Raw genomic sequence first — 64,692 nt, 5'->3', positions numbered from 1 at the left:
GAGGGAAGAGAGGGAAGAGGGGGAAGAGAAGGGGGGGAGAGAGAGAGAAAGGGAGGATGGGGAGAGAGCAGGGTTAGGGGGAAAGAGAGAAGGGGGTGAGAGGGGAAAGAGAGAAGGGGATGAGAGGGGAGGGAGGGGTGAGGGGGAGAGAGAGAATGGGTTGAGAGGGGAGAGAGGGGATAAGAGGGGAGAGAAATGGGATGATGAGAGGGGAGAGAGAGAAGGGGATAAGAGGGGACAGAGAGAAGGGGATGAGAGGGGACAGAGAGAAGGGTATAAGAGGGGACAGAGAGAAGGGGATGAGAGGGGACAGAGAGAAGGGGATGAGAGGGACAGAGAGAAGGGGATGAGAGGGGACAGAGAGAAGGGGATGCGAGGGGAGAGAGAGAAGGGGATGAGAGGGGACAGAGAGAAGGGGATGAGAGGGGACAGAGAGAAGGGGATAAGAGGGGACAGAGAGAAGGGGATGAGAGGGGACAGAGAGAAGGGGATGAGAGGGGACAGAGAGAAGGGGATAAGAGGGGACAGAGAGAAGGGGATAAGAGGGGACAGAGAGAAGGGGATGAGAGGGGACAGAGAGAAGGGGATGAGAGGGGACAGAGAGAAGGGGATGAGAGGAGACAGAGAGAAGGGGATGAGAGGAGACAGAGAGAAGGGATGAGAGGGGACAGAGAGAAGGGGATGAGAGGGGACAGAGAGAAGGGGATAAGAGGGGAAGGAGGGGTGAGAGGGGAGGGAGGGGTGAGGGGGAGAGAGAGAATGGGATGAGAGGGGAGAGAGGGTTGAGGGGGAGAGAGAGAATGGGATGAGAGGGGAGAGAGAAAAGGGGATGCGAGGGAACAGAGAGAAGGGGATGAGAGGGGTGAGGGGGAGAGAGAGAATGGGATGAGAGGGGAGAGAGGGGTGAGGGGGAGAGAGAGAATGGGATGAGAGGGGAGGGAGGGGTTAGGGGGAGAGAGAGAATGGGATGAGAGGGTAGGGAGAAAGAGAAGGGGGGGAGAAAGGGAGGTTGGGGAGAGAGCAGGGTGAGGGGGAAAGAGAGAAGGGGGTGAGAGGGGAAAGAGAGAAGGGGATGAGAGGGGAGGGATGGGTGAGGGGGAGAGAGAGAATTGGATGAGAGGGGAGAGAGAAAAGGGGATGAGAGGGGAGGGAGGGGTGAGAGGGAGAGAGAGAATGGGATGAGAGGGGAGAGAGGGGTGAGGGGGAGAGAGAGAATGGGATGAGAGGGGGAGAGAGAAAAGGGGATGCGAGGGGACAGAGAGAAGGGGAGGGGAAGGGAGGGGGAGGGAGGGGGATGAGGGGGAGAGAGAGAATGGGATGAGAGGGGAGAGAGGGGTGAGGGGGAGAGAGAGAATGGGATGAGAGGGGGAGGGAGGGGGAGAGAGAGAATGGGATGAGAGGGGAGGGAGGGGATGAGGGGGGAGAGAGAATGGGATGAGAGGGGGAGGGGTGAGGGGGAGAGAGCGAATGGGATGAGAGGGGGGAGAGGGAGAGAGGGGATAAGAGGGGACAGAGAGAAGGGGATAAGAGGGGACAGAGAGAAGGGGATGTGAGGGGACAGAGAGAAGGGGATGAGAGGGGACAGAGAGAAGGGGATGTGAGGGGACAGAGAGAAGGGGATGAGAGGGGACAGAGAGAAGGGGATGAGAGGGGACAGAGAGAAGGGGATGCGAGGGGACAGAGAGAAGGGGATAAGAGGGGACAGAGAGAAGGGGATGAGAGGGGACAGAGAGAAGGGGATGCGAGGGGACAGAGAGAAGGGGATGAGAGGGGACAGAGAGAAGGGGATGAGAGGGGACAGAGAGAAGGGGATGAGAGGGGAGGGAGGGAAGGGGATGCGAGGGGACAGAGAGAAGGGGATGAGAGGGGACAGAGAGAAGGGGATGAGAGGGGACAGAGAGAAGGGGATGTGAGGGGACAGAGAGAAGGGGATAAGAGGGGACAGAGAGAAGGGGATGCGAGGGGACAGAGAGAAGGGGACGAGAGGGGACAGAGAGAAGGGGACAAGAGGGGACAGAGAGAAGGGGACGAGAGGGGACAGAGAGAAGGGGACAAGAGGGGACAGAGAGAAGGGGATGAGAGGGGACAGAGAGAGGGGATAAGAGGGGACAGAGAGAAGGGGATGCGAGGGGACAGAGAGAAGGGGATAAGAGGAGACAGAGAGAAGGGGATGAGAGGGGACAGAGAGAAGGGGATGAGAGGGGACAGAGATAAGGGGATGCGAGGGGACAGAGAGAAGGGGATGAGAGGGGAGAGAGGGGTGAGGGGGAGAGAGAGAATGGGATGAGAGGGGAGAGAGAAAAAGGGGATGCGAGGGGACAGAGAGAAGGGGATGAGAGGGGAGGGAGGGGAGAGGGGGAGAGAGAGAAGGGGATGAGAGGGGAGAGAGGGGTGAGGGGGAGAGAGAGAATGGGATGAGAGGGGAGGGAGGGGATGAACAGAGAGAGAGAAGGGGATGAGAGGGGAGGGGAGGGGGACAGGGGGAGAGAGAGAATGGGATGAGAGGGGGAGAGGGGTGAGGGGGAGAGAGAGAATGGGATGAGAGGGGGAGAGAGAGAAGGGGATAAGAGGGGACAGAGAGAAGGGATGAGAGGGGACAGAGAGAAGGGGATGTGAGGGGACAGAGAGAAGGGGATGAGAGGGGACAGAGAGAAGGGGATGTGAGGGGACAGAGAGAATGAGGGGACAGAGAGGGGACAGAGAGAAGGGGATGAGAGGGGACAGAGAGAAGGGGATGCGAGGGGACAGAGAGAAGGGGATAAGAGGGGACAGAGAGAAGGGGATGAGAGGGGACAGAGAGAAGGGGATGCGAGGGGACAGAGAGAAGGGGATGAGAGGGGACAGAGAGAAGGGGATGAGAGGGGACAGAGAGAAGGGGATGAGAGGGGAGGGAGGGAAGGGGATGCGAGGGGACAGAGAGAAGGGGATGAGAGGGGACAGAGAGAAGGGGATGAGAGGGGACAGAGAGAAGGGGATGAGAGGGGACAGAGAGAAGGGGATAAGAGGGGACAGAGAGAAGGGGATGCGAGGGGACAGAGAGAAGGGGACGAGAGGGGACAGAGAGAAGGGGACAAGAGGGGACAGAGAGAAGGGGACGAGAGGGGACAGAGAGAAGGGGACAAGAGGGGACAGAGAGAAGGGGATGAGAGGGGACAGAGAGAAGGGGATAAGAGGGGACAGAGAGAAGGGGATGCGAGGGGACAGAGAGAAGGGGATAAGAGGAGACAGAGAGAAGGGGATGAGAGGGGACAGAGAGAAGGGGATGAGAGGGGACAGAGATAAGGGGATGCGAGGGGACAGAGAGAAGGGGATGAGAGGGGAGAGAGGGGTGAGGGGGAGAGAGAGAATGGGATGAGAGGGGAGGGAGGGGGGAGAGAGAGAATGGGATGAGAGGGGGGAGGGGTGAGGGGGAGAGAGCGAATGGGATGAGAGGGGAGAGAGAGAAGGGGATAAGAGGGGACAGAGAGAAGGGGATAAGAGGGGACAGAGAGAAGGGGATGAGAGGGGACAGAGAGAAGGGGATGAGAGGGGACAGAGAGAAGGGGATGAGAGGGGACAGAGAGAAGGGGATAAGAGGGGACAGAGAGAAGGGGATGCGAGGGGACAGAGAGAAGGGGATGAGAGGGGACAGAGAGAGGGGACAGAGGGGATGCGAGGAGACAGAGAGAAGGGGATAAGAGGGGACAGAGAGAAGGGGATGAGAGGGGACAGAGAGAAGGGGATGCGAGGAGACAGAGAGAAGGGGATAAGAGGGGACAGAGAGAAGGGGATAAGAGGGGACAGAGAGAAGGGGATGAGAGGGGACAGAGAGAAGGGGATGAGAGGGGAGAGAGGGGTGAGGGGGAGAGAGAGAATGGGATGAGAGGGGAGGGAGGGGGGAGAGAGAGAATGGGATGAGAGGGGAGGGAGGGGTGAGGGGGAGAGAGCGAATGGGATGAGAGGGGAGAGAGAGAAGGGGATGAGAGGGGACAGAGAGAAGGGGATGAGAGGGGACAGAGAGAAGGGGATGAGAGGGGACAGAGAGAAGGGGATGAGAGGGGACAGAGAGAAGGGGATAAGAGGGGACAGAGAGAAGGGGATGAGAGGGGACAGAGAGAAGGGGATGAGAGGGGACAGAGAGAAGGGGATAAGAGGGGACAGAGAGAAGGGGATGAGAGGGGACAGAGAGAAGGGGATGAGAGGGGACAGAGAGAAGGGGATGTGAGGGGACAGAGAGAAGGGGATGAGAGGGGACAGGGAGGGGATGAGGGGAGAGAGAGAGAACGGGATGAGAGGGGAGAGAGGGGTGAGGGGGAGAGAGAGAATGGGATGAGAGGGGAGAGAGAGAAGGGGGGATAAGAGGGGACAGAGAGAAGGGGATGAGAGGGGACAGAGAGAAGGGGATGAGAGGGGACAGAGAGAAGGGGATAAGAGGGGACAGAGAGAAGGGGATGAGAGGGGACAGAGAGAAGGGGATGAGAGGGGACAGAGAGAAGGGGGATGAGAGGGGAGGGAGGGGTGGAGGGAGGGGGGAGAGAGAGAACGGGATGAGAGGGGAGAGAGGGGTGAGGGGGAGAGAGAGAATGGGATGAGAGGGGAGAGAGAGAAGGGGATAAGAGGGGACAGAGAGAAGGGGATGAGAGGGGACAGAGAGAAGGGGATGAGAGGGGACAGAGAGAAGGGGATGCGAGGGGACAGAGAGAAGGGGATGAGAGTGGACAGAGAGAAGGGGATGAGAGGGGACAGAGAGAAGGGGATGCGAGGGGACAGAGAGAAGGGGATGCGAGGGGACAGAGAGAAGGGGATGAGAGGGGACAGAGAGAAGGGGATGCGAGGGGACAGAGAGAAGGGGATGAGAGGGGACAGAGAGAAGGGGATGAGAGGGGACAGAGAGAAGGGGATGAGAGGGGACAGAGAGAAGGGGACAAGATGGGACAGAGAGAAGGGGATGAGAGGGGACAGAGATAAGGGGATAAGAGGGGACAGAGAGAAGGGGATGAGAGGGGACAGAGAGAAGGGGATAAGAGGGGACAGAGATAAGGGGATAAGAGGGCACAGAGAGAAGGGGATGAGAGGGGACAGAGAGAAGGGGATGAGAGGGGACAGAGGGAAGGGGATAAGAGGGGACAGAGGGGTTGAGAAGGGGAGGATAGGGGAGAGAGATGGGTAAAGAGGGGGGTTAAGAGGAGGAGAGAGAGGAAGGGTGAGGGGGAGTGAGATGAGATGAGATAAGGAGAGTGGAGAGAGGAGGTCAGTAGACAGAGATAAAAAGATTAGTAAAAAATGCAGCACTAGATACTGATTGACTAGACTGAGGATGCTTGTGTGTGTGTGTGTGTGTGTGTGTGTGTGTGTGTGTGTGTGTGTGTGTGTGTGTGTGTGTGTGTGTGTGTGTTCTTACTCGTCTACTCCAGTGGCGTCTCCGTGTAGTGCGCTGTGCCAGTTGACAGGTAGGAACTCCACTCTGCCCACCCTGCCCTCCTCCTGGCCTCTCCTGTAATGGCTCCCCAGGAGGGATAGGGACGCACTCCTGAAGTCATTCACTAGACAAAGAGAGAGAGACCGTTAATACACACATACACACACAGAAAGACAGTTCACACACACACACACACACACACACACACACACACACACACACACACAGAGACCATTAACACACAGAGATAGTTGACACACACACACAGAGACCGTTAACACACGCATACACACACAGCCCCAAACACAGTCAAACAGATGCATTGACACACACACACACACACACACACACACACACACAGTCAAACAGGCACACACACACACACACACACAGTCAAACAGGCACACACACACACTCACCACACTGTATGATAGATCTGAAGCGGATGTCACAGGCGGGGCCGATGCCGTGAACCATGAATACCAGGTGATCTATTGTCTCTGGTTCACCTGGATAACACACACAGACAGGCCTTCAGTAGAGCAGGACGCATGTCTCTCACACACACGGAGATTAGAAACTCGCACACACACACACCTAAAAAGATGTTTAGTAATGTAGGACAGATATACTGAAAGTAATCCATTATCCTAAATGGTTTTGAGACTGACCAGAGGTCAAACAGTAAATATATCTCTCACACACATATACACACACACACACACACCGTCAGGTATCTCTGTTGTGATGTTGTCGACACCCCTCTTGACAGTACGTGGGCGAGTCTGCTCCGAGGGAGAGGAGACCCACTCGTCCTGCAACGTGATTGGCTGGTACTGCATGATCAGCTGACCATGGAAGGGGGGTTAGAGGTGGAGAGAAAAAGAGAGAGTAAATACAGGTTGAGGAGATACTAAAAACATGACACCCCATAACTAATGCATCCAAACTTAGCATAGCATGTGTCAGTCCCATGGTGTAGTACAGACATGAGGAGCGGTCAGCATTCTTACTTTAGGGTTGTGCAGGATGACTGTCTCTCCTGAAGGAAAATCCAGCTTCCTCTTCCACTCATCTAGAGTCACTGCTATCATATAGGCCTCCTGACAGACAGACAGACAGACAGACAGACAGACAGACAGACAGACAGACAGACAGACAGACAGACAGACAGACAGACATACAGACAGACAGACAGACAGACAGACGGACGGACGGACATACGGACGGACGGACGGACAGACGGACGGACGGACGGACGGACGGACAGACAGACAGACAGACAGACGGGGGGATTACACAACTTAGTAGTGTTGTAATAATATTGTAGTTATGTACTATTGTTGTTGTAATGGTGTATTAGTGTTGTAATGTTGATTATGTTGTAGAAATGTTGTACCAATGGTGTAATAATGGGGGTACAGATGTTGACATGATGCTGTAATAACATTGTACTGATGTTACAGCACTGCCAGGGTAACGTTAGAGTGTCGTACCTCCAGGTTGGTGCTGAACTCCTCTGGGTAGGGCATGTATCTGGTATCTTTATCTCCTTTATAGAACCAGGTACAGCGTCGCACCTCTGACGGGCCCTGCTCCCAGTACACCGCATACCTCTGCCGCTCCCGAACACGCACGTCATACCTCTCCCCTTCTACTGCCACCACCACCTCCTCCTCTCCTGCTAAACACACACAATATACACAACACATACAACATACACAACATACACACACAAATATTCTCAATGAACACAGATGAAAGTGATACAGAGACCGTGTGAGTGTGTGAGTGTGTGTAGCCTATTCCTCTCCTTTCTGCCAGCCGCAGGGACTGACCCAGTGGGCAGCAGACCAGAGAGGACTGTTATGGTGATATCTGACAGTTGTTCAACACACACTCGCTCTACGTCTCTCTCGCTACGTCTACCTCTTTCTGCTGCTCTCCTTCTCTCCCACTCACCGGTAGACAAGGCATGTTCCAGTCTCTCCGAGTCCTCTCTGCTGAAAGGGAGCCACACATCCTTGGAGTCGACACGGCGACAGTAGAACCAATGGGGTTGCACGGGCTGGTACAGGGGCGGGGCTGGCTCCATGTCAACCAACTCGAAGGAGGAAGTGGAGGAAGGGGAGGTCTCCTCCACCACTCCAGACACCTGCAGGGGTGAAATCATCAACATGACATCATCATACTAATACCTGGGGTGTAATGGTGCTTTCAAGACAACTCAGAAACTCGGAACCTCCAAGTGAAAATGTGCATACCTTTCCGAGTTGCCTTGAATGCAGCATGAACGCGACTAGAATTCTGTATTTACACATGCACATACAGTAAGAATCAACACTGGATAAACAAATAGTATAAATAACCGTCTGTGAGTATAAATATAAATAACACTAATCTCTGTGAAACACAGCAGCTACAGTAGCACCCACCTGATCATTTACTGGGAAAGTCTACTTTAAGACCCCTATAACCAGGAGGTCTCTGTAGAGATCCATAGTTTCTATTCTAGGGAGGTAGTATCGTCACAACCCCTGACGTAGTTCGACCTACCTTCCCCTCCACACAGCACAGTCTCTCCACAATCACACCATTCTACAGTTACATCCAGGAGCTTCAATAATTAAACAGCAGCCAAGCAGGGCTTCGGTTGTTCCTTTTTCCTGTAGCTCCCACTGATCACTGATTCTCAGGAGACGAGCAGAGACGAGACCAGGACAGAGCACAGCGTAACGGACCTCTCTCGGGCTAAACAAACCCTGCTTTATTCTCTCTACTGCAGCAAGCATCTCCTCTCTCCTTTGCCTTTCCTCTGTTCCGCTCTTCTTTCCTCTCCACTTTTCCCCTCTATTTTCCAATTTTCTCCTCTACTCACAGCTAACATGGGCCCGAGCTCGGCCCCAGTGTGTGAAAGAACAGCACAAAGGCTGGATCTCTCTGTACCTCTGGAAGGGAGATTGACATCCTCACATCACGTGCTGTGCTAGAATTCTGTACGCAAAAGGAGATTCTGCGACAGTATTTTCCACAGCCAAACCTTTAAACTCTGGGTTGCGAAATAAAATCTCTAATTTGTGCTGTTAAATCTTCCGTTGCATGGGCAATAATTTTATTATTGTGACACCAATGCAGATTTTACACAACTTCACCATGACATTGTTCTTCTAAAACAGATTCCGTAATGTGGCTTCAGGAATGAACCAGGAATGTTTATGGCAGGTTCTTCCTGTTAGCTGCCCAAACAGGAAGTCTCCTTCGCCTCGCAACTGAGTTTTTAACCAAACTAATAAATGACCTGTACCCGCTCACACAAATTGGCTTTTGCCAATCATGACAATGCTTCTGAATAGACCAACACTATAAAAGTGTCAACTGTATAACTACCTCTCCCTTCCTAATCCCTGTTGTGTGTTGGCAGTTGGCACAGGCCCTAAGGTGACTGCAGGACATATCATTCTTATTGTAACATTAGCTCTGTGGGGCAGGAGAATGTAACAGTTGACTTTGAGCAAGGGGACCAGAGCACACACACACACACTAGAGCAGGGGGACTAGCGGAGGGGGCATAGTTGTAAGAGGCTGGGGAGGGGCCTAGCAGTGACTGACATTAGTCAAGTGTTCACTGACAAGACAAGCTGCCTTATAGGGCCTCTGCTATAGAAGTGTTATGGGAGGAGTAAATACCACCAGTACACGCTGTATTCCCATTGCCTATAGTGTGATAACATTACTGTTCACTTTAGACATTTGGGGATTTTTTGGGCCTTTCAGAATCTGTTTTACATCAGCCAGGTCTGGAAAGCTCCTGGCAAAGTCTCAAGACTGTATTTGTGGTTATAGACTATCAGGGTATTTCTACTGGGTTATTGGAGAGTGACAGGGAAGCCTGTCCTGAAAATCAACTGCTTCAACAAATGTTTAATATGCAGTATATAACGACATGTTTGATGTTTTATTTACAATATGTATATGTGTATAGACTACATCTAACATAGAATAGAAGAGGCATTTGAAATTCATTGAATTTAACTGAATTCAATTTGATTTCCTTAAATTCAAATTGCAATTCTATATTCTGTTTACCACATGAATTAAAATGTAATTAAAATTCAATAATTAAATTGGAATTCATGAAGCATTCTCAATTCAAACCTGACTTGAGCCCAACACTGACACACACTTGACTGATCATGCCGTCACAGAACTGTACACAGTTGCACAGTACACAGTTACACAGTACACAAACTCACCTGCTCCACAGGCGTGTTCCCATCCAGAAGTGTGTGCGCAGGTGGGATCCTGTCCAGAGGTGTATGTGCAGGTTTGTCTGACAGGTCCTGAACAGTGATGGTGGGGGCAGGCTGTGAGTGCACCCCCTCTGGCCCCAGGCCCTCTGACATCACCCTTACCCCACAGCCCTACAGAGAGAGAGAGTTGGGCACTGAGGCACACTGAGGTACTACTGTAGCTAACTGAGGACCTGAAAGAGAAATAATAACAACAAAACCATCATGTTAGCTCATCTGTGGGCACTTTGTTTTATTTGACCTTTATTTATTTAGCACTAGCTAGAGATACACAAGAAAGTAACGGAACCCATGCATGGTATCTGTTTCGGATTAGATCCGCAATAGTCCAAATGGTGACGGAATAGTGCTGGTTCTTTATTATTTGATGGTTCTTTATTATTATGGCAGCGCGTTAACGTTATAGGTTTCTCTTGTAGGACGGAAAGAGAAGAGCTGTCAAGAGTACAGGTCAAATTATTGGCTTGTACTAGAGGCTCATGACGGTGATGGCGAGATAGCTAACTAGCTAACGTTAATGAACAAAGACCATCTGACATACGCCAGTCAGCCACCAATCTGGGGTAGCTTGCTTAGCCTGGCTGCATGTTTAGCTAATATCGCTTGAGTAGATGTTTTTGATTATTAGCTAACTATTACCTACAAGAACACTACACTCCTAGTTAGCCAGCTATAACGGATTCTCCTCAGTCAATGTAGCGCCAGTAGTAGCTAGCTAGCCAGGACGGAGAAGGCAGTCAGAAAACAACATTAACTGACCTGCTGCTGCTGGACTAGGTGGTCGGGCAGCCGGTCCGGGGACTCACATAGCTCTTCTACTGTTATTACATTACAGACGTAACAACCTATCACTCCACCAAGCACGGTTGCCAAATCAATAAAACTATATAGAAACAGTTGAAACAATCAAAAGCTAGCTAGCTAGCTAGATAGCTATCAAACTACCTAATGTGTGCGGTCATCTCTCGGTTGTGTAGTTGTAGAGAGCCTGTCCTGTCACTACTGGCGATGTTTAAAAAAAAAAATGTTTTTATTGACAACAACTCAATACAGAAAGAACATGTGGGAACGCAAGTATATACAAATAATATACAATGGACAATTGGACTAAGGGGCACAATATCACATTACACAAGGGCCTTAAGGGACATACATACACTTATTATTCAGCTTTTTTGTTAGTATAGTATTTAATTGTCTTAAAATATAGTTACATTTATTTTTGTACGTTAAGAAAATGTGGTGTTTTGTTTGTAAATTTACATTTGTGAATATGAAATTTGTCCAAAAGAATAATTAAATTAATTACATAAAATGTTTCAGCTTATTTCTATCGTGGGTAAAGAATCCAAGCAGTACATCTCTCCATAATAGTGTAAAATCGTCATAAATGTGTTCAATTATAAATCTACTGATGCCTTGCCACAGTTTTCTTACATGAATACAATGCCAAAAAAAGATGCAACGCTGTTTCTGGGTGGTCATTACAAAAGGAACAATTTGAGTTGATGTTTTCCTTACACTTCTTCATATAATGGTTGGCAGGATAATATTAATGAATAATTTTAAAGGAAACGTCTTTTTTTCTACCTTTATTTTACTAGACAAGTCAGTTAAGAACAAATTCTTATTTTCAATGACGGCCTAGGAACAGTGGGTTAACTGCCTGTTCAGGGGCAGAATCTAGGTGAGGTGCCATGTTTCATTTTGACAGAGCTGTTTGTATATAGAGTCTTAATAGCCTTACAGAAAAAATCCCCAAAGCCAAATCTCTCAAAGGAGTGGAAGAGGAGCTGATGCTCTACTGTGTCAAATGCTTTATAAAAATCTAAAAATAATATGAAGCTATCCTCGGTTATTAGGTCTGAGTAGTCAAGTATGTCTAATACTAGTCTGATATTGTTGAGAATTAGTCTGTTTCTCATAAAGCCAGACTGTGTTTCATCAATGATTGCATCCAGGACTTAATTATTTTTGCAAGTAGTAAGGCTTATCTTATAATATTTATTAAGAAGAGAAATCGGACGCCAGTTATCGATGAGCAGCACTTATTTTTTAGGCTTATGTATCAGTGTTATTAACCCCTGACTCACTGTAGGAGGGAGAACATTGTTTTTAATACTCTCTAAAAAGACTTCAAATAGGAAGGGAGCTACTTGTTCAGAAAATAATTTGTAAAATTCTGATGTAATTCCATCAACACCTGGTGATTTATTGTTCTTTAGATGTTTGATAGACACTATAATCTCTTCAACTTTGATGGGTTCATCACACTGTTTATATTCTGTATCACTGATAGAGAGAACATTATTCCGTGAGTAATAAAACATATCTGTGGATTCCTGACAGTACATAGAGCTACAGTATACAATTTTCTGTAAAAATTGCTACAGTATTTAGCGATTCATTTTTGGTCATCTGTACTAACACCATCAATGTTTAACTTATGGATAGTGTTATTTGTAGAGTGAATTTTCTCAAGAAATAGGATAAATTCTGTTCTCCCTCCTCAATCCATTTTTTCCTAGATCTAATAAAGGCTCCTTCTGCTTTTAATCTATATATATTATCCAGTTTATTTTGTAACTCAATCAGTTCCATCCTCTTCTCCAACCAAGAGGCTGACTGGGGACCTCTGAGAAAGGGAAGTTATCTTAAAGATCACCTTTTCCTCCTCAGCTGTTCTAGTCTTAGCAAGATTACTACCATATTTTCTAAGGTATTTGGACACCTCAAATTTAAAGAGCTCCCAGTTCTTGCAATAAGATTTTTCTTCACAAGCCCTTTCCCAAAAGTGTGAAAGTAGATCTTTAACCTCAAACTTAACTTTATCACAATTTAATAACGAGCTATTTAGCTTCCAGTAGGATGCTCTACCAAGGTTAGTATCAGGGGTAAATATTTTGACATCAATTTAAATGGCCCTATGGTCTGTGAGGGGAGTAGTACAAATATTTGTAGTAACACACTCACTACCAATACATTTGGATATAAGCCAAAACTCTATTCTGGATTGTCTGGAGCCTGTTTTGTTACTCCAAGTGAATGATCTGTCAGCCGGAAATCTCTCTCTCCAGATCAAACTTTTCCATAAAAAGTATTAAACCCAATTTCTGATTGGTTGGCCTACCTGGGGACCATCTATCAGTTGAATTATCTATAGTAAGGTTAAAGTCCCCTCCTATCAATATTAACGAATTCGGAAATGTAGATAATCAATGAAGTATATGTTTCTCTATAGATTCAAGCAACTCATCATTCTCATGTTTAGTGGTGTACCCTTAGAAGTTTACAGTAATGAGCGTAATGAGAAGTGACTGCTGGCGATGTCCCCGCCCCCAAACAGCAACCTCGCGTCATCAGTCAAGAGGTGAGAGGTCACTTGTGTGAGAGCATGGAATTAAAATAGTTTAATGGAATTTACTCAGTCAGCATAAAACATTGCTTCATAGAGAGGGAGATATTATTACATACAAATGTAATTGATCAGACACATTATGCAACATATATACAATTTAAAATGTCACGTTTTAACAGTTATTAATGCTATCACAAACATGAGGAATCAGTCTTATCCTACGATGACATTGCAAGTGCAGATATTGCCCTTCCCTTAATGCCAAAGTAACTTATGACCTGTGGTCACCATCCAACCCTGCCTACAATAAGTAGCCTTATACCTGTAACTATGTTATATATACATTATACAGGTGAATTCGGAAGTTTACATACACTTAGGTTGGAGTCATTAAAACTCCTTTTTCAACCACTCCACAAATATCTTGTAAACAAACTATAGTTTTGGCAAGTCGGTTAGGACATCTACTTTGTGCATGACACAATTGTTTACAGACAGATTATTTCACTTATTATTCACTGTATCACAATTCCAGTGGGTCAGAAGTTTACATACACTAAGTTGAATGTGCCTTTAAACAGCTTGGATAATTCCATAAAATTATGTCATGTTTTAGAAGATTCTGATAATCTGATTTACATAATTTGAGTCAATTGGAGGTGTCCCCGTGGATGTATTTCACGGCCTACCTTCAAACTCAGTGTCTTGATCATGAGAAAATTAAATGAAATCAGCCAAGACCTCAGAAAAAAAATTGTAGACATCCACAAGTCTGGTTCATCCTTGGGAGCAATTTCCACACACCTGAATGTACCACTTTCATCTGTACAAACAATAGTACGCAGGTATAAACACCATGGGACCACGTAGCTATCATACCGCTCAGGAAGGAGAAGCGTTCTGTCTCCTAGAGATGAACATATTTTGGAGCGAAAAGTGAATCAATCCCAGGACAACAGCAAAGGACCTTGTGAAGATGCTGGAGGACACAGGTACAAAAGTATCTATATCCACAGTAAAACAAGTCCTATATCGACATAACCTGAAAGGCCCCTCAGCAAGGAAGAAGCCACTGCTCCAAAACCGCCATAAAAAAGCCAGACTACGGTTTGCAACTGCACATGGGGACAAATATTGTACTATTTGGAGAAATGTCCTCTGGTCTGATGAAATCAAAATAGAACTGTTTGGCCATAATGACCATCGTTATGTTAGGAGGAAAAGGGTAGGCTTGCCTGCCGAAAAAGACCATCCCAGCCGTGAAGCACGGGGGTGGCAGCATCATGTTGTGGGGGTGCTTTGCTGCAGGAGGGACTGGTGCACTTCACCAAATAGATGGCATCATGAGGAAAGAAAATTATGTCGATATATTGAAGCAACATCTCAAAACATCAGTCAGGAAGTTTATGGTAAAATGGCTTAAGGACAACAAAGTCAAGTTATTGGAGTGGCCTTCACCGAGCCCTGACCTCAACCCTATAGAAAATTTGTGGGCAGAACTGAAAAAGCATGTGTGAGCAAGGAGGCCTACAAGCCTGACTCAGTTACACAAGCTCTGGAGGAATGGGACAAAATTCACCCAACTTATTGTGGGAAGCTTGTGGAAGGCTACCCGAAACGTTTGACCCAAGTTAAACAATTTAAAGGTAATGCTACCAAATACTAATTGAGTGTATGTAAACTTCTGACCCACTGGGAATGTGATGAAAGAAATAAAAGCTGAAATAAATCATTCTCTCTACTATTATTCTGACATTTCACATTCTTTAAATAAGGTGGTGATCCTAACTGACCTAAGACAGGGAATTTTTACTAGAATTAAATGTCAGGAATTGTGAAAAACTGAGTTTAAATGTATTTTGTTAAGGTGTATGTAATCCGACTTCAACTGTATATATATATATAGTCAGCCACCAATTGTGCAAGTTCTCCCACTTAAAAAGATGAGAGAGGCCTGTCATTTTCATCATTGGTACACTTCAACTATGACAGACAAAATTAGAAAAAACAATTTTTAATGAATTATTTGCAAATTATGGTGGAAAATAAGTATTTGGTCACCTACAAACAAGCAAGATTTCTGGCTCTCACAGACCTGTAACTTCTTCTTTAAGAGGCTCCTCTGTCCTCCACTCGTTACCTGTATTAATGGCACCTGTTTGAACTTGTTATCAGTATAAAAGACACCTGTCCACAACCTCAAACAGTCACACTCCAAACTCCACTATAGCCAAGACCAAAGAGCTGTCAAAGGACACCAGAAACAAAATTGTAGACCTGCACCAGGCTGGGAAGACTGAATCTGCAATAGGTAAGCAGCTTGGTTTGAAGAAATCAACTGTGGGAGCAATTATTAGGAAATGGAAGACATACAAGACCACTGATAATCTCCCTCGATCTGGGGCACCTCGCAAGATCTCACCCCGTGGGGTCAAAATGATCACAAGAACGGTGAGCAAAAATCCCAGAACCACACGGGGGGACCTAGTGAATGACCTGCAGAGAGCTGGGACCAAAGTAACATATCCTACCATCAGTAACACACTACGCCGCCAGGGACTCAAATCCTGCAGTGCCAGACGTGTCCTCCTGCTTAAGCCAGTACATGTCCAGGCCCGTCTGAAGTTTGCTGGAGAGCATTTGGATGATCCAGAAGAAGATTGGAAGAATGTCATATGGTCAGATGAAACCAAAATAGAACTTTTTGGTAAAAACTCAACTCGTCATGTTTGGAGGACAAAGAATGCTGAGTTGCATCCAAAGAACACCATACCTACTGTGAAGCATGCGGGTGGAAACATGCTTTGGGGCTTTTTTTTTTGCAAAGGGACCAGGACGACTGATCCGTGTAAAGGAAAGAATGAATGGGGCCATGTATCGTGAGATTTTTCAGCATGACAATGATCCCAAACACACCGCCCGGGCAACGAAGGAGTGGCTTCGTAAGAAGAATTTCAAGGTTCTGGAGTGGCTTAGCCAGTCTCCAGATCTCAACCCCATAGAAAATCTTTGGAGGGAGTTGAAAGTCTGTGTTGCCCAGCAACAGCCCCAAAACATCACTGCTCTAGAGGAGATCTGCATGGAGGAATGGGCCATAATACCAGCAACAGTGTGTGAAAACCTTGTGAAGACTTACAGAAAACGTTTGACCTCTGTCATTGCCAACAAAAGGTATATAACAAAGTATTGAGAAACTTTTGTTATAGACCAAATACTTATTTTCCACCATAATTTACAAATAAATTCATTAAAAATCCTACAATGTGATTTTCTGGATTTTTTGTTCATTTTGTCTGTCATAGTTGAAGTGTACCTATGATGAAAATTACAGGCATCTCATCTTTTTCACTGCTGGACAAACACTACTTCCCCAAGTGGCTACAGTATGTACAATACAGGTCAAAAGTTTTAGAACACCAACTCATTCAAGGGTTTTTCTTTATTTTTACTATTTTCTACATTGTAGAATAATAGTGAAGACATCAAAACTATGAAATAACACATATGGAATCATGTAGTAACCAAAAAAGTGTTAAACAAATCAAAATATATTTCAAATAGCCACCTTTTGCCTTGACAGCTTTGTACACTCTTGGAATTCTCTCAACCAGCTTCATGAGGTAGTCACCTGGAATGCATTTCAATTAACAGGTGTGCCTTAATTTGTGGAATTTCTTTCCTTCTTGATGCATTTGAGCCATTCAGTTGTGTTGTGATAAGATGGGGGGAGTATACAGAAGAGAGTCCTATTTGGTAAAAGACCAAGTCCATATTATGGCAAGAACAGCTCAAATAAGCAAAGAGAAATGACAGTCCATCATTACTTTAAGACATGAAGTTCAGTCAATACGGAACATTTTAAGAACTTTGAAAGTTTCTTCAAGTGCAGTCGCAAAAACCATCAAGTGCTATGATGAAACTGACTGTCATGAGGACCACTACAGGAAAGGAAGACCCAGATTTACCTCTGCTGCAGAGGATAAGTTCATTAGAGTTACCAACCTCAGAAATTGCAGCCCAAATAAATGCTTCAGAGTTTCAAGTAAAAGACACATCAACTGTTCAGAGGAGACAGTGTGAATCAGGCCTTCATGGTCGAATTGCTGCAAAGAAACTACTCAACGACACCAATAAGAAGAGACTTGCTTTGACAAAGAAACACGAGCAATGGACATTAGACCAGTGTAAATGTGTCCTTTGGTCTGGAGTGAGATGCGGTGTGGGTGAACGGATGATCTCTGCATGTGTATTTCCCACCGTAAAGCATGGAGAAGGTGGGGGTGCTTTGATGGTGACACTGTGATTTATTTGGAATTCAAGGCAGACTTAACCAGCAGGGCTACCACATCATTCTGCAGTGATACGCCATCCCATCTGGTTTGGGCTTAGTGGGACTTTCATTTGTTTTTCAACAGGACAATGACCCACCTCCAGGCTGTGTAAGGGCAATTTACCAAGAAGCAGAGTGATGGAGTGCTGCATTAAATGACCTGGCCTCCACAATCACCCAACCTCAACCAAATTGAGATGCTTTGGGATGAGTCGGGCCGCAGAGTGAAGGAAAAGCAGCCAACAAGTGCTCAGCATATGTGGGAACTCCTTCAAGACTGTTTGAAAAGCATTACAGGTGAAGCTGATTGAGAGAATGCCAAGAGTGTACAAAGCTGTCATCAAGGAAAAGGGTGGCTATATGAAGAATCTCAAATATAAAATGTTGATTTGTTTAACACTGCTTTGGTTACATGATTCCATATGTTATTTCATAGTATTTTACAATGTAGAAAATAGTACGAATAAAGAAAAACACTTTAATGAGTAGGTCTTTTAAAACTTTTGACCAGTAGTGTATGTGTGTGAGAAAGCATATTGACTTACTCATTTATGATTACCTTTGCTGTTGCTTAGACCTAAAATAGTAGGATAATTGCAGATAACTGTTTTTTGTAGGTGCTGTGTTCGTGGCTCAGTAACAGTCCTACCTATGAGGAGATTACTAGGTGGTACCTGGGCTGGAAGTCCATGTTCAGTGATGCTGTTCTGGCTCATCCACTCAAAGGACAAGTTTGTTCAACCAATGAATTAATTAAATTAATTGATAAAGCCCTTCTTACATCAGCTGATTCACAAAGTGCTGTACAGAAACCCAGCCTAAAACAGCAAGCAATACAGGTGTAGAAGCACAGTGGCAAGGAAACACACCCTAGAAAGGCCAGAACCTAGGAAGAAACCTAGAGAGGAACCAGGCTATGAGGGGTGGCCAGTCCTCTTCTGGCTGTGCTGGGTGGAGATTATAACAGAACATGGCCAAGATGTTCAAATGTTCATAGATGACCAGCAGGGTCAAATAATAATAATCACAGTGGTTGTCGAGGGTGCAACCTCAGGAGTAAATGTCAGTTGACTTTTCATAGCCGATCATTCAGAGTATCTCTACCTCTCCTGCTGTCTCTAGAGAGTTGAAAACAGCAGGTCTGGGACAGGTAGCATGTTCGGTGAACAGGTCAGGGTTCTATGGCCGCAGGCAGAACAGTTGAAACTGGAGCATCAGCACGGCCAGGTGGACTGGGGGCAGCAAGGAGTCATCAGGCCAGGTAGTCCTGAGGCATGGTCCTAAGGCTCAGGTCCTCCAAGAGGGAGAAAGAGAGAATTAGAGAGAGCATACTTAAATTCACACAGGACACCGGATAAGACAGGAGAAATACTCCAGATATAACAGACTGACCCTAGCCCCCCGACACAAACTACTGCAGCATAAATACTGGAGGCTGGAGGGGTCAGGAGACACTGTGGCCCCGTCCGACAATACCCCCGGACAGGGCCAAACAGGCAGGATATAACCCCACCTACTTTGCCAAAGCACAGCCCCCACACCACGAGAGGGATATCTTCAACCACCATACCATCCTGAGACAATGAAGCTCTGGACATCATGAACCGCACTGTCTCCTCTAGCCTAGGTTAGTATTACAAACACAAATCAAATCAAATTTTATTTGTCACATACACATGGTTAGCAGATGTTAATGCAAGTGTAGCGAAATGCTTGTGCTTCTAGTTCCGACAATGCAGTAATAACCAACAAGTAATCTAACTAACAATTCCAAAACTAATTTCTTATACACAGTGTAAGGGGATAAAGAATATGTACATAAAGATATGAATGAGTGATGGTGCAGAGCCGCATAGGCAAGATACAGTAGATGGTATCGAGTACAGTATATACATATGAGATGAGTATGTAAACAAAGTGGCATAGTTAAAGTGGCTAGTGATACATGTATTACATAAGGATGCAGTAGATGATATAGAGTACAGTATACACATGAGATGAATAATGTAGGGTATGTCAACATTATATTAGGTAGCATTGTTTAAAGTGGCTAGTGATATATTCTACATCATTTCCCATCAATTCCCATTATTAAAGTGGCTGGAGTTGAGTGAGTGTGTTGGCAGCAGCCACTCAATGTTAGTGGTGGCTGTTTAACAGTCTGATGGCCTTGAGATAGAAGCTGTTCAGTCTCTCGGTCCCAGCTTTGATGCACCTGTACTGACCTCGCCTTCTGGATGATAGCGGGGTGAACAGGCAGTGGCTTGGGTGGGTGTTGTCCTTGGTGATCTTTATGGCCTTCCTGTAACATCGGGCGGTGTAGGTGTCCTGGAGGGCAGGTAGTTTGCCCCCGGTGATGCGTTGTGCAGACCTCACTACCCTCTGGAGAGCCTTACGGTTGAGGGCGGAGCAGTTGCCGTACCAGGCGGTGATACAGCCCGCCAGGATGCTCTCGATTGTGCATCTGTAGAAGTTTGTGAGTGCTTTTGGTGACAAGCCGAATTTCTTCAGCCTCCTGAGGTTGAAGAGGCGCTGCTGCGCCTTCTTCACGATGCTGTTTGTGTGAGTGGACCAATTCAGTTTGTCTGTGATGTGTATGCTGAGGAACTTAAAACTTACTACCCTCTCCACTACTGTTCCATCGATGTGGATAGGGGGGTGTTCCCTCTGCTGTTTCCTGAAGTCCACAATCATCTCCTTAGTTTTGTTGACGTTGAGTGTGAGGTTATTGTCCTGACACCACACTCCGAGGGCCCTCACCTCCTCCCTGTAGGCCGTCTCGTCGTTGTTGGTAATCAAGCCTACCGCTGTTGTGTCGTCCTCAAACTTGATGATTGAGTTGGAGGCGTGCGTGGCCGCGCAGTCGTGGGTGAACAGGGAGTACAGGAGAGGGCTCAGAACGCACCCTTGTGGGGCCCCAGTGTTGAGGATCAGCGGGGTGGAGATGTAGTTGCCTACCCTCACCACCTGGGGGCGGTGAGGGTAGGCAACACACACACAGCACCAGACAACATGAACTGAGAACTGACCTTTGTATAGGTTAATATTTGGTATTTATTAGGATCCCATTAGCTGCTGCAAAAGCATCTACTACTCTTCCTGGGGTCTACAGTATGATACTCACCCTTCTCATTCTCCTGCTGTAGGTGGGGAGTACATGCAGCCCGGTACCCGTGAGAACATAGCGTATCTCACACACACAGAGCATCGTAAGGACTTCCAGTACGAGGCTTTGCAAGAGCGTCAGGGATGCTGCGAGCGTGGCACAGTGTGGCATCGGTGCCAGCCTATCCACCAATGACCTTATCCAGACCAAGGCTGAGGAGAACAACATTGTCTTCATGCCGCTGGTTGCCAAACAGCTGTACACCTTCGGACACATCATCATCTACATCGGGAGAGAAGACCTGGGTCCCTACGTCCCTACAGAGTCTCATCAATATGTCCCAAGTGATGGAGGGTGCCATTGGGGAGGAGAGGTCACTGGAATATGTCATTGGGAACCATGAATAAATTATTTTTGGACTTTCTATTTGAGACTCCTTTTTTAAAATTGTAGATTCACCGCTGCAAGCCAAGAGTGGGAGTTTAAATAGTTAACTGATAATTCCAGATAAGCATTTTTGCTGACTGAAACCCTTGTGTATACCTACCACTGTGGTGCAAATTATATTTTTACTAAACAAAAATATAAACACAACATGTAAAGTGTTTGTCCCATGTTTCATGAGCTGAAATAAAATATGTCTGAAATTTTCCATATGCACAAAAAGCTTATTTTGTGAAAAGCTTACATCCCTGTTAGTCAGCATTTCTAATTTTACAAGATAATCCATCCACCTGACAGGTGCGGTGGCCTCACAACTGCAGACCAAGTGTAACCACGCCAGCCCAGGACCTCCACGTCTGGCTTCTTCAATTGCAGGATCTGAGACTCAACAGCTGATGAAACTGAGTATTTATGTCTGTAATAAAGCCATTTTGTGGGTAAAAACTCATTCTGATTGGCTGGGCCTGGCTCCCCAGTGAGTGGGCCCATGCCCTCCCAGGCCCACCCATGGCTGTGCCCCTGTCCAGTCATGTGAAACCATAGATTAGGGCATAATGAGTTCATTTCAATTGACTGATTTTCGTCTATGAACTGTAACTCAGTAAAATCGTTGAAATTGCATTTATATTTTTGTTCAGTATAGACGAGAACAACCCGAGACAGCCGAGATACTGTACTCTCTGAGGTTCGGGCCTCCAGTACCCTAAGAAGCGGTATGCATCTCTCCTCGCTAAACTACCTGCTGTTGTCGCCACCAACGAAGAAGGTCGTTACCCATAGTGCTTTGCTTTGGAACTGGAAACAAAGTGTCTTTAGAACAACTTGTGCACGAGATTTATGGTTAAATGAATTCTGATTTAGTTTTTCGTATTTTATTTCGTTTTGGTGAGTATGTGTGTTGCCTGTAATATTTGTTATTGCTATTTTGATAGCTACCTAGTTTGTGCATTTGCTAACTTTAGCTGGCTCGCTTGACACAAAGCTCCAACCTGGCTTGCCTAATAAATCGGACTTTTATACCAATACTTGATATACAGTCAAACATAGCATTGCAAAATCGTCGAAGTGTTCCTTAAAAGCAAGAATGTAGAGTAAAATTACATTTGAACTCAATTGTGCGGTAGCCCAACCGGCCGCAAGATGGAGCTATTATGTATTTTATTCTATGTTGTTTGTCAATGTGCTCAGCCAGCAATACACTGGTGTCCCCATCGACCGGCTCGTACATAAAACATCCTCCATTTAGGCTGGAAATGCGCCGTTTTTCTCCTTAACTTGATTTAATGACTTCTCGTTGGAAAAAATGGAAATACGCGTACTTCCTTATAAAACAATTTTTCACAATTGTCAGATATTCTTGATGTTGTTTACTGCTGGCTAAATTCACACCGCAACATCAGGAAGTAAGTTTTTCAGCGCGACAACGTCAATGCTGGACTTTAACTAGGCAATTCAGTAAGGAAAACATATTCTTATTTACTATGACGACGGCCTACCAAAAGGCCTCCTGCGGGAGCTGGGATAAAAAATATAGGACAAAACACACGAGAGATAGCAACAACATAGCATGGCAGCAACACGACATAACAACATACAAACGTTATTTGGCACGGACAACAGCAGCACAAAGGCAAGAAGGTAGAGATGACCAGTTTACAGAGGAGTATAGAGTGCAGTTATGTGTCCTCTAAGCAGCATTGCTGGCAAAGCTGCTGGCCGAATGGTAAAGAACGTCTAGCCGCTTGAGAGCACCCTTACCTTCCAATAGTATATTACCCTGTGGGTTGCCTGGGAACCCAACATTGCATTGAATTCTACACTTGGCAGAAATGTGCAATTGAATCAGGGAAGTTTACTCTCAGGACCTCTACAAGCCAGAGTGTTGAATAAAATTATATTTAAACTTACTTTACCGGTTGTCCATGCGGCTGGTCCTTTTGCAGGTAGGAATGAGACAATATATCAACAGGGAAATATAATCAAATCAACTATTCCTAGTGCTGGTAGTACATTCAGATTGCTGTCACCTGAAGCATGTACACACGATGACAATACATGCGTGCATATGTAACAGTATAGCTTCCGTCCCTCTCCTCGCCCCAACCTGGGACCCTCTGCACACATCAACTACAGTCACTCACGAAGCATCGTTACCCATCGCGCCACAAAAGCCATGGCCCTTGCAGAGCTGTTTTGAAGACTGGTTAAGAACACTATCCTGTGAAAATTTTGTCTCAAATTTAGACCAACTGAAGGACCCAACACCACAGCCAATTAGCAGAGTTCAAATAAAGTTTATTCAACATTCTGACTTGTAGAGGGACAGTTTGGAATTGTTGAACATAAATGTGCATGGCGTTTCCTCCATAATTTGAAAGCATCACCAAGTTTCGTACCTACATCGTGGCTAGTAGTGCTGGGAGATTAACCACCATTTTGGCGGGACGGGGGGGTATTAAACAACTAATTGACCAATATCGGTTCAATTACTTGAATTCCATTCAGTTTTAGTTTTTTTTTTGTGAGCCCAGTGCTGTTTTCTAGAACGAAATCAAATCATCCACGAGAGAAATCAAGGCAAGAACTGTGTGGGACGCTGGACTGAAGGGAATTGTAATTTTCATTAAGGAACTATTAAACCTTGTCAGATCTTTTTATAATGATGAGATGCTCATGTCTCCGCCCTAACAATCGTTGTTGGGAAGGGGTCATTCCAAATTTGGGAAGGCAGGCGACAAGTTTAGCTCCAAAATAAACCCATAGAAATGCATTGGGATTATTTTGGACTGGTTTTGGCAAGTGAAACCTCTCGCTTTGCCTCTTTTCCTTTCTGACCAAGTTCAGAGAAGAAACATAGTTATTAACTACAATGACATTAATCCATTGCACCTGTTCTTTCCGGCTCGCACAGACTAATACCCCAACTACACCACTCGCTTGCGCGAGCGTTGCAAGTCGTCGTAATACTATGAAAGTTTAGATGTCAATCACCATATAAGTCCAAAGATGAAAAAGAGGAGAGAGGAGAGATGACTAGAAATTATTCGGTTGACCATTTTATGTGTGGATTAATTGTTGGAGTAGAGGACCTTGTGCATTTCCAGATAAAATAACTCAATGTTTATATCCCAGGACAAATTAACTAGCAACAGCAAGTTGGCAACTTTGTTTAATGCTTTTTGACCTGTCCCCAAATTAATGTAATTGGTTCAGAGTTTGTTTTGATATTTTAACCTGCATGTTGTGATCGCGTTTGTTGTGGGGGGACAAAATACATTTATGCACGCACGCTGCCGGTTTGGGTTCCGTGTAATAGGCTGACCACACTGTTCGCGCGCGTCAACGAGTGTCTGCGTTGCCAAGGGCTAAAATAGAAATCAGTTCTATTTCTGACGCAGATCACGCTGCAAGTCCTGCCTTTCCCATCTCCTCATTGGTTTGTAGAAGCAGGTACCCACGTACCATCTCATTGGTTATACCCACGTGGGTGACTGAAGACGAATGAGGTCAGTGGCGGTAATGCACCTAATTTATGAAAGTTGCCAATCGCAATATAAAGTCAAGAGAAGGAAAAAGCCTGGAAGGAGGAGAGATGACTAGAAACGATTCGGTTTACTGTTTTATGTGTGGATTAATTGTTGGAGTAGAGGACCATTGGGCATGTCAGAGTAAATAATAATTCAATGTTTATATCCCAGGACAAATTAGCTAGCAACAGCAAGCTAGCTAAATAGGACAAATTTGCTAGCAAGTGCAAGCTTGCTAGCTAAATTGCCATAAATGTTTAATGCTTTACGACCTGTCCCCAAATTAAAGTAATTGGTTCAGTTTGTTTTGATATTTTATCCTGTGTGGGGGGAACAAAATAAATTAATGCATGTTGGTGCACGTGTGCAGCCGGTTTGGGTTCCTTGTAATACACGTTTACGCCTGCTACATTAGGTTTGATACACACTGACCGCATGAGAGAGGAATGTACACAACACAACGATGAGAAGGATAGACACAGTTCGTGAAAGTATCCCTTATCTACTTTGAAAAACGAGTACAATTATTTAGTCAGACAGCTCTGCAGCATACTTAGGCAGTCAAGCCTAGCTAAATTGGATGACTAAAGACAGTACAGAAATAACGTTAGATGGTTGTCTGGCTGCAACTGCCTGAGCTGAGATGAAGACTTTAAGGAATTAAAAATAATAAAGTCATAAGTAATATACACAACTGAAATATTATATTATTTCATAGTAATTTCCTTTTTTTTTGTATTGATGTTTACCTATTGTGGACCTGACAGAGACAATGGAATATTTTCAATGTTTTAGCAATTGAATGTTTGCTATTTTTGGCTCAAATCTAACGGAAAACGAACCAATCTCAAATAGCAGTAATTGCTCAGCACATCTACCTAGCTAGATCCTCTCAGTTACTGACGTTGACTTCTTTTTTAGAACAATCATATGGTCACTTATGATTAACATTGGTTGAACTTTGGTAAATAGCTTTTTATGTGAAATGCATTAGTAACAAATAAAATAATGTTATTTGTCACATACATATGGTTAACAGATGTTAATGCAAGTGTAGTGAAATGCTTGTGCTTCTAGTTCCGACAGTGCAGTAATATCTAACAAGTAATCTAACAATTCCCCACAACAACCTAATACTTACAAATCTAAAGGGGTGAATGAGAATACGTACATAAGTATATGGGTAAGCGATGGCCAAGCTGCATAGGGAAGGTGCAATAGATGGTATAAAATACAGTTTATACATGTGATATGAGTAATGTAAGATATGCAAATATTATTTAGTGGCATTGTATTTTTTACTGGTCTGTTTCCATACCACAAACCTCCTATAGTGTCCTAGACTAGTCTGACGTTGACCAGCCATGTCTGACGCCCTGAAGAAGCGCAAGTCGAAGGTTCTCCGCAGCGAGATGGGCACACCGGAGGTGAAACGTGGCCGTGGAGAGGGGGACCAGGTGAGCACTGGAGAGGAGAGGGGTGGACAGCAGGTACAGTGGAGGAAGGGAGGGGGGTGGGGGTCAAGGTGGGAACTGCGGAGAGGAGGGAACATTACTGAAATTGACTACTTTGGTGTGTGTGTGTGTGTGTGTGTATTCAGGATGTACGTGTGTATAGTGAGGAGGTGGAGCTGGATGGCAGGGACCCAGAGGAGGACTACCAGCAATATAAACTAACCTGTGAAGCTCTGGCCCAACTGATGAACGATATCCAGGAGCTGAAAGCCAACGGCGGCAAGGATGGGGTAAGAAACATACACACACCAGGGTTTTTGTTAGCTGGTAATTGCCGGCTTTTGGCCGATAAAATGTAATAAAAGCAAAAAATAAATAAAATAAAATGTAGCCTGCCATATTGTCTGGAGCTGCATATCATACCCACGGATCTTGCGCTTAAGCACCATTCTCTCACTCCTTGGCATTGCCAACTGCCTTACGTGCGTGCACCTGCTGCTGTGGTAAGAGAGAGAGGAGCCTTGGCCTACGCTACTGTTGATTGCGAAGAGGGAGGCCTTTTTCATTGATGTAAAGCAAAAGTTAGAGAGTATGCCTATGTTGAATAGCGTAGAAGGGGCATGTCCTCTTTAGCGGGGCCAAATGCAGGCTACTGTGCATCTGTATTCAGGTAGGAACTTTTATTAATAAAAACATTTGTATTTATAATAATTTGTTTTAGCATTATTATTGTATGTCGTTGTTGTCGTAGGCCTATTGATTAATATAAACCAGTTCTTTAAATATGCAAAATGTGTTTAGTTTAAGATGGGTGTTAAGTAGGCTTGTTGTAAAATAGATACAATGGCTTGTGAAAGTATTCACCCCCCCCCTGGCATTTTTCCTATTTTTTACATTTTTTTAGGGGGGTTTGTATCATTTTATTTACACAATGTGCCTAACACTTTGAAGATGCAAAATATTTTTTATTGTGAAACAAACAAGAAATAAGACAAAAAAAACTGTACTTGAGTGTGCATAACTATTCACCCTCGCAAGTCAATACTTAGTAGAGCTATCTTTTGCAGCAATTACAGCTGCAAGTCTCTTAGGGTATGTCTCTGTAAGCTTGGCACATCTATCCACTGGGATTTTTGCCCATTCTTCAAGGCAAAACTGCTCCAGCTGCTTCAAGTTGGATGGGTTCCGCTGGTGTACAGCAATATTTGTCATGTCACAGATTCTCAATTGGATTGAGGTCTGGGCTTTGACTGGGCTATTCCAAGACCTTTAAATGTTTCCCATTAAACAACTCAAGTGTTGCTTTAACAGTATGCTTAGGGTCATTGTCCTGCTGGAAGTTGAACCTCCGTCCCAGTCTCAAATCTCTGGAATCTCTCTCCAGCATGACAATTCCAACTGCCATACTGCTCGTTCTGTGTGTGATTTCCTGCAAGACAGGAATGTCAGTGTTCTGCCATGGCCAGTGAAGAGCCCGGATCGCAATCCTTTTGAGCACATCTGGGACTTGTTCGATCGGAGGGTGAGGACAAGAGCCATTCCCCCAGAAATGTCCAGGAACTTGCAGGTGCCTTGGTGGGAGAGCGGGGTAACATCTCACAGCAAGAACTTGCAAATCTGGTGCAGTCCATGAGGAGGAGATACACTGCAGTACTTAATGAGGCTGGTGGCCACACCAGATACTGACTTAAACTTTTGATTTTGACCCCCCCCCACCCCCCACCCTTTGTTCAGGGACATATTTTTCCATTTCTGTTAGTCACATGTCTTGAAACTTGTTCAGTTTATGTCTGTTGTTGAATACATATGCACACACCACTTTCCCATTTTTGTTTATTTTTTTGAATTTTTTTAAACAAGTATTGTTTTTATTTCACTTCACCAATTTGGACTATTTTGTGTATGTCCATTACATGAAATCCAAATAAAAATCTATTTAAATTACAGGTTGGAATGCAACAAAATAGGAAAACGCCTAGGGGGATGATTACTTTTGCAAGGCACTGTATCATTAGCTTGTTGCTGTCATTTGTTGGATACTGTAGGCACTAGTCTTTCTTGATAATTGCTGCAATATAGCCTGTTCAAAACATTTGAAGGTTTAAACTAGTTCGCAAGTGTTTTCTTTTCCTTCTGTTGATCCATTTTCTTTGGCCAAATTATTGTGTTTACCACAATATAATATCCTGCTTGTATTTTCCCTATAAACAATGACTTCATTTTGATATTACCCTAATAATGTTTAGAAACTTTTTTGAGGGTTTGGTGTGGCTATTAGCCTATTATACTGTAGGCCGATGATATGAAAGCAGTGTGCATTGGCGCTCCGACTGACTCCAACATAGAGCTGGGACGATAAACCTAAAATTATCGAGACCGTTCACTTTTATCGCAGACATTTTGCAGATCTTGTTCATTACAATAAGTAGCCTATACTAGAGAGATGTGAAGATGGAAATTGAGTTTGCTAATATGGGTGTTTGTTAATGTGAAATGAATGGCTACAACCATCAAACTAGTAGTACTAGTTTAAAGCAGATTTTCCCAAACTCTGGCCTGGTGCCATATGGATTTTTGTCCATATTGCCCAGCTCTACTCCGACAGTTAAACTTGAGGTGAGGAAGAATGTTTTAGGCCTACCAGAGTAACTCTTGTAATTTACAATATAATGCTTTAAGAATGAACCTCCTTCTGTATGGCTATTTCTGTTAAGCAGATCGAATCACCGCCTCAAAGTGCTATATGGTGAATGCTGCAGAAGAAACAAACTCCTTCATATGTGACTCTTTCGTCCACGCGCACAGACAAGGCTGGCTGTTTAAACCTGTATGAAAACAGCCTATATTATAGCTTTGCCGATTAAAAAATCTGAGCTGCATGCAATTGAACGAGTCACAGGAATCATGCGCTCCTTTTGTTGCCTTGTAGAAAGAATAAAACAGGGTTGGGTGGATTATTTGAAACATTTACTAGCCTAATACGTAATCCTGGTAATAATTAATTTTCTTCAATTGGCCATATAATCTAATTATCAATAGTAAAACTAGGCCTATGATATTTCATTAATGTAGACTCAGACAGAATATGTTGGGTAGGAATTGCCTTTAGCAAGGCATTGCGACTGGTTCTGGCCGATCCTCTCGAACTTGTCAGCAGCACTCCAAATTTCTCCATCAATTGGAGGAGTTTAAGGCTACTAGTGATTGGCACCAATATGTGAAGTCTGACTAGCCTATTACCAGTTGCATTTTGTCAATATGAAAATACTGAATGTGACTGACCTGCACATGTAGGAAAGTGTCCAGACGACTGTGTGCTTATTGACCAGTGGGATAGGTGTGAATGTTCTGAAAGATGAATTCCCTAAATTGATGTTGGTCATCTGCTAAGAGAGAAAGCAAGGATGTTTGGAAAGGGATTATTTTTTTTCTTTCATTCAATTGAGTAGTTTTTATTCTGGTTGTGAGGACTAAACTGAAATATCACACTTGTCTGCCAAATGTGTAGGTGTCCACATAATATTTAAATTGAGTAAGTGTGATCATAATAGTTATTTTAGCGATCCACAGTAGACGTCCTTGCTAATGAAAAGCCACCCCCCAATCCCACTGACATGAGCTGCTGAACAGCGCACTTGCACTAATTTATGGATGAGAAAGTGAACTTGCCTTCTCCAAAACATTTTAAATGTAGGCCATTCATATGAAATATGTGCGCTGTACTTTGTTTTAAGCATAAATGTATTCTAATCAGTTCTTGTTTTTTGGCGCTAACTGCGAACAGCTCCTGTCAAACTCTGTAATGACTCTGAAAACACAGGGATGTTGGATTTTTGCAAACAATACGTTATTCTGGCAGGAATGATCTCCCGCCATGTAAAAATTGACATGGCAGGGCCTCCATAGTGGTTGCAGCGGTCTAAGGCACTGCATCGCAGTGCTAGAGGCGTCCCCACAGACCCGGGTTCGATCCCAGACTGTCGCAGTCAGCCGCGACCGGGTGACCCATGAAACAGCGCACATTTGGCCCAGCATCGTCCGGGTTCGAGGAGGGTTTGGCCAGTCAAACTTATTTCATTATTTATTCCAACATTTATACTGGATATGTGTGCCAATAAAGTTCAACATTCACATTTTGCTACTATTTCTGTCAAGTCTATGCATACAATTTGATGCATACATTAGATAAATACAACTTATTTAATGCAACACAATGCTGCAAGGCAAACGCAGCGTTCCATTGGAAATTAATGTACTTCTGGTGTACCAAAGCACAATGATGCTGTCTGTCACATTGAGGCATTACTTGACAAAAAGTAGCGCTGCGTGGTTGGACGGTCTAATGGGTTACACACCCAATGCACATGGATGACAGGTACATTTCTCAAATGTCCGATAAATGTAAATCTTCCCAGTTGCTTGTTTGGCGGCAAATTTTCCTGAGGGGAAACCTTGACACAGATGCTCCTCGGTGTTAAAAGATAGTTGTTGCTCTAACCCCCATGTTGTCTGCCCTTCCCTTCAGTGTGCTGAGGTAGAACAGAAGAGGATGCAGAGCTGTATCCACTTTATGAGTCTGAAGAAACTCAACCGCCTGGCTCACATGAGACTGAAGAGGGGGAGAGACCAGACGCATGAGGTACACACATATATATATATATATATATATATATAATATATATCTTTCACACTCAGTTCCTTCTACACACACACACGGCAAAAGCAGTTATTGACTCTCCTCACCGCTCTCCCTCCTCCAGGGCAAGCAGAGAGTAGATGTGTTGCACCTGCAGCTCCAGAACCTGCTCTATGAGGTCATGCACCTGCAGAAGGAGATTAGCAAGTGTCTGGAGTTCAAGTCAGTAAAAGGGGGAGATGGGGTTCTAATTCGCATTTGTCCAGGAACGAGAAGCTTAAGAGTTTTGAGGCACAATGTCTAAATTTAATAGTATATTTTCAAAGTTGATGTTGTCCTCTGCGCGTGTGTGTGTGTGTGTGTCCAGGTCAAAGCATGAGGAGATAGATCTTGTGAGTGTAGATGAGTTCTACCAGAAGGCCCCCCCTGAGGTATCCCGCACCCCCCTCACCAAGGACGACACCCACCAACTCACGCTGGCCAGGCTGGACTGGGAACTGGAGCAAAGGAAGAGGTGCCGCACACACTGAGAAACCTTTCTTTCTCTGTAGATTAGCTGAGCAGTACATGAGCTCCCACTGTTGTGTGTGTGTGTGTAGGCTGGCTGAGCAGTACATGAGCTCCCACTGTTGTGTGTGTGTAGGCTGGCTGAGCAGTACATGAGCTCCCACTGTTGTGTGTGTAGGCTGGCTGAGCAGTACAAGGAGTCTCTCTCCAGTAAGGAGAAGATCCAGAAAGGCATTGAGGTGAAGAAGGAACACCTGAGTTCTCTACAGCCTGGACTCAACGCTATCATGCAGGTAACATACACTCTTTGTAACTCACACTCCTGTGACCTTCCAGGCCTGAAGCCTAAACCTGTCCCCTTCCCCAGGCATCCCTCCCAGTCCAGGAGTATCTCTCCATGCCGTTTGAACAGACCCAGAGACAGACGGAGATCGCCCGCCACCTTCCCACCTCTCTCTATGTCCTACTGGTACAGGCCAGTGCTTACGGACAGGCCTGCGGTGAGTGTTTATGTGTGTTCACTTAAATTTGTGAACGCGACTGTGTGCCAGACATTTTTTTTTAATTGTCACATTATCCATTTTGATGAGGACATGTGTTTTTTATGTGTTTTGTGTTTGTTTTTCAGATAAGAGCCTGAGTGTGTCCATCAGTGGAGACGTGGACGAGGCCAAAGCTCTGTCTAAACCTCCAGAGGACTCCCAGGGTAAGACTGCAGCACACCTGCCTGGCTGCATGTTAATGACTGTATATTATGTGTGAGTGTTCGACGGGGCAGTGATTTAAATAGAGAAACGTCTATGTGTATTTTGACTATGTGTATCTAAGTGTGTGTCATTTGATTGTCTCTCCTCTCTAGATGATGATTCTGGGGATTCTGATGCAGAGGAGGAACAGGAGAAAACGGTGAGTGTGAGAGTATCCCACACCATGCTGCCACTAGAGGCCCCTGTAATACCACACACACGTGTCAGGGTCAACGAGTTCACCTCTCCTATACCCAACCCTCCTACATACACACATTTTAAATTGCCTGTTGTTATTATTTATTGATTGATTCATATTTCTGCTGAAAGCAACTGTCTGTGGTTGCCTGGACACATTAATGCTGCTCTGCCAAACCTCAGCTGAAACTCCTTTTCGCCCCTCTTCCCTCCCTCCCTTCCCGCCAGCTAGTCCTTCTCTTTCTCTGTGAAATATGTATGATCTTGATTGTCTCTATTGAATACTCCTCCTATCATCTTAATAACAGATGATCACTTATAGATTGCTTCCCAAGTGGCACCCTATTCCCTATATCAAGGGTTCCCAATCTTTTTCACTCAGGCCCCCCTTCCAGCATTGATGAACATCCTGCGACGTCTATTACTATGGAAACAAGCACTGTTCATGACACAAACTGTTAAAAAAAAACTTTTTTTAAATAATAATAATCTTGCAATTCTTAACATTTTGCCATATCTAATGTGTATTCTTGTGACATTTGAGTGACTCCAACATTACCACAAAAAACCTAGCTAAAACGTACGTATGTATATATGTGTGCCTTCGGAAAGTATTCAGACCCCTTCACTTTTTCCACTTTTTGTTACGTTTATTCTAAAATAGATTAAATAAAAAATCCTCAGTAATCTACACACACTACCCAATAATGAAAGCGAAAAGTTTTTTTTTTTTAAATTGGGGCAAATTTATTAAACTTTTTTTATATATATACTTATTTTCATAACTATTCAGACCCATGTGACTCGAATTTGAGCTCCGGTCCATCCTGTTTCTATTGATCATCCTTGAGATGTTTCTACAACTTGATTGGAGTCCACCTGTGGTAAATTCAATTGATTGGACATGGTTTGGAAAGGCACACACCTGTCTATAAAAAGTCCCACAGTAGACAGTGCATGTCAGAGCAAAAACACAGCCATGAGGTTGATGGAATTACCAGGAGAGCGCCGAGACAAGATTGTGTCGAGGCACATATCTGGAGATGGGTACCAGAAAATGTTGCAGCATTGAATGGCCTCTTTCGTTCTTAAATGAAGAATGATGGAGACACCAAGACTCTTCCAAGAGCTGGCCGCCCGGCTACACTGAGCAATCGGGGGAGAAGGGCCTTGGTCAGGGAGGTGACCAAGAATCCGATGGTCACTGACAGAGCTGCAGAGTTCCTCTGTGGAGATTGGAGAACCTTCCAGAAGGACAACCCTCTCTGCAGCACTCCAACAATCAGGCCTTTATGGTAGAATGGCCAGATGGAAGCCATTCCTCATTAAAAGGCACATGACAGCCCACTTGGAGTTTGTCGAAATGCACCTAAAGACTCTCAGACCATGAGAATCAAGATTCTCTGGTCTGATGAAACCAAGATTCAACTCTTTGGCTTGAATGCCAAGCGTCACATCTGGAGGAAACCTGGCACGATCCCTATGGTGAAGCATGGTGGGGGCAGAATAATGCTCGGGTGGTGTTTTCAGTGGAAAGTACTAGGAGGCCAGTCAGGAATGAGGGAAAGAGGAATGGCGCATCGTACAGAGAGATCCTTGATGAAAACCTGCTCCAGAGAACCCAGGACCTCAGACTGGGGTGAAGGTTCACCTTCCAACAGGACAACAACCTTAAGCACACAGCCAAGACCACTCAGGAGTGGCTTCAGGACAAGTCGTCAAATGTCCTTGAGTGGCCCAGCCAGAACCCAGACTTAAACCTTAAATCGAACATCTCTGGAGAAACCTGAAAATAGCTGTGTAGCAACTTTCCTCATCCAACCTGACACGGCATGAGAGGATCTGCTGAGAAGGATGGGAGAAACTCCCCAAATACAGGTCTGCCAAGCTTGTAGAGTCATACCCAAGAAGACTCAAAGCTGTAATCACTGCCAAAGGTGCTTCAACAAAGTACTGAGTAAAGGGTCTGAATACTTATGTAAATGTAATATTTCAGTTTAAATTTTTGTATAAATTAGCAATCATTTCTTTTTTTAAATTGTTTTTGCTTTACATTATAGGATATTGTGTGTATTTTAGAATAAGGCTGCAACCTAAGGAAATGTGGAAAAAGTAAAGGATCAGAATACATTCCTATGTGCTTTACCAGCGCTCTGGTCTAAAGTAGTGCACTATATAAGGCATAAGGTTAAATGTATATCTATAGATTTACACACTGAGTATAGAAAATAGGTGAATTCAGGTGAAAGCTATGATCCCTTATTGATGTCACTTGTTAAATCCATTTCAATCAGTGTAGATGAAGGGTAGGAAACCGATTTTTAAAGAAGGGTTTTTAACCGTTGAGATAATTGAGACCTGGATTGTGTATGTGTGTCATTCAGAGGGTGAATTTGCAAGACAAAATATTTAAGTGCCTTTGAACGGGGTATGGTAGTAGGTGCCAGGTGCACCGGTTTGTGTCAAGAAGTACAACGCTGCTGGGTTTTTCACGCACAACAGTTTCCTGTGTGTATCAAGAATGGTCCACCACCCAAAGGACATCCAGCCAACTTGACACAACTGTGGGAAGCATTGGAGTCAACATGGGCCAGCATCCCTGTGGAAAGCTTTCGATACCTCGTAGAGTCCATGCTCCAACAAATTGAGGCTTTTCTTCGGGCAAAGAGGGAGGGGTGCAACTCCATTTTTGGAAGGTGTGCCTAATGTTTGGTTAAGTTAGTGTAGACATCAGTACATCTGATTAATGAGCAGTAGAACATGACAGCGTGATTACATAGTAATGGTAATTCTCTGTGTGTGTGTAGAAGAGGAGGAGACCTACTACAGGTGGACAGCTGGATGATAAGAGACGTGAAATGCTGAAGAGACACCCTCTCTCCCTCTGCCTAGACCTCAGATGCAAAGGTACACACACTTTCTATTCCAGTAGTTTCTGTGTGTCAGCCTCTCACAGATAGTGCTGTTTTTTTATCTCTGTGAAAGACTGCAGTACTCCCTCACTGCTCCTCAGTGACACACACACTGTTCCTGTGTGACAGGCAGCAGGACACTGTCACTGCTTCTTAGTCTCTCTGGGACAGTAAAGGGGAGAAATTATATCATTCAGAGCTACAGTTGAAGTCGGAAGTTTACATACACCTTAGCCAAAAGCATTTAAACTCAGTTTTTCCCAATTCCTAACATTTTAATCCTAGTAAAAATTCCCTGTCTTAGGTCAGTTAGGATCACCACTTTATTTTAAAAATGTGAAATGTCAGAATAATAGTAGAGTGATTTATTCCAGCTTTATTTCAGTTTTTCTTTCTTTCATCACATTCCCAGTGGGTCAGAAGTTTGCATACTAATTGAGTGTATTTGGTAGCATTGCCTTTCAAATTGTTTAACTTGAGTCAAAAGTTGCAGGTGTCCTTCCACAAGCTTCCCACAATAAGTTGGGTGAATTTTGGCCCATTCCTCCTGACAGAGCTGGTGTAACTCAGTCAGGTTTGTAGGCCTAATTGCTCGCACACGCTTTTTCAGTTCTGCCCACAAATTTTCTATGGGATTGAGGTCAGGGCTTTGTGATGTCCATTCCAATACCTTGACTTAGTTGTCCTTAAGCCATTTTGCCACAACTTTGGAAGTATGTTTGTGGTTAATGTCCATTTGGAAGACCCATTTGCGACCAAGCTTTAACTTCCTGACTGATATCTTGAGATGTTGCTCCCCCTTTTTCCTCCAAACATAACGATGGTCATTATGGCCAAACAGTTCTATTTTTGTTTCATCAGACCAGAGGACATTTCTCCAAAAAGTACGGTCTTTGTCCCCATGTGCAGTTGCAAACTGTAGTCTGGCTTTTTTATGGTGGTTTTGGAGCAGTGGCTTCTTCTTTGCTGAGCGGCCTTTCAGGTTATGTCGATATAGGACTCGTTTTATTGTGGAAATAGATACTTTTGTACCTGTTTCCTCCAGCATCTTCACAAGGTCCTTTGCTGTTGTTCTGGGATTGATTTGCACTTTTCGCACCAAAGTACGTTCATCTCTAGGGGACAGAATGCATCTCCTTCCTGAGCGGTATGACGGCTATGTGGTCCCATGGTGTTTATACTTGCGTACTATTGTTTGTATAGATGAACGTGGTACCTTCAGGCATTTGGAAATTACTCCTAAGGATGAACCAAAATTTTGCAGGTCTACATTTTTTTTCTGAGGTCTTGGCTGATTTCTTTTGATTTCCCCATGATGTCAAGTAGAGGCACTGAGTTTGAAGGTAGGCCTTGAAATACATCCACAGATACACCTCCAATTGACTCAAATGATGTCAATTAGACGATCAGAAGCTTCTTGTCATGCACAAAGTAGATGTCCTAACCGACTTGCCAAAACTATAGTTTGTTAACAAGAAATTTGGGGAGTGGTTGAAAAACAAGTTTTAATGACTAAGTGTTTGTAAACGTCCGACTTCAACTGTATATGACTGTTAGAAATTGATATTAATGGTGGTGATAAGGATTTTGTGGTGCAGTGTATATGGTGATGGTTAAGTGCATAGATTGAACAAGAATTGTTAATTTAGTGTAATCAACAACATCACTACTAAGGTTACGCAATGTCGCCTCGTCTCTCCTGTCTCTGCAGTCAGACAGAACCCAATGGCACCCTGAGAGACGGACACCCAGACACACACACACTCACTCTCTCACAAATATACACAAACACATACGCAGCTTTTACTGCTGCAAACCGCCAAAAGCTGCTTCATGGTTTAGAGCAGTGGTTCCCAACCTTTTTCAGTTACTGTACCACCAACTGAAGCCTATGGTCTCATGAGTCTTCTAAAATACCCCCTGTGGATAGGCCCAGTACCCCCCATGGGTCCTAGTACTCCTGGTTGGGAACCACTGGTTTAGAGGACAACAGAGAGCGTGAGAGGAAGCTGATGTAAATGTGCTTAAAATAAGGTATGAGTGCTGCAGCGCTACAGTGCTGCCAGCTCCACACACACACATACCGTCCTCTCCTCCCTGCCTGCGGCGCAACATTGCTACCAGCACCACACACACATACCATCCTCTCCTCCCTGCCTGCAGCGCAACATCACTGCCAGCTCCACACACACATACCATCCGCTCCTCCCTGCTTGCCTGCCAGTGGATAGAGTTACGCCTGCAATGCAGAACGTCCCCCTCCCCTCTCACCTCATCCCTCCTCCTCTTTACCGTCTCTCCCTCCCGTCCTCCTCTTCTCCATTCCCCAGTTCCTCTCTTCCTCCCCTCCTTCCCCTGTCAGCAAGATAATGCCTCACTTCATCCTATATAGTACTTGTGAACTCTGTTTTTGGCTGCTATGAAGCCAGCGCTCTTCTATTTTCAAACCCTAGCGCCAGGATTGGTTATTTACCTGTCGTATATGAGCTCACTTGGACTGAAGTGGGAGGGGTGGCAATATCTGAGGTGTGTCCTTGAAAACGTACGCCGAAGTGGCAATTTCATTATGCGCTGGTAGGGCTATTTAAGACCAACCGAAAGCTGGTCTTAGCGCTAACACTGGTTATGGCATGGATTTTAACATGGGTTATTGCATGGATTTTAACATGGGTTATGGCATGGGTTTTAACATGGGTTATGGCATGGGTTTTAACATGGGTTATGGCATGGATTTTAACATGGGTTATGGCATGGATTTTAACATTGGAAGTGCAGCCTATCAAGCCGTGAAGCACAGTGCCCATATATACACATGGAACAAGAGATGTGCTTTTTGTGCCCATAAACCTTGTATTTAGTAACACAAACTCGTGTTTTTTCCCCCCCCTCTCAATGAAGGCTGTTTTTCCCCCTCTCAATGAAGGCTGTTTCCCCCCCCCCCCTCTCAATGAAGGCTGTTTCCCCCCCCTCTCAATGAAGGCTGTTTTCCCCACCTCTCAATGAAGGCTGTTTTCCCCACCTCTCAGTGAAGGCTGTTTTTTTTCCCCCTCTCAGTGAAGGCTGTTTTTTCCCCTCTCAATGAAGGCTGTTTTCCCCCCTCTCAGTGAAGGCTGTTTTTTCCCCCTCTCAGTGAAGGCTGTTTTTTCCCCCTCTCAGTGAAGGCTGTTTTTCCCCCTCTCAGTGAAGGCTGTTGTTCCCCCTCTCAGTGAAGGCTGTTTTCCCCCTCTCAGTGAAGGCTGTTTTCCCCCCTCTCAGTGAAGGCTGTTGTTCCCCCTCTCAGTGAAGGCTGTTTTCCCCCTCTCAGTGAAGGCTGTTGTTCCCCCTCTCAGTGAAGGCTGTTGTTCCCCCTCTCAGTGAAGGCTGTTTTCCCCCTCTCAGTGAAGGCTGTTGTTCCCCCTCTCAGTGAAGGCTGTTTTCCCCCTCTCAGTGAAGGCTGTTTTTCCCCCTCTCAGTGAAGGCTGTTGTTCCCCCTCTCAGTGAAGGCTGTTGTTCCCCCTCTCAGTGAAGGCTGTTGTTCCCCCTCTCAGTGAAGGCTGTTTTCCCCCTCTCAGTGAAGGCTGTTTTTCCCCCTCTCAGTGAAGGCTGTTTTTCCCCCTCTCAGTGAAGGCTGTTGTTCCCCCTCTCAGTGAAGGCTGTTGTTCCCCCCTCTCAGTGAAGGCTGTTGTTCCCCCTCTCAGTGAAGGCTGTTGTTCCCCCTCTCAGTGAAGGCTGTTTTCCCCCTCTCAGTGAAGGCTGTTTTCCCCCCTCTCAGTGAAGGCTGTTTTTCCCCCTCTCAGTGAAGGCTGTTTTCCCCCTCTCAGTGAAGGCTGTTTTCCCCCTCTCAGTGAAGGCTGTTGTTCCCCCCTCTCAGTGAAGGCTGTTGTTCCCCCCTCTCAGTGAAGGCTGTTTTCCCCCCTCTCAGTGAAGGCTGTTGTTCCCCCTCTCAGTGAAGGCTGTTGTTCCCCCTCTCAGTGAAGGCTGTTGTTCCCCCTCTCAGTGAAGGCTGTTGTTCCCCCTCTCAGTGAAGGCTGTTTTCCCCCTCTCAGTGAAGGCTGTTTTTCCCCCCCTCTCAGTGAAGGCTGTTTTTCCCCCCCTCTCAGTGAAGGCTGTTTTTCCCCCTATCCAATTCATTCATCAAGTAGTCAAGACTGTTGATGAAGAGTTTGACTCATGAGTCCGCTTTGAAATGAGTCTTAATCACCAAAGTTTGGCGGCAGCAAAACAGTGAGCGGACATCCCCTTTTTATCTATGTAGGCGATTGTACATTATTTTAGCCAGCTCATGTTATTATTTTGGATGTGCTTAAAATACCCTCCATGTAGGCTATATGCCCATCATGGAACGAGAGATGAGATAATCCAGTGACACTTATATTCAGAAACTTGCAAGGCCTTAGGCTACCCTTACGCTACTATAATGAAAGCTAGTTTAACAGCTATGCGTCTGCTGTCTTCCTTATCCTGGCCATTCATTGGCCACGTAGCCTATCCATAAAGGGTTTCTAAATGATCTACTCATGAAGCTTTTGCCGTCATGCTTTTGCATTATTCACAATAAACAGGTCTACCTGCCGTGCAGCTTCCATTCTACTTTTATCCACCCCCATTTCCAAAGACAGCCTCTTGTCCAGTTACCAAAGACGTGCTCCTACAAACATATTAAAATGTTAATTCCTATAATGCCATATCCACGGTAGGCCTTCTTATTGAGAATGTGCCTCACATACAATTTACAGGAGCCTATAGTATTGTTTTATTTAGGGAGAAGTGCGATGCGTAAAGGCCTATACTTGTTGAAGCCAATTACAACAACGTTGACTGTCAACACTCCAAGCATATTGAGCAAACCCTAGATGTTGCTCTTACTCATTACTGTAACCTATGCTATTTGATAAACTGGTATCAATCCACAATGGACCAGGATGAGAATATTCCTTGCCCCCCCGCAGAATTGGAGTTGATGACAACGCAAAGACCGTCGGTAACCTACAGAACTTGAGACAAACGCATGCAGTATTAAGCCATGGAACACCTTGATTGGCCAGTGAGGGGCCAAGCCTTTGTCACACCTACAACTTGTTTATTCATCAAAACCCAACCCTTTCGCACCACCACTAGCTATTGCGTTCATAATAACGGCTGTGAAAATTGCACAAATATTTGACCCACCGACCTATAGCGCTACCGCTAGCACCTAGATTTACCTTATACGTTAGGTTTGTTAAAATAGAGCCCAGAGTAACCGTGTCATAGCTAAGAATCTAGTCGTCCTGTGTTAATTCACAGTGACATCACCCGTGAACCGGTTCGTGCCTAAAACATTCTCCTTTCAGGCTGTGAAGTCTTCAATTTCCTCAACTTTATTTAATGCAGAAAAGATGGAAAAAACAGGGAAACTATGCATACTTTCCTTTATAAAAACATCATTTTCCACCATTATGCTAGAGTGGCTAAATGCTAAACCCAGATGTTGAATATGGCATTCAGCCAATCAGGTAACAGCAGTCTGTTGTTCACCACTGAATGAAAGCGGGCGCAACATCAGAAAGTAGCATTTCTAGGCGTTAGCTACTCTAGCATGGTGATAGAAAATGGTGTTTCATAAAGTACGCATATTTTCCCTGTTTTTTTTCTTCTGCCTTCTCCCCATTAAATACAGTTGAGGAATTTGATGCCTTTGCAGCCTGAATGGACAATGTTTTAGGTAAAAACCAGTCCACAGGGGATACAAGTGTATTGCTGGCTGCATACAATGCTTTTGAACGCTAAGATTGCCATCTCTATATTTCCATCTGCCGGCCTTTGGGCTGTCTTGTGGCAGATACAGTTTTCCATCCACGATACATGCACACACACACACAATGTCTCATCTCCCTGTTTGCTAAATAGCCTATTATGTATATATTATGAATAGATCGCATCATACTAAGTGAATCCCTGTCCCTCTGTGTCTAGACGGCAGTGTGCTGCATCTGTTCTTCTACTACCTGATGAACCTGAACATCATGACTGTCAAGGCCAAAGTCTCCACCGCCACAGATCTCACTGGAGCCATCAGCGCCGGGTGCGTGTGTGTGTGTGTGCTTGCGTGTGTTTGGGGATTGCGTGTCTGTCTGTCTTGTAATGATTCTATTTTCTGCCAGGGAGCTGTTAAACTCTGGCACGCTGCTCAGCTGCCTGTATGCCAACGACCAGGGGTGCGAAACGCCCAACCCCTCTAATCGCTACCAGTTTGATAAAGTGGGGTAAGGATGCTGTCCTAAAGCCCAACACCTATATACACAGTGTGTACAGTTGCTTCAGTATCAGTACAGATATTGTTTAATTGTAGGATCAGTATTAATTGATATATTTTGTGTTATTGTAGGATCAGTTCATTTGGAGACTACGTGGCAGAACTGGGTCATCCCTACCTGTGGGTGCAGAGTCTGGGAGGACTGAAGTTCCCCAGTGACGCCCCAGAGGTGTGTGTGTGGCCCTCCCATTGCATTTAATGAAGTGTCTGCTGCTATGCTGTGCTTCTTTCTCTCCGTGTGTGTGTGTTTTAAGCCTACCGTGTGTGTTTCAGGGTTTGCATGCAGGCAGTTCTCTGAGTGCCAGTCACATGGAAAGCATCATGAAGCTGCTGAGAGGACGAGTCCTGTCACGCCTGGCCCTGCACAAACAGTTCTCTTCACTAGGTATACACACGCCTGGCCCTGCACAAACAGTTCTCTTCACTAGGTATACACACGCCTGGCCCTGCACAAACAGTTCTCTTCACTAGGTATACACACGCCTGGCCCTGCACAAACAGTTCTCTTCACTAGGTATACACACGCCTGGCCCTGCACAAACAGTTCTCTTCACTAGGTATACACACGCCTGGCCCTGCACAAACAGTTCTCTTCACTAGGTATACACACGCCTGGCCCTGCACAAACAGTTCTCTTCACTAGGTATACACACGCCAGGCCCTGCACAAACAGTTCTCTTCACTAGGTATACACACGCCTGGCCCTGCACAAACAGTTCTCTTCACTAGGTATACACACGCCTGGCCCTGCACAAACAGTTCTCTTCACTAGGTATACACACGCCTGGCCCTGCACCAACAGTTCTCTTCACTAGGTATACACACGCCTGGCCCTGCACCAACAGTTCTCTTCACTAGGTATACACACGCCTGGCCCTGCACCAACAGTTCTCTTCACTAGGTATACACACGCCTGGCCCTGCACCAACAGTTCTCTTCACTAGGTATACACACGCCTGGCCCTGCACCAACAGTTCTCTTCACTAGGTATACACACGCCTGGCCCTGCACCAACAGTTCTCTTCACTAGGTATACACACGCCTGGCCCTGCACAAACAGTTCTCCTCACTAGGTATACACACGCCTGGCCCTGCACAAACAGTTCTCCTCACTAGGTATACACACGCCTGGCCCTGCACAAACAGTTCTCTTCACTAGGTATACACACGCCTGGCCCTGCACAAACAGTTCTCTTCACTAGGTATACACACGCCTGGCCCTGCACAAACAGTCGTCCTCACATTTCTCATCACTGGGTACACACACACAGACAATAAAATACATGTTTAAGGTATTGTATGAGTGTGTGTTTTTCAGAGCACAGTATTGTTCCAGTGTCTTGTGAGTGCAAGCACCTGTTCCCTGCTAAGGTTCTCTCTCGCCTGGCTCGCTGGACTACCATCACACACCAGGAGTACACGGTACGAACACACAAAACACTTCCTCACATTTTGTTTGCTGTCAACACAACCGAGGAGTACACAGGAAGTACACAACTTTGACTACAACTCAACCTCACACTCAATATAACAATTTCTGACTCTCATTGAAGCTGCTGTGTAGATGGTGTGGCTATAAAAGGCATTGTGGTTTAATTAAATAAACCATATAGTTTACTATTTTTTGTGTTCTCTCTCGCTCTATAGAATCTGGTGTTCACGCAGCATGTGTCAGAAGCAGGTCTGGCTCGGGAAACTGACCTCTTCTTCATGGCCGTGTTGGAGAGAGGAACAGGTAATTACCAGGGGTTAAAGTGATGATTCACTACGTAATATATTAAGACATTCCTGAAGAATTGGAGGCCTGTCTGCTTTGTTTGGACAAATTCTTTAGAAAAGTCAGGGAAATAAGTACCCTATCTTTTCGACCTTCCAGCTCGTCTTAAGGCTGCGGTGGTGTTGAACCCCCGTTACCCAGTCATTTCTCCTCTCTTTGCTGTCTCAATCAGCTGGAAGGGGGAGCGCAGTGGACGTACTGACGACAACCTTCGAGTGAGTATACACACCCATCACACACTGTGAATACGAGACGCTATCACAGGGGAGGGCAAATCTATATGCTGTTATGCCCTTTGATCTTAGTGGTTAGACACTCACCGGCTGTGATTGACACATCTAACCCCTCCCCCAGGCCATGGAGAGTGAGGTAAACATTTTCAAATCAGAGCTCCAGGGGCCCCGCCCAGGCCACCAGCTGCTGACCAATCAGGTAGCTCGTCTGGGTGTCTGTCTGGATGTGTACCTGGAAACTGATGGACAGGACGACAGCGTGGAGGGACCACGGGAGTTCCCCAGAGAGAAGATGTGTCTACGCACTGTCAGGTACACGTACACACACAGAGTTGGCGCCGATCGACATGGCCGTCCTGTTTCTGGCTCCTAAGCAACTTTGCAGTATATATTTTTGTTGTTCTCACATTAGTAGCCCAGAGTGTTTTTTGCATTATTACATACAGCCAGAAATAACTTTTGGATATCAGAGCGGCAGAAAGTCGCCAGCGTTTCGACCAGAAATACGACTTTCCTGAATTGGATCCTTTGTTGGTACCCCCCAAAGCAATTTAACTTATCCCAGTGGCTGCTCCAAGACGCCGCCAGTGGAGAAGAGGTATTTGGAGTGGAGGCGGGCACACCATCCACCGCTTCTGAGTATATTACTCGCTAATGTTCAGTCAGCTGGACAATAAAGTAGACAAGCTCAGGGTGAGGATCTCCTTCCAGAGAGACTTCAAGGACTGTAACATACTCTGTTTCACGGAATCATGGCTCTCTCCGGATATACTGTCCCCTTCCATATAGCCAGCTGGGTTCTCAGTACATCGCACAGATAGGAATAAAGAACTCTCAGGGAAGAAGAAAAGTGGGGGGTGTATTACTTCATGATTACCTACTGATGGCGAGATTGTGGTAAAATACAGGAACTCAAGTTCTTTTTTTCACCCAACGTAGAATACCTCAAAATCAAATGTTGATCGCATTACCTCCTAAGATAATTGTCTTAGGAGGTAATCGTCACAGCCATGTATATTCCCCCTCAAGCCGGTACCACGACGGCTCTCAAGGAACTACGCTGGACTTTGTGCAAACTGGAAACCACACATCCTGAGGCCACATTTATTGTAGCTGGGAACTTTAATAAAGCAAATCTGAGGAAAACGCTACCTAAGTTTTATTGACATATACTCGCGCTTCAAAAACTCTGAAACATTGTTTCTCTTCTTTCCAAGATGGCTACAAGGCCCTCACTTCGGCAAATCAGATCACGACTCCATTCTGCTCCTCCCTTCCTATAAGCAGAAACTCAAACAAGAAGTACCTGTTCCACAGTCTATTCAACACTGGTCTGACCAATCGGAATCCATGCTTCAAGATGGTTTTGATCACCAGGACTGAGATATGCTCTAGGTTGCCTCTGAGAATAACATTGATCTATACGCTGACACATGGTGACTAAGTTCATCATGAACTATATAGGGGATGTTGTTCCAACTGTGACAATTAAAAACTATTCAAACCAAAAACCGTGGACAGATGGCAGCAATCGCGCAAACCTGAAAGTGTGAACCACCGCATTTAACCACAGCAAGGTGACTCTGAATATGGCTAAATAGAAACAGTCCAGTTATGCCCTCCGCAACGCAGTCAAACAGGCAAAACGTCAGTACAGAGACAAAGTGGAGTCGCAATTCAATGGCTCACACACGAGATGTATGTGGCAGGGGCTCCAGACAATCTGCGATTATATAGGGAAAACCAGCCACGTAGCGGACACTGACGTCTTGCTCCCGAACAAGCTAAACAACACCTTTGCCCGCTTTGAGGATAACTCAGTGCTGCCGACACGGGCCACTCTCGAGGACTGGGAGCTCTCGTTCTTCGTGGCCGACGTGAGTAAGCGTGTTAACCCTTGCTTGGCTACCGGCCCAGGCAGCATTCCTAGCTGTGTCCTCAGAGCATGTGCAGACCAGCTGGCTTGAGTGTTTACGGACATATTCAATCTCTCCCTATCCCAGTCTGCTGTCCCCACTTGCTTCAAGATGTCCACCATTGTTCCTGTACTCAAGAAAGTGAAGTTAACTGAGCTGTCGTCTATGAATGCTATTCATAGACGACAGCTCAACGTTCAACACCATAGTGCCCTCAAAGCATCAAAGCACATCAATAAGCTAAGCACCCTGGGACTTAACACCTCCCTCTGCAACTGGATCCTGGACTTCCTGATGGGCCGCCGCCAGGTGGTAAGGGTAGGTAACAACACATCTGCCATGCTTATCCTCAACACAGGGGCTCCTCAGGGGTGAGTGATCAGCCCCCTTTTGTACTCCCTGTTCACTCATGACTGCACGGCTAGGCATGACTCCAACACCATCATTATATTTGCCGATGACACAACAGTGGTAGACCTGATCACAGACAACAACGAGACAGCCTACAGGGAAGAGGTCACCGTGTGGTGCCAGGACAACAACCTCTCCCTCAATGTGATCAAGACAAAGGAGGTGATTGTGGACTACAGGAAAAAGAGGACAGAGCACGCCCCCATTCTCATCGACTGGGCTGCAGTGGAGCAGGTCGAGAGTTTCATGTTCCTTGGTGTCCACATCACCAACAAACTAACATGGTCCAAGCACAACATGACAGTCGTGAAGCTGGCACAACAAAACCTATTCCCCCTCAGGAGACTGAAAAGATTTGGCATGGGTCCTTAGATCCTCAAAAGGTTCTACAGCTGCACCATCAAGAGCATCCTGACTGGTTGCATCAAATTGCCTGGCATGGCAACTGCTCGGCCTCCGAACGCAAGACACTACAGAGGGTAGTGTGAACGGCCCAGTACATCACTGGGGCCAAGCTTCCTGCCATCCAGGACCTCTATACCAGGCGGTGTCAGAGGAAGGTCCTAAAAATTGTCAAAGACTCCAGCCACCATAGTCATAAACTGTTCTCTCTGCTACCACATGGCAAACAGTACTGGAGCTCCAAGTCTAGGTCCAAGAGGCTTCTAAACAGCTTCTACTCCCAAGCCATAAGACGCCTGAACATCTAGTCAAATGTCTACCCAGACTACTCGCATTGCCCCCTCCCCTCTCCACATCACTGCCGCTCTCTGTTGTCATCTATGCATAGTCACTTTAATTAATTAACTCTACCTACGTGTACATACTACCTCAACTAACCGGTACCCCCGCACATTGACTCTGTACCGGCTCCTCCCTGTATATATATATTTTTTTACTGCTCCTCTTTAATTACTTGAGTTTGAGTGTATTTTATTTTTACAGGGACAGTGCGCATTAATCAACGTTTCAGTAAAAGTGCCGGTTTTAGCCAGCCAGCTAATTTTGAACTGCAGTCTTTGGGCAGGTTATTAAAAACAATTACAATATAGACAATCATTGAGCAGTGAGCACACGCAGAGCAACATAGGACAAGCAAGACATAGCATACAGACAGAGCAACATAGGACAAGCAAGACATAGCATACAGACAGAGCAACATAGGACAAGCAAGACGTAACATACAGACAGAGCAACGTAGAACAAAAAGCAGCAAGACAAAATTGTGTTTCCACACCTCACAAGCTACAGACAACATGGAAAGTGGCAATACACAGCTAGGGATTATGATCACACATCTGATTGACTTTTAGCCATGTCTTCATACATTTTGTGAAAGTGTGATAGGTGGTGCAGTTATGTGTGTCTGATGACAGTGTATTCCACACATGGAAAGCTCTCACAGAGAAAATGGATTTACTAAAGGTGCTTTTCCTTAAGGGAACTATACAGTCACCTCTCATGGCAGACCTTGTGGATCTGCTGCCATAAGTTTGGGTTTTCTGTTTAACAAAAATACTGAGTGGAAGGGGAGACATTTAGGATCTTGAATACAAGACATGCATCGGTGTATTGCACAATATTTTCCCAACTCAGGAGCTCATGCTTTCTGAGGATGGAACAGTGATGATGGCTATTGGGCTTCCTATCAAGCACTTTGAGAGCCTGTTTGTAGAGAGACTGAATAGGTTTTAATGTTGTACAGCAAGCTTGGGTCCAACTAGTCAAGCAGTACGTTAAGTGGGGGAGTATCATAGATTTGAAGTACAGTTTTGCTACCTCTGTAGTCAAACAATTTCAAAAAAATCGGAAATTAGCTAGGTTGAATTTGGTTATCTGAATGACCTTTTTCACATGCTTTTTAAAAGAGAGGTTGGAATCAAGTATGATGCCAAAATACTTAAAATCAGATACCAGTAGCATTTGTTGCCCTCTTTGTGAAGAACATGCAAACAGTTTTTTTCACATTAAGATGAAAGCACGAGTCACTGAGCCACTTTGTAACCTGGGCCATTACAGTAAAGCTAAGAGTGGGCAACAGATCATTGCTCACTCTGACACACTGAGTTCTGCCTTCAAGGTATGATTTCATCCATCTCAAGGCATCGGGGGAAAGTTGATCTTGAACAATTTTGTAATGAGAATCTCATGGTTAACAGTATCAAAAGCCTTCCTTAGGTCCAGAAACACAGCCCCAACAACATCCCCTTTGTCCATCTTGGACTTCACATTTTCCAGAAGAAAGCAGTTGGCCGTTTCTGTGGAGTGTTTTGTTCTGAAGCCAAACTGCATGGAGTGTAATGTGAAGGGGCTGTTGTTGAGGTGTGCAATAAGTTGTTCTGCTACACACTTTTCAACAACCTTTGACACCACAGGTAATATACTAATGGGCCTGTAGTTACTCACGTCAACAGGGTCGCCCTATTTAAAGATGGCCGTTATTGTGGCCTCCCTCCATACCCTTGTAAACACCACGAGACCAATAGATGTGTTGGTGACCTTAGTAATGGTGCCAATTACTTGTTAATTTTATCTTCTATCTGTATTTTTTTGAAACTGTACTCTCGGTTAGGGTCTCGTAAGTAAGCATTTCACTGTAAGGTCTACTCCTGTTGTATTCTGCGCATGTTACTAATACAATTTTATTTGATCAATTGACACACAATACCCCATAATGACAAAGCAAAAAAAATGTTTCGTATTTTTTTATTTTTCACATGTATTAAAAATAAAAAACAGATTACATATGTAAATAAGGTTTCAGGCCCTATGCTATATGACTCGAATTTAAGCTTGGGTGCATCCTGTTTCCGTTGATCATCCTTGATGTTTCTACAATTTGATTGGAGTCCACCTGTTAAATTAATTGGATATGATTTGGAAAGGCACACACCTGTCTATATAAGGTCCCACAGTTGACAGTGTATGTCAGAGCAAAAACCAAGCCATGAGGTCGAAGGAATTTTCCGTAGAGCTCCGAGACAGGATTGTGTCGGCACAGATCTGGGGAAGGGTACAAAAAATGTCTGCAGCATTGAAGGTCCCCAAGAACACAGTGGCCTCCATCATTCTTAAAATGGAAGAAGTTTGGAACCACCAAGACTCTTCCTAGAGCTGGCCGCCCGGCATAACTGAGCAATCAGGGAAAAGGGCCTTGGTCAGGGAGGTGACCAAGAACCTGATGGTCACTCTGACAGTGCTCCGGAGTTCCTTCCTTTGTGGAAATTGGAGAACCTTCCGGAAGGACAAGCATCTCTGCAGCACTCCACCAATCAGGACTTTATGGTAGAGTGGCCAGACCGAAGCAACTCTTCAGTAAAAGGAACATGACAGCCCGCTTGGACTTTGCCAAAAGGCACCTAAAGGACAAAATGATCTGGTCTGGTGAAACCAAGATTGAACTCTTTGGCTTGAATGCCATGCGTCACCTCTGGAGTAAACCTGGCACCATCCCTATGGTGAAGCGTGGTGGCAGGGACTGGGACACGACTCGGGATCAAAGGAAAGTACAGAGGGATCCTTGATGAAAACCTGCTCAGGACAGACTGGGGCAAATGCTCACCTTCCAACAGGACAACGACCCTAAGCACACAGCCAAGACAACGCAGGAGTGGCTTCGGGACAAGTCTCTGAATGTCCTTGAGTGGCCCAGCCAGAGCCCGGACTTGAACCCAGTCGAACATATCAGGAGAAACTAGAAAATAGCAGTGCAGCAACATTCCCCATCCAACCGGACAGAGGATCTACAGAGATGAATTTGAGAAACTCCCCAAATACAGGTGTGCCAAGCTTGTAGCATCATAACCAAGAAGACTCGGTCTGTAATGCTGCCAGGTGCTTCAACAAATTACTGAGTAAAGGGTTTGAATGCTTATGTAAATGTGACATTTGTGGGATTGCTGCATCAGATGACCTGGCCTCCACAATCACCCGACCTCAACCAAATTGAGATGTTTTGGGAGGGGTTGGACCGCAGATTGAGGGAAAAGCAGCCAACAGGTGCTCAGCATATGTGGTAACTCCTCCAAGACTGTTGGAAAAGCATTCCAGATGAAGCTGGTTGAGAGAATGCCAAGAGTGTGCAAAGCTGTCATCAAAACAAAGGGTGGCTACTTTGAAGAATCTCAATTATAAAATATATTTTGTTTTGCTTACGTCATGATTCCATATGTGTTATTTCATAGTTTTGATGTCTTCACTATTATTCTACAATGTAGAAAACATGTAAAAAATAAAGAACCCCTTGAATGAGTGTGTCCAAACTTTTGACTGGTAGTGTGTGTGCGTGCGTGTATTAGATATTACTGCACTGTTGGAGCTAGGAAACACAAGCATTTAGCTACACACACAATAACATCTGCTAAATATGTGTATGCGACCAATACAATTTGATTTGACTCTCTCTCTCTCAAAATATCTGACAATGTGTTTCTCTCTGGTTGTGTTTCAGGGGTCCGAACCGTCTGAAGCCATTCAAGTACAACCACCCCCAGGGCTTCTTTAGTCACCGCTGACCTCTCCTTTACCCCTTTCCCTTCACCCCAGATCTCTTACCCTACCTCGAGGCTTCTTTAGTCATCGCTGACCTCTCCTTTACCCCTTTCCCTTCACCCCTGACCCCCTCACCCCAGTTCTCTTACCCTACCTCGAGGCTTCTTTAGTCATCGCTGACCTCTCCTTTACCCCTTTCCCTTCACCCCTGACCCCCTCACCCCAGATCTCTTACCCTACCTCGAGGCTTCTTTAGTCACCGCTGACCTCTCCTTTACCCCTTTCCCTTCACCCCTGACCCCCTCACCCCAGATCCCTTACCCTACCTCGAGGCTTCTTCAGTCACCAGTGACTCCTGAATTTACCCTCTGTCATGCCCCTGCCCTCATATCCCCATATATTGTTTGTTTAACACACTGTTTGACACATTCGGTGTGTCGGTTGGTTAATAAAAAGCTAGTGATCTTGTTTGGATCTGCAAGTTCTTTGTCTTTTTTAATGTTATTCTTCACTGCTGACTGATTTATGCTCACTTTTATTCTACTATGAATGATCTCTCTTTTAGCTAGTACATATTTATTTCCTCATCTCTCCCTGCCATCCCTTTTTCTTTCTCCCCGCTCTCTCTCTCTCTCTGCATCAGATCACATTGTTATGTCCTTTATTATCATGGCTCAGCACTTCTCTAAGATGACTCATTCCTATGGGTCCTGGAAAAACAGTGTATACACTATCACACACACTTAGAAATGTGTAACCTATTCTGTATTTATAGTTTAAGAGCTGATTAATTGTTTCCTATGTATTTACAGTAAGAGATGATTAAATGTGTTCCCTATCCTGTACTTGCAGTGTGGCAAGAGCTGTTGAATAATACAGGACATTAGTGCAGCATCACAGAGCCCCAGTACTGCTCTCTCCTCCAGGACAAGCTTGCCTCAGTTAGGATGTAGCCGAGGTGTTTTGTGGGTTCCATACCATGGTGATCATTAGGTAGAGTGGTGTTCTGAGGATGTTTTTGCTGCAGGTTGTGTCTCCTGTTGATACCCAGTCATCCATCAGGCATAAAGAGATCACATTACAACACCAAGGAGAATGATCATCAGGAAATAATTCAAGGAGAAACTTAACGTGCGTGATGATATCCTGTCAGAATTCAGGGAGATTCACCACATGGCCAAAAATATCTGGACACCTGTTTGTCAGAGGCATTAATATGGAGTTGCCCCCCCCCCCCTTTTCTGCTATAACAGCCTCCACTCTTCTGGGAAGGCTTTCCACTAAATGTTGGAACATTACTGCGGGGACTTGCTTTCATTCAGCCACGAGCGTTAGTGAGGTTTGGCACTGATGTTGGGCGATTAGGTCTGGCTCGCAGTCGGCGTTCCAATTCATCCCAAAGGTGTTCGATGGGGTTGAGGTCAGAGCTCTGTGCAGGCCTGTCAAGTTCTTCCACACCGATCTCTACTAACAATTTCTGTATTGGCCTTGCTTTGTGCACGGGGGTATTGTGTTGAAAAAGGAAAGGGCTTTCCCCAAATTGTTGCTACGAAGTTGGAAGTACAAAATCGTCTAGAATGTCATTGTATGCTGTAGCGTTAAGATTTCCCTTCACTGGAACTTAGGGGCCTAGCCTGAACCATGAAAAACATCCCCAGACCATTTTTTCTTCTCTACCAAACTTAACAGTTGGCACTATGCATTGGGGCAGGTAGCGTTCTCCTGGCATCCTCCAAACCCAGATTTGTCCGTTGGACTGCCAGATGGTGAAGCATGATTCATCACTCCAGAGAATGCGCTTCCTCTGCTCCAGTGTTCAATGGCGGTGAGCTTTACACCACTCCAGCCAACTCTGCGTTGCGCGTGTTGATCTTAGGCTTGTGTATCCCTGCTCGGCCATGGAAACCCAACGTACAGTTCTTATGCTGACGTTGCTTCCAGAGGCAGTTTGGAACTTGGTAGTGAGTGTTGCAACAAAGGACAGACAATTTTACGTGTTTCATCACTGAGCTGTCCTGTTCTGTGAGCTTGTGTGGCCTACCACTTAACGGCTGAGCCGTTTTTGCTTCTAGACGTTTCCACTTCACAATAACAGCACTTGACCGGGGCAGAAATTTGACAAACTAACTTGTTGGAAAGGTGGAATCCTATGACAGTGCCACGTTGAAAGTCACTGAGCTCTTCAATAAGGACATTCTACTGTCAATGTTTGTCTATGGAGATTGCATGGTTGTGTTCTCAATTGTATACACCTGTCAGCAACTACACAGCATATCACAACCACTGTCCCCCAGTGCAGTTGACTAGTGTTGTTTCCATGATTGTGGACCACTGTGTTACATCAAGGAAATGACAGAGAAATTGATATCAAAGTTAACAATAGACCTTTTTCTGTTCAGAAATAAAAGGGGTGTTTTTTTAAGCACTCTATCTTTTGCAGCAATTGCATAGATCTTCAGATTGGCGTGTGTAGATTCTTCCCTGGCAGGGTAGGTTACTGCAGTATCTCTACTTTATGGTTACTGTTGTAGCAGGCTGGCATTGTAGAGCAGGTACAGTGTGTGTGTGTGAGAGAGAGATGTAAAAGAAGAGAGAGGTGAGATTAAGGAGAGACCTAACCAAAGGACAAGAGAGAGATGTGAAGGGGCAGATATATTCTCTAGGTCTATGATGTTGTGTGGAAGAGGGGGACAGTTCTGTTCAGGTAGCTCTATTCTCCAGACCACCTCCGGATGTATGTATGAGCCCAAGTTAGACGATGTCAGAGCAGGGAGTGGAGGGGAGGAGAGAGCGATGTTGGGAGGGTGCTGCAACACCAGTCACTGCACCCCTCAGCCGCAATGCAGCACAACACACACACACAGTGTTTTAGGAGACCCACACCCCTCTCACACCTCAACTTCCTCCCTCTCACACACACCTCATCTTCCTCACCTCCACTGTACTTCTCTTCATACCACCTTAGCACTCAGACAGTGTACTGTTCAGAACTGTTCTTTCTTCATAGTGTATATGCTGAAATGTACATGAGAAGAACATGACAGAAGCTATAGCATTTACGTCATTTATTTCAGTATCTTAGTACTGTACCAGGAAATGATCTATTTTAGCGAGCTAATTTGTCTCTCTCTAAGTAAGCACATCAGATCAAGACCATCACAGCAGCCATCCGTATCATTCACACCAGAGTAATACAGTATCTCTTTGCATTTGTATTAGAGTAATATAATAATGACAACACACAGAAATATTTTGGTTTTAACCTTTATTAGTTCAGCAGTTTGTATTGCATACTCTCAGCAGTTTATACATAGCACAGTCATCCCTGACTTCAGAGTTCTCCTCACTGGCCTAGGTATCATTACTGACCACAGCACAGTGAGTCAGCACAACCATCAGACAGGGAGCTGTTTAAGATGCACAATGAGCAGGTTTGTAGTCTTTCTCTGCTTTTTATAGTTGTTAATATAATATACACCTTTATATCTTCATGAATATACACATACAGTACAATATATTGATCTGTCACAATCTTTTATAGACATTTGTTGACATTGATACCCTTGAAGGCTTTAGAAGGTGCATGGCCCTGTGCTGTGCTCCCAGCCAAGGCAATGCTGCTGTTTTAATGCACTTGTTATTATTGACGGGCAGTCATATAGACACAATTCAGATAGAGTTTAAAGCATTCTGCATTCACTACAGTCATAGATTAGAAGAAGCATCATATCAGGGTTGAGTACCCAGGGGATAGTAACTAGAGAAAAGCTATTGCTTTGTTTGTTTACTGTTTGTCTCCTGCTCTGTTCTGCTTCCCTTTTGGCTTCCCTTTACAAAGGCTGCTCAGGGCTTCAGTAGCTAACCCCCCCTCCCCGATAGTTCTTTGGCGTCTCTCTCTTCTCCTGGCTCATATGCAGCGTGTTAGTGACTCACTTCTTGGCTTTCTCGTCTTTGACTTCAGTGCTAGAAGATTTCTCGTCTTTGACTTCAGTGCTAGAAGATTTCTCGTCTTTGACTTCAGTGCTAGAAGATTTCTCGTCTTTGACTTCAGTGCCAGAAGATTTCTCGTCTTTGACTTCAGTGCCAGAAGATTTCTCGTCTTTGACTTCAGTGCCAGAAGATTTCTTGGCCTTCTCTGCCTTCCCTACCTCCTTCGTATCCTTTGCCTCTTTACTGTCAGATGCTTTAGAGGCCTCCTTGTCCTCCTTCTTATCCTCCTCCTTCACCTCCTCTTTGGGCTCTGCTTTCTTCTCCTTTGTGCTCTCTGTTTTCTGTGGCGATTCTTTGGGGGCAGGCTTCACCTCTACCTGGGGTGTGTCATCTGTTTTGGCTTGTTTCTCCTCTTCTCTCTTAGCAGGGCCGTGGCTCTCCTTGGCGGGGGCGGGCTTTTCCTCTGCAGGCTTGGGCGGGGTGGCAGCAGGGGGGGCAGGTGTTGGGGTCTCAGTCTTGGGATTCTCATCTGGCTTGCTCTCCTTGGGATCTGGTTTGTCTGTCTTCTCCTCAACCTTCTCCTCTTTAGGCTGGCTCTCACATTTCTCCTTCTCCTTGGGTTCTGCCTCTTGTTTCTTTTCCTCCTTTACAGGCTGGGGTTGTTCCTTCTCTTTCTTCTCCTGCTTGGCCAGTTTGTCTTCTGCAAGGGGCTTGGCCTTCTCTTCGATGGGGGACTTGGGTTCAGGAGACTTTGGGAGAGGGGATTTGGGAGGGGGAGACTTAGACTCTGGGGATTTGCTGGGGGGAGATGTAGATGTTGGTGATTTCACAGCTGTGGGAGATTTGGGGGCGGGAGATTTGGCAGGTGATTTGGGGAGGGGAGATTTGGATTCAGGTGATTTGGGGGCGGGAGATTTGGCAGGTGATTTGGGGAGGGGAGATTTTGATTCGGGTGATTTGGGGAGGGGAGATTTGGCTTGGGGTGATTTGGATTCAGGTGATTTGGGGGCGGGAGATTTGGCAGGTGATTTGGGGGCGGGAGATTTGGCAGGTGATTTGGGGAGGGGAGATTTTGATTTGGGTGATTTGGACTGGAGGGTTTTGGGGGGAGATTGGGGAGATTTGGATGGAGAAGAAGCAGCCTTTTCAGGTGACTTAGACTTCTCTTCCTCTTTCTCCTCACCTGCCTCCTCTTCCTCTCCCCCCTTATCCTCAACTCCCTTTCCTTCTCCCTCTTCTGCCTCAGCTTTGGTCTCATCCTCTTCCTCCTCCTTTTCTCCCTCTTCCTCTTCCTCCTTCTCTTCTTCCTTTTCTGTCTCCTCTCCCTTTTCCTCTTCCTCATCTTCTGCTTCCTCTGTCACCTCAGTGACCTGTGTCTCATCCGTCTGTTCCTCCAGTATGACTGTGTCTGAGAGCTCCTCCCCCTTCAGCTTCAGGTGGGCAGAGGAGTAGGAGTACAGGCTTGGCCCAGGTATGAACCGAGTCTCCTCCCCTTCCAGCAACTTCCTGTTTAGGGGAAGAACACAGGAAGTACAGTCTGAATTGTGTGTGTCAATACAGTCTCCTGTTCAAAAACATATCAGTAATTATTCTGTGATAATCATGTTTTTTCCACAAGAGCAGGGTTTATTTAGAGATCTGAGTCTGCATGAGTGCACCAACAAAATATACCCCACCCTTAACCTCTGACCCACCTGTAGGCTGCTATCTCTATGTCCAGAGCCATCTTGACGTTCAGCAGCTCCTGGTATTCTCTCAGCTGGCTGGCCATCTCCCACTTAGTACTCTTCAGTTCACCGTCCAGCTGACGAATAGTCTCCTACACACACAAGTGTTGGTGAGAAATGCGTGCCAAAGTGCAGGGAAAGAGAAGAGCCAGACTGGCAGAAGAGTGTACGTACCTGTAGTGAGTGGATATCTCCATGGTGTCTGTCCTCAGTCTCCATGCATTGTCTCTCCAGTGAGTCCTTGGTTCCTCTGAGGGTCTCCAGTTCGATGGTGCGGCTCTGCAGCTGCCGTCTGTACTCTGCTATCTCGTCCTGGGCACCACGGATCGCATCTGTGTTAGAGTGAGCTGCATCTGCCAACCGCTCCATACGCACTACAGGGGTTTGGGAGAGGTGTGAAGTTGTGGAACAGGGTCAGAGACAGAGACAGGGTTTTAGAGGTCATAGAGACAGGGGCGATAACAACCCTATACTCTCAGATAGTGTCTTTTCCTTGTATCCTCTCATTGTCTCTTTTCCTCTGTGACCACCACAGAGGTCGGTTATTGAGAACACAAATCCTCTCCTCCAGGAGTAACCTTGACAGTGCCTGTCTGTCTGTCTGTCTGTCTGTGGTCTGACTCAGCTACAGGACACTGAACAACATGCTGCCAGTCAGCCGGACAGCTCCATCACAGTCGGCTTCAGAGCTACAAAGAGGGGGAATGGTCACTGGTAGGAGGACTGTTGACTCAGAGAGGTGGTGGACCAGTACAAATCAAGCCATGCACAACATTTATCCATCCATTCAGAGAGTTTAACTAAGGTCTCTAATCCTAATTCTAGCACCAACACTGGTACATAACATGGTTAGGACACAATAGCATTGCTTGTGGATCTATGGGGACAGGTCATGACCCTGATGGCTGAGCTAGAGGTGGAGGCCTGCATTAGCCCTGATCTTATTGTTATTGCCCTCTGAACTCTTCTATCAGGTAGAGGCAGTAGCCCTCAGGAAATGATATAATGTTATGAAGGTTAGAAAACATACACAACACTCACTGGAAACCACACACATAGGGCCACAACATTCTCAAACACATAATCACCAAACACAGGCAAACCCCCACAGTCACATTAATAGAAATATAATCAATTGATTCTATTTCTATGGTCACATTAACATGCTATATACACTGTACTCAGACGCCCCCTATACATGTCATCTCACCCTGCGGCGTCTGACTCTGCAGAGGAGCGCTCCCCTTGTGGTAGGAACATGGCATGACACTCAAGAGACTGCAAGTTATAAGAAAAGGTAGGACGGTGAGATAAGATACGTGACTGAGTTGCAAAATATATCTAATTATGGAGTTAATGCGTGCATTCACCAGAGTCACGTCGGGAATGATTGAGAGACATATTTAATATCTTATGATGTAGGGATGGGGGGGGGGGGGCTTTCTTGGCAAGATACATTTCCAAGGACACCAGAATGCGGCATCAGTTTTTCTAGGGACCTAATAATGCTGACTCATTGTTGCCTGCGGTAGGAATGCGTGATCAGACAGCGCACCAATAAGGCTTTCAAAACAGGACTGTAGGCAGACACAAATTTACACCAGACAGAACACTTTCTCCTCCCATAAAATAAACCAATAGGCTATTTCACCACATTATTCACATATTTTATTTTTCCAAATGCAATCAGAGCCTATAATTCCATAACTATGAATGGTTCAATTCGATACTACTGGTAACACAAGCTGTCATTACAGTCATTGGTGCGCACTAGATGATGTTTATGCAGTGATTTAACTGAATATATAGCCTCGAGTCTAATACAGTTAGCTTCAAATGGTGACCGTACAACGAATCAATGTCTCAAATAGGTTTGATAATAGCCTATAGGCCATGCACCACTATGTACCAAGAGCCTATTTGATAATAAAACAAACGAGATCCAGCCAACTCCTCCAATGTTCAGCACCATGGACAGCAAACTGCACCGTAACATCCGAGCCCTAAAACTCTATAAACCAGGCTTTCTCATACTGACTGACACATCGCTGAGTAAAACCAGGTAAAGGTAGATTGATATAAAGTTGCGCCTCTCACCTTTGAACCATTCCTCCGCGTGCGTTGCGCTCTTGGTCGCGTGTCCATCCAGCTGAGCGCGGATCTCCCGCAGGGCGTTCGTGACGTCCGCCTTGATTGTGTCTCGAGCCTCGAAGCTCACCTGTGCACCCTGGATCTGTGCTAGCAGCTCCGCCACCTCCTCCTCGTGGTTCTTCTTCAGGAACGCTGCTTCTTCCTGCAGCGCGCTGAGCTTCTTGTCCAGCTCTAGCCGTGCGAGCCCAGACTCATCCACATACTTGTTCATTAGGCGTGCCTTGGCTTCCAGCTCCTCCCTGCTGCGTGACTCGTCCTCGAGCCTGGTCCGCACATGCTGGATATCCTCTTCCAGGTGGTCTTGCTCCAAGAGTGCGCATGCCTTCTCCCCGGTCAGCTGCTGAACCAGACCCCTCAGGTTCCCCAGCTCGCGCTCATAGTGCTCTCCCACGGTAGCGCGCCCGGTCTGGCTCTGTCGCAGCGCAGCCGCTTCCTGCTCCAGATTCGAGTTCATCAGCTCGAGGTTCCGCACCTTGTCGATGTAGCCGGCGAAACGGTCATTGAGTGTCTGCAGAATCTCCTTCTCGTTCCTCCGAGTCATGTCTCCGTTAAAGATCTCCAAGCTATCGGCGGAGGGTGTCTGGCTGTAGGCCTGGCGGCGGCGCTGAGAGGTAGTCCAGGGCTGGGAGTGGAAGCCGGAGGAGGAGAGGGAAGCGGCAGGCCGGGCAGAGAGGCCCTGTGGTGCCCTGCGGTAGGAGCCGTGGCTGTAGAGGTGGTCCAGTGGGTAGCTCATCTCTCAACCGGATGCAGACTGCGGCAGGGTGAAGAGAGGTGAGCTTTTATACCGCGGGAGGAGAAACTCACAACTCAGCACGGACACTCTCTCTCTTTAAGGATACATCATCTTCGCTATCGTCATGCACCACTCCTTCCTCACACAGACTAACGACAGAAGAACAGTATGATGCAGCGCATGATACCTGAATTTTTACCCAATGTCCAATTGACATTAGTCAGTCACTTACATGATTTACACATGATGTCTAATAACTTCTGACCGCAAGAATCTTGTCGGGACATTGGGTTTATGCAGATGGTTCCTACTATATATCTAGTTTAAGCATCCATCTGGGTAAGGATCCATCTGTGTAAGAATCCATCTGTGTAAGCCCAATGTCCCGACAAGATCCTAGCTGTGGTCTGAAGCTAGGTGTCTGAGTGTGCACAATGCATCAATATGATTGTGCAATCTTCGTTACAGTAGACCAACATAATTATATCCACAACACCATGTTCACTTCAAGAAATATAGCTGATGTAACATTTCCATTTTAGGTTTCAATTATTTTATTGTGTTTGGACTAGGCTGGAAGTTTCATGTGGAGCTCTTCATTCTCTCTGTCAGTGCTCTGTGAATACATTACAGTGTGTGTAAATGTATGTGGTTCTGTCAGTTGGCTAGGTGTGTGTCCCAGGTGGGTTGTATCAGGACAAGGTAAGACCCAGATGCAGACCGTATCGAAGTAACAATGTTTATTACAGTGAACAGAGGCAAAGGTAGAAGACGGCAGGCAGGGTCAGGGTCAGGCGGAGTGGTCGGGTGGGCAGGTTCAGGGTCGAGACAGGCAAGGGTCAAAAACCAGGAGGGAGAGAAACAGAGAGGTTGGAAAAAGACAGGAGCTGACAGGACAAACACTGGTAAGCTTGACAAACAAGACAAACTGGCAACAGACAAACAGAACACACAGGTATAAGTACACTGGGGATAATGGGGAAGATGGGCGACACCTGGAGGGCGTGGAGACAAGCACAAAGACAGGTGAAACAGATCAGGGTGTGACAGGTTGAAGTGGATCTGCAGACTCACACTGCAGCGGTAACCAGACCGCTTATCAGCAGAACATTTTACATTTTAGCCACTTTAGCATGTCACTCATTGCATACTTTAGAATGTTATTCATGACTTGTCAGAAATGTCAAAATCAGCTAGTCCATGTCAGCTAATGTTTTTTTGCTAGGTTTTTTAGCCCATAGATTTTGTTGTACGAGATGTTCCCAAAGGCTGGAAGGGGGTCTCTCTCGCTCTCTCTCTTTCGCTCTCTCTCTCTCACACACACACACACACACACACACACACACACACACACACACACACACACACACACACACACACACACACACACACACACACACACACACACACACACACACACACACACACCAGGCCCACTGACAACTTTACACATCGTAAGAGTGTTTGAGGTTTAATGTCATAATCTGTTTTCATCATGATCCTCAGAAATAAAAGTGAATGGCCCAGCTCCAATGCAATAGTTGAGACCTGAAATACCTCTGTCAATAGCCCTGTTAAAGGAAGTGGAGATGACTGGCATTAAGTACGCACACACAAGCACACTTGCTATTTTAGTTCAGTCCTTGTAAGTGTGTGTCAGCTGATTTGGAGGAATGTGTCTGAGGAGGATGATTCTGTCCCTACAGCACCTATTGATCAAACTCCTTTAGGATCCACACACACACACACACACACACACACACACACACACACACACACACACACACACACACACACACACACACACACACACACACACACACACACACACACACACACACACACACACACACACAGGAACATGACAGAAGCTATAGCATTTACATCGTTTAGTTCTGTACTGTACTGTACCAGTAAATTATCTATTTTAGCGAGCTAGTTTTTCTCTCTGAAAGTGAGCACATCAGATAATGTCAAGACCATCACAGCAGCCATCCGTATCATTCACACCAGAGTAATACAGTATCTCTTTGCATTTGTATTAGAGTAATATAATAATGACAACACACAGAAATATTTTGGTTTTAACCTTTATTAGTTCATCAGTTTGTATTGCATACTCTCAGCAGTTTATACATAGCACAGTCATCCCTGACTTCAGAGTTCTCCTCACTGGCCTAGGTATCATTACTGACCACAGCACAGTGAGTCAGCACAACCATCAGACAGGGAGCTGTTTAAGATGCACAATGAGCAGGTTTGTAGTCTTTCTCTGCTTTTTTTAGTTGTTAATATAATATACACATTTATATCTTCATAAATATACACATACAGTACAATATATTGATCTGTCACAATCTTTTATAGACATTTGTTGACCTATCTGACCTTGAAAGTCTTTGAAGAATAGTTTCATGTGCAGCTTTTCATTCTCTCTGTCTTCCAGTGTTTTGAATACATGACAGTAAACACACACACACACACACACACACACACACACACACACACACACACACACACACACACACACACACACACACACACACACACACATTGTCATGGCCTTCTCCTCCTCAGAGGCATAAACTCTCTAATTACATATCAGTCAGACAGACAGAGCATCCCATTCAGACCAGAAATAAACACTCAACACGCTCCTAGTCCCAGTTACTCACTACATCCATTATATATGAGACCACTGCAAGTGGAGATCACTGAGCCATAATGGAGGGATGGAGGGGTGGAGCCAGTCCTGTATTCTCAGTTCTTGAAATGTCACTCAGTTCGATGTTTGAGGAAGGGAGGGGAAGGTATTGATGTAAGAGGGAGAGAAAAAGAAGAGGGGAGGAGGAGGGAGATGAAAAGAGGGGAAGGGAAAGATGAGAGGGAGAAGAAGAAAGAGCAAGACCTAATGGACATGGAGGGAGGAGAGAGATGATGGAGAAAGAAAATGAGAGAGAAAAGGAGGAGGACAAAGAGAGTGACCTTGGGAAGACAGAGCTCTATTGGCAGGCCTCAAGAAGATGAGTCAGTTTCTATACAATTAAGCTTTTTGATTGTATTACATTCTGTCTGTCTGTCTGTCTGTCTGTCTGTCTGTCTGTCTGTCTGTCTGTCTGTCTGTCTGTCTGTCTGTCTGTCTGTGTCAAATCAAATGTTATTTGTCACATGCTTCGTAAACAACAGGTGTAGACTAACCGTGAAAGTCTTAACCTTACTTACCAACAATTGAATAAAAAAAACATAGAAAACATAGAAAAATAATAACAGAAGGAATAAATACACAATGAGTATTAATAACTTGGCTATATAGAGGATATCACAAAAGTGATTACACCCCTCACATAAATTGAAACAGCCATTAATGTCTAAACAGCTGGCAACAAAAGTGAGTACACCCCTAAGTGAAAATGTCCAAATTGGGCCCAATTAGACATTTTCACTTAGGGGTGTACTCACTTTTGTTGCCAGCGGTTTAGACATTAATGGCTGTGTGTTGAGTTATTTTGAGAGGACAGCAAATTTACACTGTTATACAAGCTGTACACTCACTACTTTACATTGTAGCAAAGTGTCATTTCTTTAGTGTTGTCACATGAAAGATATACTCAAAATTTAACAAAAATGTGAGGGGTGTAGTCACTTTTGTGATATACTGTACATGGGGTACCAGTACTGAGTCGATGTGCAGGAGTTCAAGGTAATTGAGGTAGGTAAGGATACAGTGACTAAGCAATGGGATAGGTAACAAACAGCAACAACAGAGGATGTGATGAGTCAAAAGAGATTAGAGCAAAAAGGTTCAATACAGATATTCCAGGTAAATATTGGTTAACTATTTAACTAACTATTTAGCAGTCGTATAGTTTGGGGGTAAAAGCTTTTCAGGGACCTGTCGGTTCCAGACTTGGTGCATCAGTACTTCTTGCCATACCTTTAGCAGAGAAAACAGTCTATGATTTGGGTGGCTGGGGTCTTTGACCATTTTTAGGGCCTTTCTCTGACACCAACTGGTATAGAGTTCCTGGAGGGCAGTGATGTACTGGGCCATACGCATTACCCCCTGTAGTGCCTTGCAGTCGGATGCCAAGCGGTGATGTAGCCAGGCAAGAGGCTCTCAATGGTGCAGCTGTAGGACTCCTTGAGGATCTGAGGGCCTATGCCAAATCTTGTCAGTCTCTTAAGGGGGTAGAGGCGTTGTCATGCCCTATTCACGACTGTGTTGATGTGTGTGGACCATGATAGTTCCTTAGCGATGTGGACACAGAGGAACTTGAGGCTCTTCCACTTCTTCCACAGCGTCTCTTTGGATGGGGGCGTGCTCGGCCCTCCATTTCCTGTAGTTCACGATCAGCTCCTTTGTCTTGCTGACGTTGAGGGAGAGGTTGTTATCTTGGCACCACACTGCCAGGTCTCTGACCACCTACCTGTAGGCTATCATCGTCATCGCTGATCAAGCCTACCACTGTTGTGTTGTCTGCAAATGATGATGCTGGAGTCGTGTGAGGCCACGCAATCGCAGGTGAACAGGGAATACAGGAGGGAACTAAGCACGCATCCCTGAGGGTCCCCAGTATTGAGGGTCAGCGTGGTGGATGTGTTGATGCTTCACCACCTGGGTGCGTACCGTTATGAAGTCCAGGATCCAGTTGCAGAGGGAGGTGTTTAATCCCTGTGTGTGTGTGTGTGTGTGTGTGTGTGTGTGTGTGTGTGTGTGTGTGTGTGTGTGTGTGTGTGTGTGTGTGTGTGAGACAGACAGAGAGAGAAAGATGGAAATAACTGTACACATGACACACACAATGACATAAACTGGAATTCGAAACTCATCCTCATCCTAATTTGAGGAATTATGTTGGTACTCTCCTAAATTTCTCTTCACTGTGTTCATCTGGCGCCATCTCATGGACACTCAGTCAGGACGGAGACTTGATTACACACAGGTGGATTGTATTTATCATCATTAGTCATTTAGGTCAACATTGGATCATTCAGAGATCCTCACTGAACTTCTGGAGAGAGTTTGCTGCACTGAAAGTAAAGGGGCTGAATAATTTTGCACGCCCAATTTTTCAGTTTTTGATTTGTTAAAAAAGTTTGAAATATCCAATAAATGTAGTTCCACTTCATGATTGTGTCCCACTTGTTGTTGATTCTTCACAAAAAAATACAGTTTTATATCTTTATGTTTGAAGCCTGAAATGTGGCAAAAGGTCGCAATGTTCAAGGGGGCCGAATACTTTCGCAAGGCACTGTATAGATTCTACAGGCCCCACTGAGTAATCCCAACCCCACTTTTACCTCGACACAGAGAATCGTTTTTTTCTCTACAGCCCAATATTGTGAACAGTCTGAACATTGTAGCCTAGTGGTTAAGAACCCTAGACCCAAACTGTTATAGACCTATATCCATCCTGCCCTGCCTTTCTAAAATCTTTGAAAGCCAATTTAACAAACAGATCACAAACCATTTTGAATCCTACTGTACCTTCTCCACTATGCAATCTGATTTCCAACCTGGTCATGGGTGCACCTCATCCACGCTTAAGGTCCTAAATGATATCATAACCGCCATCGATAAAAGACAGTAGTGTGCAGCTGTCTTCATCGACCTGGCCAAGGCTTTCGACTCTGTCAATCACCTCATTCTTATCGGCAGGCTCAATAGCCTCGGTTTCTCAAATGACTGCCTCGCCTGTTTCACCAACTACTTCTCAGATAGAGTTCAGTGTGTCAAATCAGAGGGCATGTTGTCCGGACCTCTGGCAGTTTTCTCTGTATATATCAATGATGTCGCTCTTGCTGCTGGTGATTCTCTGATCCTCCTCTACGCAGAAGACACCTTTCTGTAAACATCTGGCCCTTCTTTGGACATCTGGCCTCCAACTGCTTTTAACTGCTAATCAAATTAAATGCATGCTCTTCAACCGATTGCTGCCCATGTAGCTTATGTGAAATGGTTAGCTAGTTAGCGCTAGTGGCGTTTCAATTGGTGACGTCACTTGCTCTGAGACCTTGAAGTAGTGGTTCCCCTTGCTCTGCAAGAGCCGTGGCTTTTGTGGAGCGATGGGTAACGATGCTTCGAGGGTGACTGTTGTCTGTGTGCAGAGCGTCCCTGGTTTGCTG

General features: G+C 45.3%; 3 protein-coding genes across 7 annotated transcripts; 1 reads left to right on the top strand and 2 right to left on the bottom strand.

Moving 5' to 3' along the window:
* Window positions 1-5,035: 5,035 nt before the first annotated feature.
* Window positions 5,036-10,699, bottom strand: LOC135513529 (phospholipase DDHD2-like). 4 transcript variants are annotated; one of them, XM_064936408.1, is made up of 8 exons: window positions 10,654-10,699; window positions 9,652-9,881; window positions 7,361-7,553; window positions 6,895-7,082; window positions 6,412-6,501; window positions 6,126-6,246; window positions 5,818-5,907; window positions 5,036-5,522 (listed from the first exon to the last, which is right to left on the bottom strand). In XM_064936408.1, the coding sequence occupies exons 2-8, from the start codon at window positions 9,799-9,801 to the stop codon at window positions 5,377-5,379; spliced, it is 978 nt and encodes a 325-aa protein (XP_064792480.1). In that variant the 5' UTR covers window positions 9,802-9,881; window positions 10,654-10,699; the 3' UTR covers window positions 5,036-5,376. The 4 variants fall into 4 exon arrangements, with proteins under 4 accessions (XP_064792480.1, XP_064792477.1, XP_064792481.1 ...); XM_064936405.1 differs by having other exon boundaries at window positions 10,468-10,696; XM_064936409.1 differs by having other exon boundaries at window positions 6,895-7,079; window positions 10,468-10,696.
* An 11,012-nt stretch (window positions 10,700-21,711) lies between these two features.
* Window positions 21,712-50,496, top strand: LOC135514003 (THO complex subunit 5 homolog). Of its 2 annotated transcripts, XM_064937093.1 has the most exons (21): window positions 21,712-21,831; window positions 24,345-24,452; window positions 25,808-25,930; window positions 26,074-26,217; window positions 30,453-30,566; window positions 30,688-30,785; window positions 30,931-31,077; window positions 31,249-31,363; window positions 31,438-31,570; window positions 31,699-31,776; window positions 31,930-31,976; window positions 34,822-34,921; window positions 40,861-40,969; window positions 41,049-41,150; window positions 41,273-41,369; window positions 41,474-41,585; window positions 42,519-42,622; window positions 42,848-42,935; window positions 43,077-43,192; window positions 43,332-43,522; window positions 49,988-50,496. In XM_064937093.1, exons 3-21 carry the CDS (start codon window positions 25,838-25,840, stop codon window positions 50,049-50,051), a joined length of 2,052 nt encoding a protein of 683 aa, XP_064793165.1. In that variant the 5' UTR covers window positions 21,712-21,831; window positions 24,345-24,452; window positions 25,808-25,837; the 3' UTR covers window positions 50,052-50,496. The 2 variants fall into 2 exon arrangements, with proteins under 2 accessions (XP_064793165.1, XP_064793164.1); XM_064937092.1 differs by lacking the exon at window positions 24,345-24,452.
* A 2,782-nt stretch (window positions 50,497-53,278) lies between these two features.
* Window positions 53,279-58,598, bottom strand: LOC135514002 (neurofilament heavy polypeptide-like). Its single transcript, XM_064937091.1, has 4 exons — window positions 57,783-58,598; window positions 55,860-56,059; window positions 55,653-55,777; window positions 53,279-55,464 (listed from the first exon to the last, which is right to left on the bottom strand). Exons 1-4 carry the CDS (start codon window positions 58,567-58,569, stop codon window positions 53,958-53,960), a joined length of 2,619 nt encoding a protein of 872 aa, XP_064793163.1. The 5' UTR covers window positions 58,570-58,598; the 3' UTR covers window positions 53,279-53,957.
* Between the last annotated feature and the right edge of the window lie 6,094 nt (window positions 58,599-64,692).

This window comes from Oncorhynchus masou, chromosome 25, assembly GCF_036934945.1.
Source record: "Oncorhynchus masou masou isolate Uvic2021 chromosome 25, UVic_Omas_1.1, whole genome shotgun sequence".
Classification (NCBI taxonomy): Eukaryota; Metazoa; Chordata; class Actinopteri; order Salmoniformes; family Salmonidae; genus Oncorhynchus; species Oncorhynchus masou.
The sequence above is the reverse complement of the archived record's forward strand: the minus strand, read 5'-3'. Positions and strand labels throughout refer to the sequence as shown.

Bases quoted from the DNA above. Each gene is read 5' to 3' on its own strand.
- LOC135513529 (XM_064936408.1), bottom strand. From the start codon at position 9,801: ATGTCAGAGGGCCTGGGGCCAGAGGGGGTGCACTCACAGCCTGCCCCC. The intron at 7,083-7,360 runs GTGAGTGGGAGA...GTGTGTGTTTAG, and splicing joins GGAACATGCCTTGTCTACCG to CAGGAGAGGAGGAGGTGGTG. The intron at 5,908-6,125 runs GTGTGTGTGTGT...TGTGTTATCCAG, and splicing joins CACAACAGAGATACCTGACG to GTGAACCAGAGACAATAGAT.
- LOC135514003 (XM_064937092.1), top strand. From the start codon at position 25,838: ATGTCTGACGCCCTGAAGAAGCGCAAGTCGAAGGTTCTCCGCAGCGAG. The intron at 31,977-34,821 runs GTGAGTGTGAGA...GTGTGTGTGTAG, and splicing joins AGGAGGAACAGGAGAAAACG to AAGAGGAGGAGACCTACTAC. The intron at 40,970-41,048 runs GTGCGTGTGTGT...ATTTTCTGCCAG, and splicing joins ACTGGAGCCATCAGCGCCGG to GGAGCTGTTAAACTCTGGCA.
- LOC135514002 (XM_064937091.1), bottom strand. From the start codon at position 58,569: ATGAGCTACCCACTGGACCACCTCTACAGCCACGGCTCCTACCGCAGG. The intron at 56,060-57,782 runs GTGAGAGGCGCA...AAACCCCTGTAG, and splicing joins CGCGGAGGAATGGTTCAAAG to TGCGTATGGAGCGGTTGGCA. The intron at 55,465-55,652 runs GTGGGTCAGAGG...TCCCCTAAACAG, and splicing joins ATAGAGATAGCAGCCTACAG to GAAGTTGCTGGAAGGGGAGG.